Source organism: Quercus lobata, chromosome 3 (assembly GCF_001633185.2).
Source record: "Quercus lobata isolate SW786 chromosome 3, ValleyOak3.0 Primary Assembly, whole genome shotgun sequence".
Classification (NCBI taxonomy): domain Eukaryota; kingdom Viridiplantae; phylum Streptophyta; class Magnoliopsida; order Fagales; family Fagaceae; genus Quercus; species Quercus lobata.
The window spans coordinates 39,218,591-39,290,679 of NC_044906.1; the positions used below are offsets into that span (position 1 = coordinate 39,218,591).

The window sequence follows — 72,089 nt, forward strand, 5'->3', positions numbered from 1 at the left end:
TGCTAAAAACACTGTAGCAAAATAATTTTTAAAAGTGTAAATAATGCTGTGAATCCCAAATTTACCTAGAAATCTGTGCTTTGCTGAGTTTGGTGGAAAAGTGAATAGTATCCAAGGAACCCACTAAAAAACATAAAACGCACGGATTGGGCAAAACGTCCAATCCAAACGCACGCCTAATGCTAAATTCAACGGTCAACATCCTGTCAAAGTTTGAGTCATTATATCAATTTACCCAAATTTACCTAGAAATCTAAGTTTTGCTAAGTTTGGTGAAAAAGTGAATAGTATCCAAAGGACCCACTAAAAAACGTAAAACGCGCGGATTGGGCGTAGTATCCAAGGGACCCACTAAAAAACGTAAAACGCACGGATTGGGCAAAACGCCCAATCCAAACACACGCCTAATGCTGAATTCAACTGTCAACATCCTATCAAAGGTTGAGTCATTGCATCAATTTACCCAAATTTACCTAGAAATCTGTGTTTTGTTGAGTTTGGTGGAAAAGTGAACAATATCCAAGGGACCCACTAAAAAACGTAAAACACGCGAATTGAGCAAAATGCCCAATCCAAACGCACGCCTAATGCTGAATTCAACGGTCAACATCCTATTAAAGTTTGAGTCATTGCATCAATTTACTTATACCACTAATCATAGCATTCTTACAATCTAGTAGATCACAAATTCTCTCCTATTGGAAGATCTCCTTCAACTTCATGTAAACTGCAATCAAAAACTTTACCCCCTATTTAAACAATCTCCAAGTCCACAAATTAGGATCTCAAACTTCTAAAAAGCAAACCATGGCTCAAAACGGTAACTGCCTCTCTAATAACAAAACCCCTGTTAATCCCTACCTATCGAGAACTTAACAGAGACAAAAATCCAAACTAGAAGACAAATCAGACCTTAACATGAGGATCCAAAGCAATCCACCAATATAAAAACTCTACTGCTTATAACACCATCAATCCCAATAGATCAAACTTAACCAAAGGTATACAAGAATAGAAACTAAGCTCTGATACCATTACATTGTCACGCTCCCAACCCTCATTGTACTAGTCCTAAATACTATATATGAAACTTGCGTCCTTTGCTTATAATGTAATCAACAAACAGCTTATCAAAAAAAATGTAAGCAACAAACACAAGCAATTCTTCACCCCATTTAACAAGTACTTCCACAAAATTGAAATGAGACATAATTAACCCAACAATGGAACGTAGATTTAATGTTCCAGTATTCCAATGATTATAACTGCCTTGGCTCAAGGGATCAAAATTGTAGAAGGACCTGTGATATGCTTTACTAAGGCAAACACTTCTTAAAGACTCAGATTACAAGCAAATGTTCAATGCACATGGTTATTCAACTAATAAAAGGCTTACCCTATAAATCCTCAAGCAATTTAATTCCAAAAATAAAAGAAAAAATTAATAATAATCCAACCAGAAAAATTATTATGATCCTATACCATGGCTTCAGTAATCCTCAGTCAAAAGATGCATAGGAGAAGACTACCAGATTTCTGCCAATACAAAAACTCACACAGAAAAACAAGCAATAGGAAATATTCCAATTGATTTTATTTTCTCTACAGTTGAAGACAATTTTCAATTGATTCAACAAATCCTAGTGTCGTATTGTGAGAAATGACAGAATTCTCCAAGGCCATAGTAAAATCTGCTCCAAGGTGCACAATGTGAAGCACAGCATTAAGAACACACCTTGAAGTGCATGTTCAAGCACCAGGTATTCACAAGCACACTTCTCATATGCAACAAATTACAAAAAACAGGAAAACAATTTAAGCTGTGGCTTTTTTCATTTTTCAAAGAGCATTGTTAAATATAGTGCAATACAAGTACAAAAAATTAAAGGTATTCCTAGAGTTGAATATGTTTCCCACTTAACACAACCCACCCATCAGGATTTTTCATGTCCCAGTCCAACAATATAGCAGTACCACTAAACTGTAATGCTTGCATCAATCTAGACAAACTATACCATTGGAATCAATCAAAATAGACATGATCGGTATAAGGAGGCAAAAGTATGAATTTCACACTTGAAATAAAGTAAGAAAGTATACAATCTAATGGTTCTAATCCCACAAAAAAATTGGGCAAATTTAACCTGAGAGTGAGACAGAGAGAAGGAAATCCTTTTTAACATAATACATAGAGTTGTAATATCTAGTAGTACAAAGCACCTGCTTCTAAACTTAGGCGTCAATAAGAGAAATGCAACATCAAGCTCATTCCATTCATAAAAATTATACTCTGCGTGCACCAAAAACAAAAGAGCAAGGAAATAAAAATCATAGCATGTCATCATGGAGACAAATGAAGAAAAAAGCAGTTAATTGCTAATCTTTGACAAAACTAAATTAAAAGCTGAAAGTACATTGTCCAAAAAGAACGTTCAATAAATGACAATTCTCAACATAAATCTGATGGCCAGAAGCTACTGGTTGCCTTTATCACATAAGCCGAAACATTAAAAATAAAATAGAAGGAAGTAACCCAGTTGTCCAAATTTTAAAAACAAGTGTCATAACTCTAAAAATTCTTGGACTACATAGCAACCAGTAGATCTCTGCAAAGGCCATAGATATATATACAGATGAAACAGACCAAATGCAATGTCAATCCCATTAATGGTACCATGCCATGTATCTCTACCTGATAGTGACAAACTTGTTGGTACCATGTCTTGCCCAGTGAGTCCTCAGATCAATTGCGTTAGCAAAGTTATAACCTTCAGCTGCAAGTTTTTCCAATACCTTCTTGAATGCACCCTGACTCATTTTCCGTCCAGCTATCCTCGCACCACGCCTTTTGGTACTCATTGGCAAAGGATACATAGACACATTTGTCGTACAACAAGCTGACTGCCAACCACCACATCCCCACCGATAACATTGTTGAGGAGCTCCAGTACAAGAGCAAACTGGAATAGGAATGCCCGAAATGTCCATATCAATCCCATTTATGACAAGATCCATATTCTTCTTTGCTGGCTTTACACGTTGAACAGAAGCATTGCCATTATCCCTTGGTTTCCTAGGCTTTTTTGCTTTGGGGGCTTTTGGGGCACTCGCACCTTGCCTTTTCTTCATTTGGCCGCCTTCCTTTTTAACAGGGGTCTCATCAATTCTACCCACCCTCTCATCCCTCGACAGATCAGGTGGTTGTAGCATCTGTAATGAATGAGCTCCAGACGTATCTGGGAGAACAGCATAATTAGGATTGGTAGGCAACATATTGATATACTTGTCTCTCTGGTTTACCCAAGTGTCCCTCACATAATTAATAGGGACGGGTGCTTCCGAAACAACACAATCCCGAGGATGATAAGTTCCATTTGCTGGGTTAACCATCATGCTATTAGGATCACGTCCAGGCAGAAAATTTTTCGAATCACGGTCTGCCATGCTTGACATGAGCTGCAGACCAAGATGTCCTTTGAAGGATGGTTCATAGTAACCCCAATTACGCATATTCAACGCATCATCATCCATGACAACTACACATTGAGCAAAATCAATCACAAAAGTTTCAAACTTTGCTATGTTTCCAGTTACCCACTAACAGCATTTGAACCAAAGATTGCCAATTGCCATTGAAAATCTCATTACAGACAAATTGAATATAAAACAAACATATAATCTAATATGACAGATCGGATGGATCATCAGGCAGAATAAACATTAAAGCTAAATACAAAAAATGGAAAGCATCAACTGGATCTCCCCATCAAAAGATAGATCAAGCCCCTGTTTGGCTGCTGAGAAAATGAAGAAAAAAAAATATCGAAAAATGTATCTTTTTTCCCTCAGCTCCATCCATATCCACAGGAAATGAAGATCTCACAAATCAAACCGAGCCAAATCCTAAAACCCAGCTCGGTTGAGATAAGCTATCCATTTTCCCAGATCCCAAAAATGGAAATTCTTTGATCCCATCGATAAAAATGGAAACTTTGACATTCAAATCCCTTCCATTTCCTACATTTTCTCATCATCCAAACGAGACCCATGTAGAAACCTATAAAGTAGATCCATAATTTAAACTTTACAACCATTTTTAACAGATCAAATCTGAGACTGAAAAAATTCCAGATCTCTGCCATAAGAAGAAGAATAATCACATGTTCATATTCAAAATTAAAGCTTTAAGCATATACATAGAAGAGAAAACAAAAGAAAAAAAAATGGATGCAAATGACAGGTTAAATAGTACAAGGACCCATATATTCAAAATTTGGAAAGTGAGAGAGAGAGAGAAGGAGAAGGAGAGAGAGATAGTGAGAGAGAGAGAGAGAGAGGGAGCGAGAGCGAGAAGGAGAGAGGAGAGAGAAAACTTACTTGGGTGGGTGTAAACGGCTCTTTAGGGTTTTGCCCCTTCTGGAGAGAGAGAAAGAGAGAGAGAGAGAAGAGAGAGGAGAGAGGAGAGAGAAATGGAAAGAGAAAGAAAGAGAAAGAGATAGGGAGAGAGATGAGAGAGGAGAGAGAAGAACCTAGAAATATGAGGGAGAGAGAGAGAGAGAGAGAGAGAGCTAGAAATTTGTATCTATCAGCAAAAAAAAGCATATATTTTTGTCACTATAAAAATAATAAAATATAAGGGAAAATCAATCCAAAGGGAGATGCTAAAAATATATCTATCTCCACAGATATCTGCCGAAGTAGTAAAAGGCTTTTGGGAGTTGTTGTGGGGTGGGCTGTGTGTGGGCATATGCTAATGCCATGTGACAACAAAATCCTAATTTTTCTTATCTCTCTCTCTCTCTCTATTCAAATTGAGACTTTGATATTTGAATGGACACACTTCACACTTCACACTTTCCCTTTTCTTTATTCCTTTCTTAAAAACGACTTTCTGGTTTTATTTGCTAATTATAATTTGTTTATTTTATTATGTCTTGTTGTTGAATCATGAATGTTGTACAAGTACAATCCTTCGCTTTTTTTTTAAATTTTTTTATTATGACATAGTAAATCTGTTGTCTTTATAATGTGGACAAATATGGGAATCAAACTAACAATCAATCCCAAATTGTTCCCCATACAACTTTTTTTTTTTTATTATCTAAAGACATAAGGATAATATAGGTAAACAAGTAGATACTCGGTAAGATACTTACCATTCTAATTCTACTATTATTTAATTGAAAATAAAGGTGACTATTGGGTAGTTTTACAAAATATATTGCAAAATTATACCATATATATATATATATATATATATATTTTTTTTTTTTTTTAAGAAACAGTTTCATTGGACTTGGATTTGGTTTAATGTCCAGTTATATTATTGGACACGTGTTATCATTCAAGTGAGTCTAGTGCAACTTGTCAGTAAACCCAACCCATACCTTAGCTACATCACTAAATTAAAAATGTCAATATTTAATTAACGAGTATTAAGAAATTAATGAAAATTTTTGTTCAAAAAATGTGTGAAGGAATTGATAGGTGAAAATAGGGCTCTTTTATATATATATATATATATATATAAAGATTCATTACACAAATCCCACAATTATAAAATCACAATAATGATTTTATAGAAGGAGGTATTTGACTAATACCATCAATTCAAATGATTTTCTATAATGGAGTATTTTTTCTTTCTTTTTTTTGAGAAATTTCTATAATGGAGTACTTTTTTTTTTTTTTTTTTTTTTGAGAATGATCTATAATAGAGTACTTAATTGTATTAGTTAGTTCACAGTTCAAATTATTATTTCTTTTAGAAGAACAAATCAAATCAATAGGGCTCTTACCTATACTATCATATTTCCTAAAAAATAATATATTTTTTTAAATTTGAGAGAGATTTTATTTTTTAATGATTTTTTATTTTTATAATTGTTATGTGCATATAGAAATTTTGTATATTTAGAAATATATTAATTTTATAAATTATTATACCAACTAAGTGTCCGTTTGAGAACAACTTATCTAACTTTTTACTGAAACTTTTTGCAAGTGTACTAAAGTATACTTATACTTTGAAAAAAGTTGAAAAAGTAAGATAAGACGGAAAATAGTGAGATTTTAAAAAGCTGTACATAAAAGTTAAAAGTTGAAGTTATAAGCTGATGTAAAATAAACACTAAGGAGTAGCTATTATAATAATTTTAAAGAGAAATAGGTATTCATAAGGAATGATTATTCTCTGTAATAAAAACATAATCAAACTTTAAAATAGTAAAACCATAAGAATTGGTATTACATTACAGCGTTTATTATAATATTCCAAATATGTCATCCGAATATTGACAACATACCTTGTATGGTAATTGTTAAATATATTAGGCAGTCAGTGAGTCTTCAATAGGGTGTTGAATCCTCAAGGAGTTGGTCATCAATATTTTGCCAATTTGATTTTGCTCTGTAAGAAAGAGGTGGATCTGGCTACTAGCATACCTGCATCCTAAGGAGAGCAAATACCTTGTAAAGAGCGAAGGAATTCAATCCCAAGAAGTATGTTAGAGAGGCCAATATTGATATGAAATTGAGCATGTAGACATGACACTTCAATGGAATTTTCACATGTAATGATAATCTCGTCTATATATACTAAAATATAAGTGTGGGAATCATTAGAAAACTTTGTAAATAGTGAATAATTGGTTTGAGATTAAGAAATATCCAACATCAAGGAATGCAGTAGAAAATTTTCCAAAACATTGTTGTGAAGCTTGCATAAGTTGTAGATTGATTTATTAAGATTGACTCCCCTTTGTGACTAAATCCGGGTGTAATTTTCATGTAGACTTCTACATGTATATCGCCAAAAAGAAACACATTTTGGTTTTGCACATGTAATCAATGTGCTTGCCAAATTTATGGCAACAGCTTAATAACAAACTGTGGTTAATTTTCAAAACGGGTGCAAAAGTTTTAGTATAATCGATACATTCTTATAGTTGAATCCTTTAGTTATAAGATGCGTCTTATAGCACTCAAATGGACCATCGACTTTGTATTTGATTTTATAGACCCAATTGCAACCAATGGAAACTTTATCACTATGGAATTGAACACTTATCCAAGTCTTATTTGTTTCAAGAGCATAATATCTTTACTCATAGCATCTTTTTAATTATGATCTCAGTGAATTAAGTCTCTGTAGGGATCTCAAGTTTTCAATCCCAACTTCGTTTGTGATTTTAGTTAAGTTTTTACCTTTTGGTCTGTTTTATTTTTTAATTTTTAAGTTAAAAACATATGGCAGTCCACATGGGAGCTTGAGTGGTATAAAATAATATTTAATATTACTGATAGTCTTTTTTTTTTTTTTTTTGGTTCACCACTTAACAACAATAATTATTTTGATGCAATACCAAAATGATAGGAACTAAACTGACACATTTTGAAACGTTAAGAACTATTTTGACACATAAGATAAACATTAAGAAGCAAAATAGTAATTAAATTTTAAAAAATTAATGAAAATATAAATATAAACATGCATTTGAGATAATGTATGTAAAATCTAGGCGAAAAGCACATTTTGGTCCCTATATTTTCGCACGATTCCTACTTTGGTCCCTAAATTTTATTTTTATCGCTTTTAGTCCCTGTTTAGAAAAATGCCTTCTGTTTTAGTCCTTTCCGTCAGTGCCGTTAGGGCACTGACCTACGTGGCAAACATAATTATTAAAATAATAATAAAAAATTTTATTTTGTCATTAAAAAATGCCAAGTCAGCATTTAAATTTAACAAAATAATTTATTAAATTTAACTAAATAAAAAAATAAAAAACAGAAAAAAAAAAAATCACATTAATTAAGATTGAAGTGTGTCTTGAGCAATAACAACAAGAACACATACACAAACCCAGAAATTAAAATTCAAAAATTAAAATTTTCAAAATCATCATTTTCTCAACCCAACAAAATCATCAAATCCTAAAACTCCAAACTACCAAATCAATCCAAAAATACCTCACAACCAATCCAAAAATATTCTGCACCGTGGAGAAGCTCAGGAAGCTTGCATCCAGTGACGCGAACCTCGCGAGCGTCGAGCTCCAAGTCGGCAGCCCTACGGTCCTGCATGATCTGATCCAAATCTCTCTCGTCCTCAAGCGAGTCATCCAGTCCCACCGACTCGTACTGGTCCTGCTCATCCATTCTCCGATAATCATTGCATTTTATTTCACCAAGTCCCACATTTTTCAACAATTTTCAAAAAACGAAGGAAGCAAATATCGAGATCGGATTGTGAGTCGAGAGAGTACTTACTCCAAGAAAGTGTCATGGAAAAGGTCCTCTCCGTCGTCCTCTTCCTCGACCTCTTCCGGCTCGTCTCGGATGATTTCGAGATCCACAGCGGCCTCGTCGTCGATGTCAATGTCGTCATTGTTCGTGAAGTTCTCGGAAGTGTCATCATCTGATCGATGTTGAATCCGGCGGAGGTCGGTGATTCCGGCGTTGAAACAGGCGCCGGATTCTCTCCGGAGTTCCCTCCGTCTTCTCCTCCACACCATCTCCAAACTTTCATGTGTATGTGATGATTTTGAAAATTTTAATTTTTGGGTTTGTGTATGTGTTCTTGTTGTTCTTGCTCAAGACACACTTCAATATTAATTAATGTGATTTTTTATTTTTATTTCTGTTTTTTATTTTTATTTTTTTATTTAGTTAAATTTAATAAATTATTTTTTTAAATTTAAATGCTGACTTGGCATTTTTTAATGACAAAATAAAATTTTTTATTATTATTTTAATAATTCCATTTGCCACGTAGGTCAGTGCCCTAACGGCACTGACGGAAAGGACTAAAACAGAAGGCGTTTTTCTAAACAGGGACTAAAAGAGGTAAAAATAAAATTTAGGGACCAAAGTAGGAATCGTGTAAAAATGTAGGGACCAAAATGTGCTTTTCACCTAAAATCTATGTAAGCATTAAACCGCTTAACTATGTAGTACAACACATTTAAAAAAAAAAAAAAAAAAAAACTTTAGACAGCAGGTTTTTTTTTTAAGAAGAATATTTCCCCTTCTAGTTAAAGGTGTTAAACTAGTTGGAGAGCAGGAATATGTACGGATAGGATTTATAAAAAAAAAAAAAAAAAGGTTTAAGTAAGTTGACAACAAGTTCCTTGATATTGGAGTAATGAATATAATTATCATTCAAATAATAAATAAACAGTTAATGTTTGGTTACCAGTCTACCCATTTGGTACTGGGCTCTCTCTCTCTCTCTCACTCTCCATCTCCCCTACTTTATGGGCTGTTGGACCCTCATTGTAATATTTCTGATACCAACCCACGCATTGTTTTCCCACTCTCAAAATTTATGTCCTTTTCTTCACTTTTGTTTTTTTTATTTTATTTTTTATTTTACAAAAGTGTTCTCTCATAGACTTTCCCAAGCAACCTTTTTCTATTTTCCTGTTGCATAATTTTCTTTTTGTTATGGATCATGTAATGAGCTTGCTCATCATTTAGTCCATTGGGTGTGTATTTCTCCAAATTAAGGACTCCAATCTATCCCTTCCATCCTTCCATGAGTCTTTTGTAAAGAAGTTGATAGATCGATTTCCTTATTATTGTCTCTGCCTTTTTTAGAGCCTAAGCCTCTCTTTCCTTTTTAGTAATATATCATCTTAAAAAAAAAAAAAAAAAAGGCTTATTAAACTTCAATCAATATCATTGTAAGACTAAATTTAAATATTATCCAAGAATACAACCAAAAGTTTTTGATGGATGGATCTATATATGTTTTCAATAGAGTAGCCTCATTAATGACTAGAGAACGTTAATTAGGACTGAAGGATAATGGTTATACTGGTGGGATGGGTACATCGGTAGAAGATCAATGGCTTAATGATTGCCTAAATGAGATAAACACCGCCAGTTAGCGACACATGGTGGTTGAAGGACAGCAATGTCGATGATCATAGGAGAGCAACACCATTAGTTAGAAGACATTGGTAGCTAGATACAAACATATATCGATCGTGGGAGCCAGAAGACATCAATAGAGGACAATGTGGCACACTTGTGGCCTATGTGACAGGACTCTAGGAGGCGCGTGGAAGCTTATGGTGGCGTGTGGATAGGTCCTTTTGTGAGTTGATATTTTACTACGTTTTTGCATTTTGAGTTTAGACATTTCAAGATATTTTGAATGGTATGTTCAGAAAGTCCTGCGTTTTAAAGAATTTTTATGCTATTGATATTATCTACTATATTAGGTAAATATATAAGCTTTCCACGCATTCTCATTTTCTTCCATGTACTAAATAGGAAGTTAGAAAGTGTAATTTAATATAATTGGTAAAAATGTTAGACATTATTGGAGATTTAGAATTGAATCCAGTACTCATCTAAAATTCGGGAGGTTTATAGATTGAGAGGAATATCACCTTGTCGGTAGGACAGTTAAAGCTTTGGACTAAAAACAAGTAAAGAACAAAAAAAAAGGGCAAAAAATTAAGATTCTCTTTTTACTAATGAATTGCGGGCGGGTAGGTGCAAAATGAAGTATGTATGCTGCTTTAGATTTGTGAACTGCCAAAAATATCATATAGTTAACTTTGACATTAGATCTTCAGAAATGCTTGAACACTAGCTTTATAGGATTGTTTTGGAAAGAATTTTTTGGAAGCATCATTACCTAGGATCTTCTCCATTTAAGTGGAAATGGATAGAGTCCATTTCCCTATTAAAATTTTAATTTTTAGATTAAACAAGGTAAAAGTGTCATTTCATTTAAAAATTTAATTGATGTGGCAATCTATACAACATTAGATTTATAATATTTAGTTTGAACCATAAAATGGATCCAAAATCTATTTCAAATGGGGAGTATCCTTTTCCATCCCCCTCTCACACTAGAGAAACAAGGAGAAAAAAAAAAGTAAGAATGTAATATCATTTTTGTTTTCGATAACTGGAAAGCAAGCTAATTATATATATATATATATATATATATATATATAAATAAGAATCTTATTTGATTTGGAAGCTTGTTTATTTGCAGTGATCTAGATGGAAAAATGGGGCTAATGTTCAAAATTTAAGCTTTTACACTAAATTTAGTTTGAACATAATGTTTTACTACCATTGTTAATGTTGAGTGCATAGGGCTAGGTTGACAAACCATGACCATATGTAACAAAGTTTTAAGAATCTTAGTGGGTCAAGTATACTTTGATGTCTATTTTAAGTTCAAGACACGACCAATGTTCAAGCTCAAGAAAACCCAAGCTTCTGGAATCATGACTCCAGTTTGATCTTTGCTAAACCGATCAAGTCTCACTTAACTCAATCCATTAAGACAAGATCTCAATCAATCGAGATTCGTGCGGAATCAGTTTTCTAATTTTGTTATAGGGTTTCGTGGTTTTCAAGCCAAGATATAAAAGCAGCCCTATGGCACATTTTCAAGACTATGGAGAGCCATGTTTTGTACACAAGCATAGAAGTTCTTCTTAGCTCTCTTGAAGTATCAACTGGAGATCCAAGTTCAAGGTTTTGAAGATCCGGTGATCAAGGAAAAATTGTTGCAATTTGGTTACATCAAAGTTACTGGAGTAAATCTTTGAGTTGATACTAGAACTTGTGAGTAGGAATTTCACATTCAACAAAGTCCAAAACAAAAGAATTTATGAATTTGGAGCTGCATTTGGTCACGCTAGTATATGCTACATAATAAAGTAATAAATTTAAAGTTAAGTCTATTTTATAAATTTCAATTCTATTTATAATAGATTTTCTTTCCAATTGGGGTTAATAGGTTAAACCCTCCCAACAATTTTTACTCAGGGACAAGTTGTTCCATTAGTTTTTCCTGGGTGTCTTTGTGCTCTTTATCTTGCGTGATATGGTAAGACTTGAGCATAACTAGATAAATAATTAACTGGGTTTAAATGGTAACTTGGCACAACCGGGACCTAAATCCCCAACAGTAAACACATTGGTGATTTAAAACTTTGAAGCAATTTCCACTTTCTTTAAGTCTGACTCTTTTAATATGAAAGAAACGTTCTCATGAGTAAATAAAACAATAAAAAAATTCAATTTTTTGAACCATTACAACGGTAGTTGGCCAAGAAATGTTCCGTTTGTATGTGCATGTTTGGCTCTTTTATGATAAGATCAACATATCCCTGCTGACCATAGAAATTTCCGGAGCATAAAGAGAATCTAATGGTGAGATAGTTGCATCATGAAATGCATGGTACCTATAATTTACTCCGAGAGGTCAGTCAAGGCATTCCTTGCCACGATAGATTTGCAAGGTAGATGTATTTTTGAAACATATCATGCACACAGTGAGCTATATAAGCGGATGGGGCACTTTTGAGTACTCTCCAATTTTATTTCACAGGCACTATGTGTGTGACCATGCAGTATATGTTCAGGCTGTTTTGATTACTTAACATGCTTGAAGTTCACCTTTATCTTAATTCATTCACGCTTCCCTTATAACCCCTTTGATTATCTTCTTCTTTCACCTGCTAGCTATAGCTTGCTTTTGTTGGTGTCAAAGATGTCACACCTGAACCTAATTGGCCACAAGAAGAGGAAGAGAGGATTGAGGGTTTTTAGGTTCAAGAGCTTTGGTGAGCCTGGATACCCGATTGAATTTGTTGGGCCATTCCGGGAAAATGTTAAAGCCCTCCTGGAATTTGGTCATTTGGAGAGTAACTCATATTGTGAAATGCCCAGCTGGTCATTTCAGCTTGAACTCCATCGCCACCCTCCCTTCCATATACTACTGCTTATCATTGAAGAACCGGTTGAAGCATCCCTTGATCGTCACTGCAAGCATTGCCAATACATAGGTAAAAGTCTTGATTCTATGACATTCATTCTTTAGTAGAATTAGGTTCTTTCTCATTTTAAATAAATTCGTTTTATGGTTCAAATTAAATATAATAAATTTAAAGATGTATTCACTGTCATATCATTTAAAATTTTAAATGACGTGACACTCTATATACTATTAAATTTTAGAAATAAAAATTTTTAACTATGAAACAAACTATTTCAATTTCAAGTGAAATGCAAAAGGATTATGTTCATGAATCCTAATTAAGATTGGCCTATGCTTGAGCATTGAAATAACGCATACATAAGACAGTCCAAGAAGGTATACTTTATAGGTTAGAAAATCTGGCTCTTTTCGTTGTTATTTGTTTACTTAAAATCTTATGGAGCTTCTTCAATTTGGTAATAGCTCAGGCTGGGGACATCATATGATTTGCAATAAGAAGTATCACTTTTTATTGCCTTCCAAGGACACAGTAACTGCATTTTTGAACTGCGAAGGCAACTCTGATAATGGGGCTGGTACAGCAAATGGAAAGTCAAATTTAATGGAATTACAGGGCCATATCATGCATGGTGTCTTTCACTCTAATGGTTTCGGGCATTTGCTATGTGTTAATGGGGTTGAAATGGGTTCGGACTTGGCTGGACACCAGATCATGGAATTCTGGGATCGTTTATGCACTGGGTTGAGAGCAAGGTTAGCCAGCTAAATATACTTCTAGACTATATATTTTTCTCTACATCATTACTATAAAAACAAAGTAATTAACATAACCTTTTCCATCTTTCGTGTTTCAATTGTGAGCTAGATTTCTTTCTATGATTAATTTCGACCAATACATCAAGTACATTGAACTAAATAAATCTACATATAACCAAAAGTTTTGTAACTTAACTAACAATTTTTAGTGTTTCCATTGAAAGACATCTAAAATTTAAATCCTCCTATCTCATCTATTGATGTAAAAAAAATAAGAAAACTTCGTTGTAGTGTACTTAATTGAACACCGTTCATAGATATGAGTGGCCTTAGCCACAATCAACTAGTATTGTTGTATGTGGAACAAATATGGCTTTATCAAGGATATGTTTGAGGGGTTCAAGTGATAACCTAGTTATGACACTTTTTATGGTATTTCATCACCTCTGGCTATAATCTGAATCTTACCTCCCCTACCATTTACCCATCTAAAAATGACATATATGTTTGGAATTGAGTAGAGTGAAGAGAGAGAAAGATGATTGGAAGGTAATCCCCTCTCCTCTTCCCTTGTTGCTCTCCAAAACATAGGCTAAAATTCTGTTGGTCTTTCTTTATTAGAATTTTTATATTTTATGAGAAAAATTAATAGATGTTTTAAAGGCATAAATTTAAAAACTATTTTTAAAAACTTTTTATAAAAAGAAATAAATAAATAAAAATTGATTTTTTTGACAATTTTTTTTATATTTTTCATGTCTAAACTTTACAAAAATGTTACATTAATAAATGCACCAAAAGCACTGTTAAGTGTTAACGAAACTTTTTTTTTTTTTTATAAATTTTGGGGGGTTCGATTTTAATTTATTCTCTTCATTTAGTCAAGAGAAGTTCAGATAGTACTTATCAAGAAAAATGGTTCAGATAGTGGTGGGACCAACTGAGTCTAACTTTTGCCCAATTCTTTGATGGCCTAGTCCAGTGCGTTCACTGATGGGCCTGATTTTGGGCTTGGAAAAAGGTTATTTTACAGATGTTGGCAAACCACATTCCAAACACGTTAATGCAAAAGTCGCACTTCAGTTCAGTGGCAGGATTCTTTCAATTATTTTTGCCAGATCGTCACACTAGATGTCTTTTCCCACTCAATTTTGTTGATTCATTGAATATTTCAGATAAGTACTATCTCGCTTCAATCAAAAAAAAAAAAAAATCCAGATAAGGGAAAATTTTGATAACAAATTTTTTTTTAATAAAAAAAAAAATATTGTCAATTGGGTCAGGTTATAGACCCAATTAAGGTTAGCTCAACAAGAACACAATTGCAAAAAAGTTGAATCAAGATCCTTTTTTAAACCCACGTTTGGTCAGATTTGAAGATAAAATTTGAAGATTGATTTTTAAATTTGTGCCTTATTTGGTAGGAAAGTGAGTTTGAATGACATTTCACAGAAGAGAGGCATGGAATTAAGGCTACTACATGGAATTGCATACGGAGAGCCGTGGTTCAGGCGCTGGGGTTACAAGTTCGGGCGTGGAACATTTTGTGTTACTCAACCAATGTACCAAAAAGCCATAGAAGCAATTCAAGGCTTGCCCTTAGGTTTATTAGGCTATCACTTTGGCACTTCCAACCGTGACATTCCTATTATTTTCTCAAGGTATCAAACATTATCAGACCATTCCTTGGTCACACTCGGTGACTTGTTCCATTTCATGTTTGAGCTCAAGTCTCGTCTTCCTAAGGACAATTGTATCAACACGTACAATCAGGGAATCTTGGTGGAAACTACTTGTAGATGGTCTCCTAAGAGAGTTGAAATGGCCACTCGGGTCATCGTTGAAGCTTTGAAAAGGGCTGAATTCCGTTGGGTTTCAAGGCAAGAAGTTAGGGATGCTGCTCGTGTTTATATCGGCGACACGGGTTTACTAGACTTTGTGCTAAAATCATTGGGAAATCACATAGTTGGAAATTACTTGGTTCATCGCAGCTTGAATCCAGTGACAAAAGTTCTTGAATATTGCTTGGAAGACATCTCCAATGTGTTACCTAATCAAGAAGGCTTGGTTATGACCAATCCCAAAGTTAAGGCAAGGTACAAGATTAATAGGGTGCAATTAATGAAGGACATGTTTTATTTGTACAAGTACATTCTCAAAGACCAAAAATTGGCTCTAAGTACAGGAATCTTTTCGGCTATACCAGTGGCTACAAGGATAATTCATGACTCTAAATACCTCATCAAAGAGTATTGTGGTGAGTTTCCTTTAAAAGTGGAATTAGGCTTGGAAGGAATGTTAAATCTTTATTGTACAATTTCGTTGAGAAGCAATGAAGATGCTGATGAAGAAAGTTCAAGGAAAGCAATGCCACCATATGAGTGTGTCACATTGAAAAACAATGCCACAATTGATGAGCTAAAGCTGGAAGTGGAAAGGAATTTCAAGGAAATGTATTGGGGATTGAGAAGCTTTGTTGTGGAATCAGTATTGAATTTGAATGCAAAGGGGACAGATTTGGTTTTTGGGCACGTTGAAGTGGGTCATAAACTCGTTTTCAAAGGGAGCATCAAAGAGCAAGGAGTTATTATCGGTGAGCAAATACATGAATGTGGACTTACAAACCATGTTGTGGATTGTCCTTGTGGAGCCAAAGATGATGATGGTGAACGAATGGTTTCATGTGATATTTGCGAAGTTTGGCAGCACACTCAGTGTGTTCGGATTCCAAATAATGAAGAAATTCCACACATATTTTTATGCAACCGATGCGAGCATGATATCGTACTGTTACCTTCTCTACCATAGTAATATGCCAATTCCTACCATTTAAGTTTTTACATATGTTATTGTGTCAAACGCGAGTACAGGTCAAAGCTGAAGTAGTAAATGGATGTTATACATTTCATAAAGTTTATTTTTTGAGATACATGTCATCGAGTTGACGAGTTCTTAGTTAGCTTTTCTTCTTGTTTCTATTTTTCTTTTGTCCAAGCTTGTTTATCTTCATTCTTCAGATACCAAATGGGTTGGATTTTAGCTTTTCATCCCCTCCCTTTATTTTTTCTTGGTTGGAGTTTTTATTTTAGCTATTAAAAATCTATTTTCATATCTAGGATCTGGTAGTTTAGTAATAATTGTACTTTTCTTTTTGCTGAATGGTAATAATTGTAATTGAAAAAGGGTAGGCCGGTTGTGCAAAGTAGACTAGGTTTTTTTTTGGGGTTGAAAGCTAACAAAGAGCATTGTGTGGACATACTATTTTTAACCGATACTTAACTTAAACTAAGGGTGAAAGGGTAATTTCAAATAAGTAAGAGCTTACTTCTAAACATCTTCAGAACTCCAAATGATCAAAATGATATTTTGAGTGCAAAGATCAAATCAAATCAAGTTTTAACGGATATGAAAATTTCTTGAAATTAGGGTTAAATACTTGACATTATAAGTAATTAATACGTTTGGTTCTCATTCTAGACACCCCAAAATAATCAACAATATGTGTTAAACCCAAACCACAATGCCTTTTATCATTATTGACTCCAAAGGATAAGAGAAAGGTCAACCACCTAAGATGATGACAAAGAAAAGAGAGCAAGGAAAGGAAAAGAGAATGGAGGCATTGAACTGAGAGGAGAAAATACAAGGGAATGAGCAATTGCAACTTGTTTAATTGAATTAAGAAAGGGAATTAAGGCCTTCAAAATTCCCATCCTGACTTATTTTTAGAAGCTAGACATAATGCATTCTCAAAATTTACTACAAAGTATGGTTAATAAACAAGCAAAAAAGAAAATACATTCTCAGTTTTTCATGCCATAAAAATCAAACAATACATTTTTTTGTTAGTCTTGTCAAACATATTCCTATAGTCTTATCAAACATAAACTAGTGTAGTTACTCTCTCACAACATGTAGGACATTCTATGAGAGAGCATAATAAGATAAATTTTCCTTATCTTATTTTGGTTGTGTATTAATGCGGGACAAAAATTACAAGAAGCAGAATGCGTCTACTTTTAGAAAATAAGAAACAAAACACATTTGTTTATGAAAAAAGAATCTCAAATTCACAAGAGTCCTTGAATTCACAAGGAGAAAGAGGTCTAAAATCCACCAAAAAATAATAAAGAAAAACTCTAATTTTTATTAAACTTAAATTGTAAAAAAATATTTACAAACTTGGAGGCCTATTTAAAACCTCCCTAAGACTGACAAGAAAATATATTCTAAAACATATCCTACTTGATACCCTACCATAACAAGTACTCTATTTTTTTTTTTTTTTTTACCCTTTCACAAATCTATGCTAATAGCTAATAACTAAATTATAGTTAAAATTATATTATTTAAAAATTAGAAGTAATGATTTTTTTTACTAATTTATAGCAATTAGATTTACCAACCTTGTATTCTACAAATGAATTATTTGAATTATCAATAAACTGCAAATAATAATTTGATATCATATGAATTTATTTACAGATTTACATAACATCATCTCAAGTCTATAACATATATAAACTTAAATTGAGTCTCATGTTTACGAGTTTATTACAAACACATTATTATACTTGCGCTTGGGCTGTTTAATAGTTGAGCCTAAACTTAGGCTTAAACTTGGCTCGTTTGCTAAACAAACGAGTATAAATTAACTTTTTATTCAAGTCGAATTTGAGCTGTTAATAAACAGTTTGGTTCATTTACAATACTAAATGCAAGAGGCAGATGGGTGATGAGAAATGAGCCACTAATCATCCAAACGCTGATACCTTAATAGGAACGAGAGTGGATGCTTCACCTAACAAGAAAAGAGGGTATAAAATGCTTAACCATATGTTACCATTTGCTTTCATAAAGACAATAAGGGAGGGGGGGAAAAGAACAAGAAGGTAAAGTATTATTATTCAATCCTTATAGATAGCCCTGAATTATATTTTACCCCAAGTAGACCAGCTCATGAAAATAAATGGCTGCTAGATTTGTTATATTGGTGAAAATTAAGGCCTGTACATAGAGGTATATTTGTCTCTGAGTTGGGCCAAACTTCTAAGAATTAGTTTTAACCTTTTTGACTTTATTGGAACTCAGTTAGGTCCAGGGCAATTTTCTCTTACTTTATCTATTTCTTTTTTCCTCTTTTATTTTTGCCTTTTCCTTTTGGGTAACTTTATAACGGACTCCCGTTAAATTTTTTATTATCACACGAGGTATGCTGCCTTTTCAAACTTTAAACAACATTTTGTCAGCGTCACTCTCTCTCACTTGTTTTATACATAAAATTTTTCCAAAGGAACAAAAATGAAAGTTCCATGAAGGTAGTGAAAACAAATGATCTGGAACAAACAAACAAATCTTGGCAATGCCTGAAAAGTGAGAGAAACTGTGTCTGAGATAAAGATGGATTCACCATATAGGATTTTGGATTCCGAGTTCTATAACTTTACAATTTGTAATATTTTTCGTTTTCAGTGTCACTGTGGAGATCGAATAGATTCTAACTTTAATTCTTTTCTTTGGATACCAACAAATCTAAACCAGACAAGGGTCTCGGGTATCAGTAAATTAACAGGGGGACAGTACTCAGCTCATCTTGAAATTATTGAGGGACTGGTGCACCAAAACTTCTTACCTTTTTCAATTAAACATATTGCTTTGAAGTTTGAAATTATCAAGTTGGCATTTTATATATCTATAACCATGATATCTACGAAATGAAAGCATTTGTCTCTTTATTGATTCCTTATAATGTTACTCTCACATTTTTATTTGGTTATGATTTTAATATATATTTTGTGGGGGACTGGATTAAAGCTATCCTGTGGATTATGAACCGAGGAGAATATTCCAAAGAACCACTTCTACGGTATGGGCTCGGCCCATATGCAAACATAAAAAAGCCCAAGTCCAAAAGAAAAGAGACCATCTAGGCCGATTACCGAGGTAATCCAAGGAATGTGTTTATCTCGAGATAAGGTGGCCTAACCAAGAAGCAGTTATTTGTCTCACTAACGACCTAGCTTCATCTCTCGTCTCCAAGGGACACGAAGAAAATGACGTAGAACCCAATGTAACAGTTACCTCCACATTAATGAGTTATTCTTACCTAATGTCAGCCTCATTATATGCTGAATGACTGGTCTGAATAATAAAACACCCTAAAAGTTTGCCTTCATGATCAAGAAATGTCAAAATGGGAGTCTAATTGGACAAGTATCTCCTCAAATCCAGCTAAGAGAGGAACAACTGGAAAGGAGGGGAAAGGGGAGAATAAAAGGAGAAGGTAGTGAATAAGATAGGGGATCCAGAGAAATTGAGAGCAAGAACAAGAGAGAGTAAAAGATAAAGACTAGAGCTTGTATTTTCATTAAACTCGCCTCTTGTACCTTGGGAACTAGTTTTTCTTAATCTAAGTGTCTTTTACAATCTTCTCTACTTACATTTCAATCATCTATTTGATCTTCCCATTGTTTTCATTAGCTTGTGTTTTTGACCCACGCATATTTTTAATTGAGTTTATTTTACAAGAATTTTTTGTAAAATCTCGTATTTTTATAGCCCCCACTAGAATATTGTCACATCATTTTTTTGTAGGTTCTATGGTGTGTGCAAGTGTTGATGTGTGTGTAGTGCAAGTGCTAAAGAGGTGCAAGGCTGAAGCTATGCACGTGCTAAGGCTGTGCTGTGCTGAGCTGGAGGCAGTTAAAGGCAAAGCTGAGTTAGAGTTATTTAGGTAGTTATGGCTGAGCTGAGTTGGAGTTAGTTAGGTAGTTATTGTGATTAGTTGTTATGCAGTTAATTAGTGGATGAATCAGATTGTATAAATAGATTAGGGAATGAATTGTAAGGACCATATGTTAAATGTATTAAACTTGTTCTTCTTTTCCTTTGTTTCTTCCTTATCTCTTTTTCTTCTTCTCTCCTTTAGCTCTGTTCTTTAAGTCTTTAAGGCCTAGTTTCCCTCGAAGAAACTACCAAAGTGTTCTTGATTTCAATCATATTAGCAAGATCTTATCAATATACTACTGATGGCATGTACAAACTAAGTATTATTGATGAAGATGTTTATGGTTGTGCTTATATTGTTGATTCTTCTTATTTGTGGCATGCTAGACTAGGGCATTTAAATTTCAAATACTTGAAGTTTGTAAAAAAATGGTATAATTTCATATAAGCATGATGATGAAAAGAAATATGAAATTTGTTTTCAAGCAAAGATGACAAAGAAACATCTTTCTTAGTCAAATAGAAACTCTAATGTGCTTGAACTTGTACATTTAAATGTATGTGACTTGAGTGGTGTATTAACTAGAGGAGGTAAAAGATACTTCATTACATTTATTAATGATTTCTCTAGATTTACATATGCGTATTTGATGAGAAATAAAGATGAATCATTTGACATGTTCAAACGTTATAAAATTGAAGTAGAAAATCAAAAGGATGTGAAAGTAATGATCCTACGAAGTGATAGAGGTGGTAAATATTTATCAAATGATTTTTCTATATTTTGTGAGGAATATGGCATAATACACCAAAATTCAGTCCCTTATACACCAAATAAAATGGTTTGGCTGAAAAGAAAAAATAGAACTCTTGTAGACATGATAAATGCCATAATCTTAAGTGCAAAGCTCCCATTAAATTTGTAGGGAGAGGCATTGCTCACTACATGTTATGTACATAATAGAGTACTTTCCAAGAAGATTAAAGTTTCTCCATTTACCAAATCTCGATTATATCAAAGTGTAGGGGTGTTTAACCTTTTATATAGTGATTGACCCAAAAAGAACAAAGTTAGGATCAAGAGCTATGAAGAGTATGTTTGTGGGTTATGCTAAAAATTCAAAAGCATATAGATTATTAGACTTAAGCTCTAATACAATGGTGGGATCAAAAGATGTTGAATATATTGAGAATAAATTCAGTAAGGATTCCATGGATGCCTTAATACCCACTCAAACACAAGAAGATAACTCTAATCCTAATACTACTTTGGGTTATACTAAAAGGATTGAAAGTGGTTCACCAAGTGAAAAAAGAAAGAGTCAAAGTGTAAGAAAAGAAAAGTTTGTAAGAAAAGAAAAGGACTTTAGTCCAAATTTCATTTTTTATCAAGCTCAAGTGTACCTTGCTGAAAATAATAGACAAGTGATCCTAAATAAAATACTCATAATGTTTAATACAGAGGATGATCCTGAAACATTTGTGGAAGTTATGGCTTCTAGAGATTTAGCCATTTGGAAAGAAGCTGTGAATGAAGAGATGGACTCAGTATTATCTAATAATACTTGGGTCCTAGTGGATCTACCTACTGGCTCAAAATCAATTGGTTGTAAATGAGTACTTAGAAGAAAATTCAATATTGATGAGTCAATTCAAACCTTTAAAGCAAGGTTGGTGGCAAAAGGCTTTAAACAAAGAGAAGGAATAGGCTACTTCTATGTTTAAAATGAAATATTTAAACAAAGTGGATACTATTTTAGGAATCAAAATTAAAAGATATAGTGAGGGTTTTGCACTATCACTACAACAAAATGTATTTTCAATGACGAATTTTAGTGAGGAAAATTTTTTCGTCACTAAAAAGTACCATTTAGTGACGAAATTTATATTTCGTCACTATTTATAAAAAAATTAGTAACTTTTAGCGACGAAAAATAGATTTCGTCACAATATGTTGGGTTGAACTAAAGGTGCCAAATGAAAATGTAGGCGCCAAACTAAATTCATCTATAGCAACAAATTATTTCATCGCTAAAAGTTTAAGTTTTTTGCGACAAAAACTTTCATCGCTAAAGGTGCTAATAAGAATACTATTAGTGACGAAACTCTTTTTGTCGCTGAATGTCACAAATAGTAATGAAAATAAGTCGTCACTAAAAACAAAATCATAAAATCGGTCTCATTATCAACGATGAAGCTAAGTTTCGTCGCTAAAGGTATCTATTAGTGACGAAATATAAGTCGTCACAATAAGTTTTACACTTAAAATCCTATTTAGCCCCCTTTTTTTTTTGTTTCACTTCCTCACTCACCTGATTCTCACTCAATCACTCACAAAAAAAGTTCCAAACCCAGCCGATCCACTTCATCTCACCGTCGTCGAATCTCACCTTACCGTCACCGATCCTCGCCTTACCGTCGCCGATCGACTTTGCCTAATCGTCACGATCCACTTTGCTCGCTTTAGGTTGCAACGGTTCGCGACACTTCAGCTCACGATGGTTTGCGAAGCTCAGCTCGCGACGGTTCGCAACGCTTCAGCTCGCTGGCCATTCGTGACGCTTCAGTCCTTCGCCTACTGTTCGCGACGATTCAATCCTTCGCACTATCTGCGACGCTTCCAGCGACGTTTCAGTCCTTCACACCATCGGCGATGCTTCCAGCGACCCTTTGCCTTCCACCCAACCGACAACTCTTCGCCTCCCACCCATCCGGCAGCCCTTCACCTTCCACCCAACCGGCGACCCCAAACGTGTAATGGGTATTTTTTTTTCCTTTTGAGTTAATTTTTGTTTAATGATTCTAGTTCCTTTGGGTATTTTTGTTTTATGATTCTAAATGCTTGATGTTAATTTTTTTGTTTAATGATTCTAGTTCCTTTGGGTATTTTTTTTGTTTGATACAGTAATGGGTATATGCATTTTTGTTTAGTTTGGGTATTTGATATTTACTGTATAATGGTTGTGAAGAAAGTTCCTTATGTATGTACTTATCAATTGCTGTAATTCTTTTAGATTTCTATGGTTCTTATTGTTTGGATGATTGTAGTTTTGGATCCTCACTCTGGTTTGGTTTCCACATTGATACTAGTGTTAGATATATGTAGTGTACAAGTGAAGGTGTAAACTTTGTTGTAGAATTTTAATCAAAATGGGAACCATAAGAATTGAACTATAAGAGTTTAACACTAGTATTGATGAGGATCATGATGGCACTGGTTATTTTAAACAGATGCACTTTAATATTACTTTAAATACTGCCAATGCACTTTAAATACTGCCAATGCACTTTAAGGTAGAAGTTTAAGGATTTGGGTATATATGTACTTAACATAAAATTTTAAAATTGATGCATAATAGGTGTAATTTGAGCTTTCCAACTTGATTGAAAGGTACTATGAGATTTGGTTACGGTCTGAAATTTATCTATATAAATGAAAAGTTTTAGATTTAGGTAATATACATATACCCCCACATGGGTGTTCACTGTCATATATGATTAAGAGCTTTTATTAAATTGATTCTTAGGATTAGGTTCTAGTATTTAATGAGCTTTTACAAGCTTCTCTTTAACTTTTGTACTTATAAATTTAAATTTTCTTTTGCAGACTAAATACACATTATTTGTAGTAACTTTGGATTTTTTTTCTGAAAGTTGTAAACTTAGCTTGAGCAAAGTAAGTAACTTCTAGTTAAAAACTTATAAAATTGTATACTTGTGATGTTGGAAATTAGATTTGGTGATGTTGGAAATTGGATTTGTGGTGGTATGTTGTGTTGGAGTAAGCGGGTGACTTGCATGGTATTATAAGGTGGTTTAAACTAATATTGGGAGTGTTTTTCATTTTTTACAAATGTTAATGAGTATTGTTGATTAGATGTGATTAATAGTATTTTATTTCATTTCAATACTTGTAAAACTCTATACTTGTGATATTGGAAATTGGTTTTGTGGTGGTATGTTGTGTTGGAGTAAGTGGGTGGCTTGCATGGTGTTATAAGGTAGGTTAAACTAATATTGAGAGTGTTTTTCATTTCTTGCAAATGTTAAGGAGTATTGTTGATTAGATGTGATTAATAGTATTTTATTTCATTTCAATACTTGTAAAACTCTATACTTGTGATATTGGAAATTGGTTTTGTGGTGGTATGTTGTGTTGGAGTAAGTGGGTGGCTTGCATAGTGTTATAAGGTAGGTTAAACTAATATTGAGAGTGTTTTTCATTTCTTGCAAATGTTAAGGAGTATTGTTGATTAGATGTGATGAATAGCATTTTATTTGATTTAAATACTTGTAAAACTCTATACTTGTGATGTTGGAAATTGATTTTGTGATGGGTTGTTGTGTTGGAGCAAGCGGGTGGCTTGTATGGTGTTATAAGGTGGTTTAAATATATATTGGGAGTGTTTTTCAGTTCTTGCAAATGTGAATGAGTATTGTTGATTAGATGTAATGAATAATATTTTATTTGATTTCAATACTTGTAAGTATTATAGTTGTGATAATTGTGATTGGTTTTGTGGTGGGTTATTGTGTTGAAGCAAGCAGGTGGCTTGCATGGTGTTATAAGGTGGTTTAAATACATATTGAGAGTGTTTTTCAATTCTTGCAAATGTGAATGAGTATTGTTGATTAGATGTGATGTATAATATTTTATTTGATTTCAATACTTGTAAGCATTGTACTTGTGATGTTTGTGATTGGTTTTGTGGTGGGTTGTTATGTTGGAGCAAGCGGGTGGCTTGCATGGTGTTATAAGGTAGTTTAAATTCATATTGGGAGTGTTTTTAATTTCTTACAAATGTGAATGAAACTTGTTGATTAGTAGCAATTGTGTTCCTTTATTTGATTTCAATACTTGTAAGTATTATAGTTGTCATGTTTGTGATTGATTTTGTGGTAGGTTGTTGTGTTGGAATAAGCGGGTAGCTTGCATGGTGTTATAAGGTGGTTTAAATTTATATTTGGAGTGTTTTTCATTTCTTGCAAATGTGAATGAAACTTGTTGATTATTAGCAATTGTATTCCTTTATTTGATTTCAATACTTGTAAGCATTATAGTTGTGATGTTTGTGCAATGTCTATTTGTTTAAGTATTAATATAGACTTGTGCATTCATGAATGAGATAGAACTTTATCTAAGTAACTTATAGACTTAGATATTAGAATACATTATGCATGAGTTGTACTTATTTTGCTAAAATAGACTTGTGGCTACTCTTAATGGATTGTTAGAAATGTTTTTTATAACATAATTAATGTTTTTACTTTACAATTTTAATGTAGTAGTGTTTTTATATCTATGCAGATTTCTTAATATTGATGGCTTTAGGGGATTTACTTTTGGCATTACTTGAAGACATATGAGGACATTTTCCTTAGACGCTAATTATATTATGCTACACTTTTTGTATTGTTATAAAACATCTTGAGTTATTGTATGTGTTGCAAACAATTATTGTATGGAAGGAATTTGAATTGGATACTTGTTTTATTTTTTACTTGTGGAATGTATGGATCGATTTTTTATAAATGTGTTGTTGAAATAAATGTGTTAATTAAATGTGAGGTTTTAATAATGTAATGATAGATTACAGGTTAATATCAAAGCCATGAAAATAATAAAAACAGAAAATAAGTTTTAGCGACGAATTTTTTCGTCACAAATATAGCAACAAAAAATTGTTTTAGTGATCAAATATTTCGTCGCTAAATGTAGCAGAATTTTGTAAGAGATGGATTTAGTGATGAAAATTTTTGTCGCTAGGATTTTTAGCGACGGGGCTACAGCGACAAAAAGTCCGATTTCGTCGCTAAAGGTCCTTAGTGACGAAAAAATGGACTTTTAGTGATGAATTTTCTCATCACTGAAAATACATTTTGTTGTAGTGTATGTCAATCTCATTATGTTGAGAAAGTGATTTAAAGATTTGAATATCTTAATATAAATGAAATAAATACACCTTATGATAGGAGCATAGAATTGGGTGAAAACACTGGAAGAGGAATATCACAACTTGAGTATGCTAATGCTATAGGTAGCATGATGCTATGCATTGTACAAGACCAGACATATCTTTTGTTGTGGGCAAACTTTCAAGATTCACAAGTAATCCAAGTGTGGATCATTGGAAAGAAATTGCTAGAGTTCTTGGTTATTTAAAGAAAACCATAAGTTTGTGACTCTTTTATTCTGAATTTCCAGTTGTGTTGGAAGGTTATTTGGATGCTAGTTGGATTACAAGTGTGAGTGATAATAAGTCCACATCTGCTTAGATATTCACTCTTGGTGAGGGTGTTATCTCTTGGGAACTGAAGAAACAAATGAATATTTCTCACTCCACCATGGAATCAGAATTTATAACCTTGTCGGCAGCAAGCAAAGAAGCAGAATGACTACGAAATATGTTATTGGACATGGAGTTGTGGTCACAACCAATATCAGTCATTTCAGTGTACCGTGATAATGAAGCCATCTTGGGTAGAGTATATAGTAAAATGTATAATGGAAAGTCTAGACATATAGGTCTAAGACGTGATTACATAAGACAATTAATTGAAACTGGTACCATATCAATTGTCTATGTAAGGCCAAATAATAATTTGGTAGACCCTTTTACCAAAGCATTGCCTCGAGATTTACTTAAGGTAACATCCATTGGAATGAGACTAAAACTCTTCTTTTAAAAGAATCACCAATAGTGGGAACCTAACCTCGAATTGATTTAATCTAAGAGGTTTAATTGGTAACAATAAGCTATTGATATATGGTAAGTAAGAGCACTAAATTTGTGTCTCATTTAGGATGGATTAGTGCAAACTATTACGATAAAATAAATGATGAGTTTTTTAAACTCTTAATGAAGTTTATAAAGTATGAATGTCTGTGTAATAGGGACATAAGAAGGAACTTCACCTTTGTGAACATATAAGTGGTGCCACTTCTAGCAAGAGTAAAATGGTTTTCTCTTGTAAATGTTCACTAAATTGGGAAAAGCATAAGGTTATAATATTACTAACAACAGTGAATTTCTAACTGTGTTGTAAATATTCTCATGTGTGTATTGTTTCCAATTTCAACACATAAGAGTTTTGGTTTAAGCACCAAGCCACTATGAACTTTGTTGAAGTCTTGAGGCAATTACACTATAAGAAGGTTTAAGTTGAAAGACACCTTTTTTTATGCATGTTAGAATGTCAATCAAGTGAGACATATATTATTACAACCTAGTTGGGGATTGTTGTATGTATAGGTATATACAAGATCATGTTGTAATAATAATATGTAGGTTTGGAGAGTATATCATTTGTGTTAAATGATAAGGTAAAATTCAAAGTTTAGGATTCTCGACTGATCGAAAATACTGTTTTTATCGATCGATATTTTGAAGGAAGCTTCTATCTACTCAATTGCTGTATCGACCAATTGAGATTTTCTCGACTACATCTCTACACCAGTTCAATCAGTCAAGATTGTTTGAACAATTTTTTTTTTCTGCAAAATTTTCTAGTAATTGTTTTGAGTTTTGAAAAGGTTTGTACCTAGTGGATGTTTTTTAAAATGTTGTAACTCTCCATTGGTGCCTTTTGATGGGTTATAACCCTATGAGCAAGGTTGTCAAAATCGGGATCTTACGTAAGATCGTGAGAGGTAGGTGAAATCGTAGATCGTAGGATCGAATCATGGATCGTAAGATCCTACATTATTTGAGAAAAAAACAAAAAATACACATTGGTATGTTAAATAATCATTTACATTATACATTCATTGATATAATTACTATATATCACTACATTAATTGGTAAGCATCATTTAAAGAGGCCAAAAACCTCAAAATTGTGACACTCTATTGGGATATTTTTTATTTGGATCCAACTGACACTTTCTCTACATTAGAGTAGAAAAACTTGGTCTATTGGGATTTTATTTTTCATTTAGGTCCAACTGAGCCTGCTGTCAAGTTAATGAAGATTACAAGAAACCCCTTTGGGAGCATCAAAATCATACAATCTTACTGATCCTGAACAATCGCAAAAACCCTTAAAAGATCCGAATCGTTTTGAGTAGTTGGAATCGTAAAATCGTAGAATCGTAAAATCCAAATCAGGATTTTGACAACTATGCCTATGAGTATAAATAGTGGTTAATGTTCACTTGATAACTAATTCTTTTCTCTCCAAAAATCAATTTCTAAGAAACATAAGAAATCTTGTGGGTTTTCTCCAAAATTTCTATTTGTAGAATCCAACAACTTGGAGTATCTTGGAGACAAGTTTGTGATAACCCTTTAGCAACAATAATGTGGGGCAAATATCGTCTAAGGATAACAATTTTGTGCCTCCAAGTTATCTATTATTTATTATTTATTTTGTGTTCATTTTGTTCTTTATTAAATACTTTGTGTATTATCAACAACAATAGTGAGAGACATAACCCACTGAGATGACCCAAACAATTGATGAAACTATCGAAGCTGAGATGACCCAAACAAAACCCCAACATTGATTGAATTTTGGTATGAGATGATCCAAATGAAACCCTAATCCAAACCAATAAACCCTTGAATCTTTGGTCTGGGGGGAGAGCAATAGGGTGAAGAAAACAATGGGTAGAGGAGTAAAGTGCTAGAGTGATAGGTTGAGCGGCATAGAGAGAGAGAGAGAGAGAGAGAGAGATTTAATTAAAATAATATATTTGGCTTTTAACCACATTGCCACTGTAATTCTTAAATTTAAGAAGTTATGGTTCACAATTGTTAAAAAAATTTAGCTATAGCCACCTAGGAAAAAAAGTCAATTTAAGCATGTGTGATTGTAAAATAGAAATTTGAGGGATTTTACGGCCCCAATGCTAATTATCTAAGCTTTACACTACCCTTAAAAAAACACAGTAACAACTTGTAACAGTCACGTGGTGTGGTTAACTTGTCATGGGTTATATTTGTTTTTGATAGATTATTGCTTGCCAAGCTGAGTTAAGAAATTATATCTACATCACTTGGAAATGTTCTTGAAAATATAGAGTAATAAGATAGGACAAAGTTTAGTTACAAAATTTGTTGTAGTTTAAGATTACAATCTTACTCAATATCTTTTTATTGGAGGTGAATTTTGACAAATTCACTATTAGATTACATCTTTTTCTTATAATCTCCATTGTTGAAAAATTTTTAGAAAATTAAAGATCGATAGTTATATTATCAATAAATTGTTTAAATTTCAAGTTTTTGTAGTTTAAAATTATGTATAAAATATAAACTTATATATCATATAGTAAATAATATCTGACTGACACAAAATTTGACGTGTATATGAAGAGAGTATAGAACATACAATTTAACGATTAGATTTTTAAAATATGTAGTAATTTTTATTTTATTAAGTAAGGTTGTAATATAAGATTATAACCAATTTAATCTTCTAAAGCTTTTGCTTTATTAAGAAGATGGATGAATTTTCTTATACAGTAAAGTGGTAGGTGTTTTTATTACTTTCCGGAAAGAAATAATTTAGACTTTTGGCAGAAGTCAACAAAAATATTTAAGACAAGGATTGCCACGTACGTTGGGATTAATGGATTTGTTTAAGAAGAGAGAGATTAATACATACAATATTAGATTTGGATTTGGAATCCATGACACTTGGCTGAGATGATTGCCTCCTACATACTTTTCCCATTGCAGCATGTGTTGAGAATCCACTCCCATAATCGTCCCATTCTTTCCAACTCAACAACAAGTATAAAAGCATCTCTCACCTTTTCTAATTATTACTTTCAAAATCTCTCTCTCTCTCTCTCTCTCTCTCTCAATATTTTGCTCTTAAAAGAAGATGCAAAAACCTTAAATGGAAAAAAAAAAAAGAAAAAGAAAAAAGAAACCTGAATATCTAGCTTTATAGAAAAAATTGTGCCAAAGAGGATTACTTAAAACATATAACAACATCATCTAAATGTAGTATCATTCATGTATTTAAATGTATTATGCCCATGTGTCATATTTCAACATCAAATTATTTGCTTAAGATTGATGTAATTTTATCTTCAAAAAATATTAGCTTTCGTAATAACAAGTTTTACAATAGTTCCAAATCAGTTGGAGATCACATTGCCGTTTGTGGGTAGGGTAGTACGAGTAGTATTATTGGTTCTGAAAGAAGTCATTTTTAATTTCTAATAGAATTATTGATTGATATCAATTATCAATTATTAATCGATGGGTAAATGGGATTTTTTTTTTTTATTTTTTTTTTTCTGTTCATGTAAATTCATGGTGAGTTTTTTTTTGAAAATTTGGAGAGGTTGGCATACCATGATAGCTGAAAACTCGCCAGTAAATATTGGTCAAGCTCATAATCAAGATAAAATGCAATTAGGCCATCACTACATTCAGAATTAGGTTGGGTGAGAAGACTTGTTAAAAAGTAAATGACCAAGTACGTGGTTTCCCTGGATTTATAAACATAAGGCCTAATTAGAGAATTGAATCATCTAGGTTTGATTCAAAAGTCTAAAGGGAGAATTTGATGAAGAATTATAATAGAGGGAACACATTGATACAGTTATTTTAAGGACAAACGGTATAAATATACCCATAATTTTTTTTTTTAAATAATAATTTATAAAGACTAGTTTAGTTTCAATTTAGATTCTTTATAGTTATTTGTACAACCCAGATCAATGTAGTATATACTTGATGAAGGACCAATACATACTCACATACACGAACTCAATTACCATTCAATCAATACGAGATTACAAGGCATTACAAATTACGTATATGGATTATTCACAATTCAAAATAGTTAAAATGGACCTCTAATTTCTGATTTAAATTAATAATATTCCGCTTTTCGCATTTCAAGCAATTCAAATTCACCAAATGGCATGCTTCAGCTAATGAATAAATAAATATTCACCTACTGAGTAACGACAATGACTATCAAAATATTTAAAGAAAAAAAAAAACATCTAAGTTTGTTTGCAAGTTGCAACTTGAGCAATATACTAGCACAATAAATTTCACAACGTTTTCACACTTTACCGTGTTGGCAAAATATAATTAGTTGCAGCATTTTTATCATCTAAGACGACTACTATTATCATTTTATAACACACCAATTATAGACCGTCATATCAGTAAGAATGAAATTTATTGTTAAATTCTCTTGCAACTTTAGTGTACAAAAGTGAAAAATGAAGAACATATGAGAATTAATGTTACATATGTATACACAAGGGCGGCAATTTTTTGCTTGAATTAGAGGGCAAAAGGAGTTGTAAAAATGATTACAGAGTCCTCAAAATTGACCAATCTTGTTTCCTTTCAAATTCTAAAAAGCTGTTTGAACTAAAGATACATATATCAGGTTTTAGTTTTAACCCGCTATCATTAGAGGCGGTTACTTTTCTCAATCAAACTCAATTATTATTTTTTACCCCAATCAATTTACCTCTTACCTACACAGAGAGAGAGAGATAGAGAGAGAGAGAGAGAGAGAGAGAGAGGTCACGTGAGAAAGAGGTTAACTCACGTGTGATTGAGGTATGGCCTGCATTAATTCATGCAAATTTACAGTGTGATGAATAATGACTGTTTGTTTTCTTATGGGGAGGATGTTTTTTTGTTTCTGTCTAAATTCTGTGTGTGGGGCTCAAAGTTTCAAGCAAATGTGATTAGGTCAGCCCAAAACTCTATTTTATTTCTATATCTCTCTTTCTTTCTCTCTCTAGTTTCCTGTAGAGAGCTTTATATACAAGCCTTACCTAGTTACCTGCTCAAGGTGAGGGGTCAATGAAACAACAAAGCAAGAAAGCTCAAGAGAGAAAAAAAAGCAACAAAAAATAAAAGCTAAAAAGCCTTAAAGCTTAAAGAAAGCTGATTGCAGAAAGCAAGAGCTTTTCTTCACCTCTTTCTCTTTCTTTCTTTCTCTCTCTATCCCATATTCTTTCTTCTAGGAGTAAAGCTGAAAAACCCACTATTGCAACCTCACCAGCTGTACAGGTAGAGAGGTAGGGATTGATTGATTGTGTGTGTAAAACTATCCCCACCATATAGTCACAAAAAGCACCTATAACAAAAACCCAAATCCATGTTTGACAACAGTGCTTCTTCTGGTGCTCCATCATCTTCCTCTGAAGCATTTGCTTCCCTAGAAAATGGTGTCACTAACAAAAGAAAAAGAAGACCTGCAGGCACACCAGGTAATATTAATTATCAAAAAAAATAACATATATCTTTCTTTCTCAATCTCTGTTATTTTGTGTGTGTTGCAACTGTTATTAATTACAAATTTTGTTGTTTGCATGCAGATCCAGATGCTGAGGTTGTGTCTCTCTCTCCCAAAACCTTATTGGAATCAGACAGGTATGTGTGTGAGATCTGTAACCAAGGTTTCCAAAGGGACCAGAATTTACAGATGCATAGGAGAAGGCACAAAGTGCCATGGAAATTGCTCAAGAGAGAGACACAAGAGGTGAAGAAGAGAGTGTTTGTGTGCCCAGAGCCTAGCTGCTTGCACCATGACCCCTGTCATGCCCTCGGTGATCTTGTGGGAATAAAGAAACATTTCAGAAGGAAACATAGCAATCACAAGCAGTGGGTGTGTGAGAAATGCTCCAAAGGCTATGCTGTTCAATCTGATTACAAAGCCCATCTCAAAACCTGTGGCACCAGAGGCCATTCTTGTGACTGTGGCCGTGTCTTTTCCAGGTATTTTTTCCTTTTAAACCCGTGTTTGGTTTTTCCTTTCTTTGGTTGAATAATTATATTCTTTTTTGATTGCCAAACATTTGTTCAAATTTAGAAGGGGTTTATTGCTTAGGTTGTCATGTTTTATTCATTCAAGCCCTAAAATCCCCATGAGAAAATTATTTCAATGAAGCAAAATCCTAATTTTTCAAGCTTTTTCTAGCTGATATATATGTTCTTGTTCTTGTTGGGTTTTTCATGGTTCTCATGTATTCTTATTTATTTATTTATTTAAATGAAAAAAGTTGAAGCATCCCATATGAAAGAATAATTATCTGTGGACATGACCTCATGCCTGCCTGCCCTTGTAAGGGATCTAGGCCAGCCAATAGAAGTTTAAGGACAGTGTATCACTGTTCCCGATGATAGTTTCATAGGCTAAACAAAACCCAATTAGCCATAACATAAAACAGCCAATTTAAACATATAAACAGTCAAACATGCCCCATTTGATTTCTTTTACTTATTTATTAAAATATTCTAAACCTGGTCTTATAATCCATGTTGGGGACCCTTAAGTTAACCCTACATGAAGTTTTCATTACTTCCTTGACATTAAAACACACTAAGATCAAGCCAAATTATATATATTGCATATTAATATAAATATATAACCACTTTGAATTATTCCAACTCAAAGTTTGTCTCTTTTGTAGAGTTGAGAGTTTCATTGAGCACCAAGACACTTGCAATGTCCGGCAGTCTAGGCCTGAAATACAGGTACTGCAACCAGCCTGCTCATCTAGAACTGCTTCAAGCACAAGCCCATCAAGTGATAATACCAACAATTTTAGCATAGCCCCATTGCCTGGTTTGTCTACACCAAAGCCAACTGAACCTGTTTTCTTAACCTCTGAGCAAAACAATGCTCCTTCCACTTCTAAGGCACAGCAACACAACTTGGAACTTCAACTCCTACCTTCATCAAACGCCCTCTCGTTGAAACTCTCTATAGGCTCATCATGTGATGGTGGTGGGAGGAATGAATCAAATAAGCCTAATTTGGATACATGTAAGAGACCAATTGGTGAAAACGGTGTGGTTAATGAACAAACATTGGAAGTGACAAGGTTGAAAGATTTTGCAAGCGAGGAGCTAAAGTTGGCCATGGCAGAAAAGGCCTACGCCGAGGAAGCTAGGCGAGAAGCGAAACGTCAAATTGAGATAGCTGAGCTTGACTTTGCAAATGCCAAGAGGATAAGGCAACAAGCGCAGTCTGACCTTGAAAAGGCTCAGGTTCTGAAGGAGCAAGCCATCAAGAAGATAAGCTCAACCATGTTGCAAATCACTTGCCAAGCTTGCAAGCAACAATTCCATGCATCCACAGTTGTATCACCATCAGATGAGATCTCACTTGCTGTGAGTTACATGTCCTCAGCTACAACAGAAGGGGAAGGAGAATGAATATACAAAATGACCATGCAACCATGTTAACAATAAGCTATTATGTCTCTCTTTTTTTAATTAACTCAATATTTTGTACTTAAAGGTGTCTCTTAATCTTTTATTCTTCATTTCTAGATGTTCTTTTTTCTCTCTGTATCAAGTAGGTGTTTTTGAGTATCTGACCATTTCTCGGGTGTTGATTATTAACATGAGTGTTGTAACCGGTTTTTGTATAATTTGATACATATATTCATTTGTTTGAAAGAAAGACAGATGATATTGTTTTGGGTTTTATATAATATATCTTTACATAAAGTATGCAATGACTACATATGAAGGCTCCAAGAGGTTTAAAAAGCACTTTTTAATTTTTAGTTAATTAAATGGTATGATACTGCAAAAAAAAAAAGTACCATTTTTGTTAATTAATACCTATGCGTGATTCTTTTTTTTGATGAACTACCTATGTGTGATTCTTTAATGTGGAAGATGGGATTCTCTCATAATATGTCGGAAGCGTCCATTTCGAGGGCTACCTAAAAAACTATCATTAAACCTCTTAAATATATTGTTAGTTAAAGTTTGATTAGTGTATTTTCTTAATGAAAATGGCCCCTATGCCATACAAGTTACCTTTAACTACTTAAATATTGTTTACTTAAACTTCAATTAACATATTATTAATGTAAAATGTCCAAATCAGAAACTTAAGAAAAGAAATGTTTGTTTCCATGAAGGGAGTCCATTTAATACATAAAATTCGTCATTACTTCTGAACTATATAGTAATAATTAGTTGAATTTCCTTAGTGTGGTTGTAGTTTTTCTAGACGGGTTTATGATTCATCTTGCTTTCTAATTGTTTGAACAATTCAAATGGACAAAAGGAAAAGGAAGGTTTTACTGCTATAAACAAAGCATGCAGTCCAAGATGTCAGTTGGCTAAACATGGGGGGCTTTCTTAAGTCATAAGTTTTTGAAATGGATGAGATTTATATTATATTTTGTCTATCTCCGAAAGTTAAATTTGTTGGGTTGGGACCATTTCACTACAGAATAGGAAGTAGCCACTCAAAGGTGCTGACCTATATTTCAACACAAATTCAATGAGAGAAGGGAGAGAGAGAGAGAGTGTGTAAAAAGAAAGATGGGGGGTCGTTTTCATTGCATTTGTGTTCCTTATAAATGCATATAAAAACACCATGTTTTTCAGTGCCACAGTTGAAATGGTTATGCGCAGGCACTCGTCGCTCTCAACATAAACAACACAAAATTACACACAAATTCATTTCAGAAACAGCAGTCTCTCACTTTTTCAGAATCAGAGGAGGGTGCAGTGTCAGCAATACAGGACACCGTACCATTTTTTTTACATTAATTTAGAGGGGAAAATAACAAGGACTCCAGTTGAAGGAAAAACAACCATGTTAGTGTTGAAAAATATTAGGACGAAGACACAGACACACCGTGTGGGTTTTGCTTATGTTTTTTTCTCTTTCACAAAACTAACCAAAGCAAAAGCGAACACAAAGCGAAGTTGCATCAAAGTCTTACTATTTTCTGTTTTCTTTTTTTTGTTTTCACTCTTTTTGGGACCACTTGCATCTCTTTCCCCACCTTTTAATGCTGCCTTCCTTTTTTTGTCTTGTGGATAGCTATCCATCATTCCATTGCACAAGGTTCTTTTTAAATTTTGTTCGGTTTCTATTTCTTTATCCAATGGTTGTAGAATTGTATCGTGGATGTGGATGCATCATAAGGCAACAAAATATTTTTTGAAAATTTAAACTCAACTTTATTTTGTCTCTTTATGAATTTCTTTTATGCTAATTTCTTTTAGAGTAAATTATATCCATCTCCATTTAGATTAAGAAAAATGCTAGAAACCTTCTTTTATTTTCAAAAATAACACTTGTCCCTCAAAGATTTGTTGGGTATGGGTGTAAAGTTTCACATAAAATAGTAATAATAAATGTTGCTCGAGATTTGTTGGTTATAGATGTAAAGTTTCACCTAAAATAATAATGATAAAAATGAGTAATTAATATAAAATATTTAAGTTTAAATTTATAAGCTTAAGTTTTTTTTGGTTAAATAGTATTTCTATATATTATATTAACTACTTAATTAGAGTTTTCCCAATTTGTTAACTCTTCAACAAAGTGTTATCATAGCTCAGGTGTGAGTGTGACAAGGTATTTAAGGTTCCTTTCACAAATGGAGCAAAAACAGGTCTCTTTCACGATTAAAGTAAGTAGGGTTGACACTTAGAACGCTTGGATGGTGTATAAGGGGCTCATAAATGATAAGATGACTGTGGAAAATAAGCTCATATACAGGGCTCACATAAGGGGGAGATTATTGGATATGTACGAGTGATTACAAATCACTTATTCAATGACTATATTAATTATGAATAAATGTGTAATTATTGTTATATTCTTGTACTATAAATTTGCTTGGATCATTTCAATACCTTTTCTTCATAATCACGAGCGTGCAAAGGGCAACTATAAATTGCAGGAAAAAAAAAATCAATAAACACTAGGATCTTCACCATTAAAGATGGCATAATGAAAATCAGAGACCATGCCTGATGAAGTAGGAATGAATCATTAATTGTTTGAATCTCCCCCTTTAATTTATGGCCGTACTGGGTACAAATTTCTTGCCATGTATGTTGCAAATCCTTTTTTCTTTCACTTCCAAGGTTTGTACAGTTGTAAGTATGCAAAGAATTCAGTGTGGTAATTACCGATTAACACTGACAATATAGCTAACATAAATGTTTTGGTACAATGGATCGATAAAACTATAGAGAAAAGATGTTCCTTTTAGACTGAGATCCCTTCAAAAAAAGAAAAAGCAAAATGAGACTGAGATGTTCTGCCAAAAAATTAAAAGTAAATGTAAAGAGAAAACCACAAACAGGACACATCCCAGATGAGGATTAACATTTTAGTTTACTTTTTTCACAGCCAAGTAAAGTTAAAAAGTACTCTCTGCTGTACATTTAATTAAAAATGAGTATATGTTGAAAAAACAAAGGTAGCCTAGCCTTACGAAAGTTAGGGAAAAAGTGGCTTTGTCTACACGTCCCAATCTTTCATTGAAAGCACAGAAATCTCTTCCACATGGAATGCGTGAATGGAAAAGGACTATACTACCCTTCAGGAAGGTAAAGATAAAATCTCACACAAATTAAATGAGTGGACAAAACTATCCCTATCCTTACTGCCTTTCCTTCTCAAATGAGTCAAACCCAATGATGCCTCCACAGTCTACAAGAAACACAAGCAGTGTTTTTACTATTCTATCTTTTTTCACTTTTTTAATTCTTAAAAATTTCCCAACCATTGTTTTTTCCACCAATTCCCCTATAATACATTGTTTTTTCCTTACAATACACAGTACATGAAAGACACAACACACAATAATGCAACAGCAAGAGAACAACTCAATTTGTTTTTCAGCCAAAGGTACCTTATCGAATTTTTGCTGCAAATTTACAATCAGGTTCACCAAATTATAAAGAACTATTGTATACCATATATATAGCCAGTTTATTTTACTATTTAACTTATTTTTATTAACTATTTATGAATTTTATTACATTTTTTTGATATTATTCATAAGTTCTACTATACTATTTCAATTAATTTTTATATTTATCTACAGTTTTTTTAACAAAATTTTTTTTCGTTTTAGCAAAATAAACCGATTCTAATCAGATGCTAAAAGTTGTTTGAGTGGTGGAGACGGTTACTAAAGGTGCCGAAGGCTGGTAGGATAACTTTTTCCTTTTTTATTTATTTACGGAATTTTTCTTATTTATTTACTAAGGTATAGCCTATTCAAAGAACGAAATAAAAGACAAATTCTCTAGGTACATGTAATCCCATTTACCTATTGTATACAAAAGTGAGACTAAGGACATGTAATCCCATTTACCTATTGTATACAAAAGTGAGATTAAGGATATGTTTGGATATCACTTATTTTGCTGAAAATTGAAAATTGAAAACACTATAGTAAAATAATTTTTAAATGTATGAATAGTGTCGTTGGACCTACTTTTAATGAAATTTTGTGTTAAAAAAGAGGTTTGTGGGTCTCGTAAACAGTGCATGGGACCCATTGAAAAGCACTGTCCACCACTTATTTTGTTGATCAAGAGGTAGTAGGTCCCGTGTACAGTGCACGAGACTCACTGACAGAAGTGATGAAACACTTCTCAGTATTAAAAAAAAAAAAAAAAAAAAAAAAAAAAAAAAAAAAACGCAGCCGCTATCCAAACGCTGTTTAAGGATCAAAGGAGATAAGAATCTTTATTGTGTTGTGGTGGTTGCTTTAAGAATTATTTTTAAAAAATGGTAATTAAGAAATTTAAATTATACAAAATTTAACAAAAATAAAATTTGAATATATCGATATTATATAAATATATATATATATATATAATTTTACAGTTTTTTCTATTAATAAAATAAAAAGCCAAAAAGGGACTGATTAAAGATAAATGGAGAACTAAGATTGTTGAGATGAGAGTAATAAAGTGAAAGAGAATCTAAAATAATGATAAAGGAGAGAGAGAGAGAGAGAGAGAGATGATACCTATTGTGACTACAAGCCAAGCCACTGAAAAGAGCAAAATTGTTGCAATTGTAATGCCGAAGATAGTAGAGTTGTCAGTGCCGCTGAGGAGAACTTGCAACTACAATATATTTCTTGGTTTTAAAAAAAAAATGAAATTAGATATTATTTTCATGAAATGGATTGAATGAATTATGAATCTAAATTATTAAAAAAAAATGGTCTTTTTGTTGAATATTTTGTGCATTTTGTTATTGTTTGGCCTAATATTATTGTTGTTTGAGATTTTCTTTTATGTTATTTGGGATCATTTTTAGAGATGTACTAGGGACACAATAATTTGTTACAACATTTTCACAACAGAAGAACTGTCAGTCCCTCATAGTTCAAAATAAATTAATAAATATTAGACTAGGACCCATCACAATTAAAAATAAAGGTGTTGTGAAAATATTATGAGATTTTGTTATGTCCATTGAAATTCTCTATTTTTCTAAGGGGTTGAACCATTCTCAAGTTAGGGTGTTCAAGGTTTTTTTTAGGGCAAATAATGCATTTTAGTTTAAAAATAATATATGTAATTTTTTTTTTTTTTTTTTTTTTTTGCAAGTATAACTTTTTTTTTCCTTTTTTTCAAGAAAGGTGTTCATATAAAGCTGCCATTGCTTGGCTTCACAAAAGAGGTCACTTTGTTACATTATGAGCCACACAATTGATTTCTCTAAATACTTAGACAACTGCTCAATTAGTAAAAGAACATAGCAAACTCCTTGACTCCGTAACGAGTGGCTTAATGGTACAACGAGGAATAATGATAATGGCTATATGTTTGGGGTCTTTCTAGTTTCTATGGCTGTGACACGCATTGTGTTTTAATAAGTTAGCAGCTAGACTCGAGTTCTTTTTGGGTAGTCAAGTTTGGTACTCACACTAATGAGTATGTAACTCATTGACCACTGCTATTACGTTTTCTTCTAAGCAAAAAAATATAATAAGGAATATATTATTAAGCTATTATAAACAAGGTTAGACAAGTATATTTTGCAATATTAAAATAATATGTTTGCCTATGCCTAAGTTAATATGTTCGGCATTACATCCATGCCAATAAATATTGTATGCAACATCGTATAAATATGTAAGGAGAGTAAGATGTATACATACTTATTTTAGTTGCAAGCAACGCACGTGCCTCTCTTGGCCAAAACAAACCATGAGGCATGTGCAATATGCCAAGCTCCAAGAACTCACGATAGTAAGTGTGAAGTGGTGACAACTATAAACCTTTAGGTTCCAAGATGTAGAGAAGAAGTGTGTTTGGTTTAGAGGGAAATGGGAGGAGAACATGGTGGGGCTTGGCAATTTTTCCCCTAGGCTCACTAAAACTTAATATCCCCAAATTGGGGAGATAATACGAAGGAAAATGATGCAGAGAAAAACCGTGTTTGGTTTAGAGGGGAAATGGAAGGAGAAAATGGTGGGACTTGGCAATTTTTCCCTAGGCCACCAAAACTCAATCTCTTCAAATTGGGGAGAAAATACAAAGGAAAAGAAGGACTACTCATTGCTGTTTCAGACAAAATTGCCCTAACATTGTTGAGGACTCTTTTTCGGCCCAAATGACATTACTTCATTAGCAACCCATGCTACATTAACATATTATTGATTTTTTGGATAAATCTCTTTAAAACCCAAAATAAGCTCATATATCATTCAACTATATGGATTGGGCTCACATGGCCCGTGAGATCCTTACTTCAAGAGGCGGATTCATGGTCCAATTTCCTTTTCACCAATTAGGATCATAACCCATGATATCATCAACATTAACATATGGATCGGGCTTAAGTAATAAATCAAAACTCACGGCCCATATTACCTCTCTTACACTCATGGCAAGCGGCTTCTTCAACAAGAGCTCATATTTACATAAAATGACAACAAAACCCGAGGTACGTCATCTCATCTTCGGTTTATGATCCAAGCTCATAAGCCTCTTTGGGGAAACTTTAGAAGCCGTGGTTTGGAGGGCCAAGAGGTATGTTCAGTAAAGCTCCAACGGTTTAAAGTTGATAAAAGAGACATGTTGCTTGGCATGTCTTCTCCAACTCCCTGAATTTTGACGAGTCCGTGTATAGCGGGTAACATATGGTAAGCATCTCTTATCACATAACACTTTAGATAATAAAATTCTCATTGTTCTTTTCCTAAAAACTTAATATTCATCATGTGACAAATACTCAATATCTCCTGCCATTTGACTGCTGAGAAAATAACTATTCATTCAATCCCCAGCTGTTGCTATACAAATTTAGAAATTTCATTATATTATTCTACATAAACTACATTACTTCTTTTAGCTAAAATCCAACTCAAACACATGGTCTAATTTGATTAGCTATCTTTAATCTCCAACTATATACAAAATATTCATGATATCTCTAATACTCAGTTGCTGTTTGCCACAATCAGACCATATATTTCTCTGCCAGCTATCTAGAGCATTAAATTCTCTTCTTGCTCACCAAGATTAAGTCACAACACAATGAGACCTTAACTAGATCTCTAAAGCTTCATTAACTTTATACCAATCCTTCTATTCCTTTCTAAAAATGTGTTGTAATAGAACCTTGCACCAAAAACACAAACGCCCAAAAAAGGAAACACTTCCAGCTAAACCCCAGCAGTGTATTCAACACTTGACACCTGGCTGTAAGTGATATCATTAGTCATTTAATGCTGAAATCCCAAAAACTAGCTGCTATACCCAAAATAGCAAGATACTCTTGAAAGAGATCTTACCATTTTCAGCCAAATCCATCAAATAAATACTGAATGTCCTCTCCAGCAATCTGAAATCACCCAACTGACCTCATTTGCTTTTGTTCAAAGCAAACAGCTGTCTTATGACAGCTATCTCAGGATAGCTATCATAGCTTTTCCCTAACAGCTGGGGCAACTTTTTCAGAATAGCTATGACAGTTAACTCAGTAGCCTGAGCATTACTGATTTTTCCACAGTTGGCTAAAACCAAAACCAACTAGAGTAACTACCTTTTTCTTGCCAAAATACCTACCTTTTCTACTACTCTTTCCCCAACAGCTCTTACCCAAAACAGTAAGAACACCTTAAAGCTAAAACTGAACCTCTCGATATGCAGACACACTGCTGGACCCACTCAATCCAGTCTGAGGAGAAGCCCATCTTGGTCAGGGTCTTGAGAAGAAAACTACATTTCAGGTTGTTCAAAGTTTGAGAAACGTCAACTTTAACATAGGTTGAGGCTTGCAGCCAAACTTGAGTTTCATTCCATGCGCAAGGTCATGGGCTAAGGCTATGTTGTCCGTTATGTTCCGACCTTTGATGAAAGCAGATTTCTTTTTGAGGATGAGTTTGGGAAGGAGGGAAGCAACCTCCCATGCGCTGGCACCACACCATTTTTTGACGTAGAAATCCCCTCCTTTCTCTCTTTCCTACTGTCATGATTGGGCCCCACCTGTGATGACGTCACGACATCTTGTTTGGAGCCATTATCTGGTTCTCCCTCGATAAGGATTGAGAAACGTGAACCTCCTTCTCCGACACCAGTGTCGGGGCCCATCTTATTTGCCGGCGTAGCTCTTGTTTTTGGTTTGCTTGTAGTGCTCAGCTTTCTTTTACCTCTCCTTTGGGCTTGAATTTGGCCAAATCTTAAGATAGATTTTCTGAAAATTCATTGCTAGTTGGGACAGATTTTGACTGATATTTTTCGCTAAAATACCCCCTTAAACTCAGCTCTAAAGGGGACCCTTCATCAACACCTCAAAGGGGGACGTCAATGGAGAAGAAGAACTCCCTCATAAACTTCTCTCTCCCTCTAATAATCTTCTTAAGCTCTTAATGAAGTTCTAAGTTTCAGATTTTTTTAGTTTCTAAATTAGAAATTAAACTCTTCAGTCCTTAGCTCATAAATGCCATTCATAAGCCTTCATACAATCTCAACAGAAAATTCCAGTAGTTTTGCTAAACACACTACAATACTATTACTCTTTTATACTCATTCTCTCACTCTCCATATTTTGAATATATATATCTTGTTGCCCATATCTCTAAACATCTTTTTCTTCACTTCTCCTACACAATCTCATACACACTTACTATACCATTACATATAACACACCACAACTCTTCTAAGCTCCACTCTCATACCCTATCACTCTGAAATTCTATTGTTTTGCTATCCATAAACATGTCTCTATACTCTTTTCTTACAAAATCTTTCCTCTTGGAAAGCATTCTCTACAACTTCTCCAGCAGTTATAATCTCATATTTTTACTATCCTTAACCTCCATATCTCTCATACTTCCATATATTATACATATTACAAATACTATATCCCATAAAACATCTATATCTTTTACCATCTCCACACTTCTCAAGAGATATCAAACACTCATACTGAAAGCTCTTCTCATGGAAGGCATGAACTTCTATTGCTAAAGTCATTCTCCTATAAGTCACCAAGATCTCATTTCAAAGCCCTTCTCATGGAAGGCACAAATCCATCTTACATAAAGTCATTCTCTTAGAAAGCACAAACACTCCATACAAAAGCCCTTTCTCATGGAAGGCAACATTATTCATAACTTCACAACAATTAGAAGAACATTGTCAAAGGGGAAACTCATTTAAGTGCATGGTAAGAGGAGCAAGCTTAACCAGCCTTTACACAAAGCTGGGTATACTGTCTCTCCCTTCAGTTGCACTCATTTTTCCCCTTCAATCTATAAGTTATTATGGCAAACTGCCTCTCTACCGCTAGAGTCGTTTTGCTAGAATCCTATCAGCTTACTGACGCTATACAGCTGGAGCTACAAACCATACAAAGATAAGTGACTTTGCTTCCTTATCTTTAAATTTACATCATTGAGTATATGATTACTTTACATTTAAATACATATTACTTTATTTCAACTACTATTACAACTATTAACCAAGGCTTAAACTCATTTAAATGCGTGATAAGAGGGGCAAGCTTAACTAGTGTAAAAATGTGCTCCCCCCTAGATTGAGGGTTTTACATGGAGTCACCACTTATTTAATTTAAAAGGAAAAGCAAGAAAACCTTTAATGAAAAATACTTCTGTTGTATTAATGTATATGACAATTTACATCGAATTTTGTAACAAAAATTTACAATGCTTTTTGTCCTAGATACAATCTAAGAAAAGTAAATTATATTGCTTTATTTCCTAGTTACATTCTAAAAAAAAGTAAAATTGTAAATACAAGAGCATTGTCTAGAACCCTTGATCTTGGTTCGGAGGCTAATTTACGAGATGGGAAGGGATTAAGCACCCATCTCCTAGGTTAAGCTGGCCAATGTCATGTCATGTCAAACAAATACAAAGAATATGTCATATAAACATGTGATTTGCAGGAAGTGTAAATAAACATATGTTAGGGGAATTTGACATAAAGAGAAAAAATAAAACTTGTTAGATAACAAAAATGAAGGTAATGGCATGTTCATCCAAGAGATCAATATAAATAAAGAATTCCTAGCCTAGACATGTTCATCTAAGCATGTGAGGGAAAAACAAAATTGTCATGTTATTTGTCATCAACATAATTGCAAAGAGAAGCAAATAAAAATAAAACTTTTAAGCATATTTGATCATCCAAGCAATTATGAAGAGAAGTAAAGGAAAAACCCTAGACATGTTTATCTAGACAAAATCAAAATACTTTGACATGTTTGTTCAAGCATTTAAAAAAAGTAAAACAACTACCTAGACATGTTCATCTAAATATTAAAGAGAAAATTGTGTTTTAGCCTAGAAGTGCTCATCTAAGCATTCAAAAGAAAATTGTGTATTGGCCTAGAAGTGTTCATCTAAGCATGTAAGAGAAAACCAATAAGACATAGGCATGTTCATCCAAGCATAGCATAAAAGAAGTGAATAATGATTTGTAAGCACTTATTCTAGCATGTATAAAGAATTAAAAAAAGTTAACTACTTACCAGCATAAATTAAAAGGGGAAATGATCACCTAAAGGGCTAGGGAAAAAGCAAGGAAGTACTCAACTACAACCAAAGTAAGAACAATGGTTGCTCAATAACTTTTTTTCTGCTTTCTCACAAGCTCTCTAAAGGGAATTCGGGGTCCAGAGAATGGAAGAAGTCTTTTCTATTTATAGGGGAAGGGATGGCTTAACTTTAAAGCTAAGTTATTAGCTTTCTTCTGAAGCTAAGGGAGGAGATAACCTGTTTAAATGAGCTGGGACGGATTTGGTGTTGATCCCCATTCAAATTTTGAAATGATGCTGTACCTGCTTCGTATTTTGGCTCTAATTTTCCGCTACAAATTCCAATTGATTCAAGATGGATGTTTTTTGAAAGGAAATTCAATTATCTACAACTTTTTCAGAAATAGAGAAAGCCAAATTTCAACCTTATCCATGCCAAAAATGTGTTTCAAATTGCTGCTGAAAATAGTAACGTCTTTTGAGCATTTTTGAATTTTTTCATAGGCTGTATCTGTTTCTTTACCCAATTTATTTTTCAAAAATCTTTCTTTTGAAGCAAAGGAAAAGGATAAGTCTATTAGATAGGCTTGACCAGATTTGACGTTGAACTCATTTGAAATTTTAAGAGAAAATTGAAGATAATGCTGAATTTGTGTTATCTTCTGCACCTGTTTCGTTTTTTGGCCATAACTTGCTGCTCAAAATTCCAATTGATTTGGGATTGATGATTTTTGAAAGGAAATTTAATTCTCTACAACTTTTATAGAAATAGAGAAATCCAAATTTCAACGTTTTTCTAACCAAAAATGCGATTCAAGTAGCTGCTGAAGATAATGACGTTTTTTGAGCATTTTTCTTTTTTTCTTTTTTTTTTTTAATTTTTCATGGATCATATCTCCAAATTTTTTTTTTTTTTTTTTTAAATAGCAGATAAGATGCCATAAAGAAAAACATTTTTTTATTATTTCTTCAAAAAAAAAAAGAAATAAAATGAAATCCAATCAAAAATCACACTTGATTAACTTTAAATTAATTCTTGTGAAAACCAATCAAAATTAAGTGTTTAGAATAGGATGTGATCAAGCCCATCGTATAGGCGAGCCATGATCATTGAAAATTGTTTGTATGATAACTTTTGATCAGGTGGTCCGATCAAAACCCATGACATACCATTATGATCGTTAGAACATCAAGATTTGTTTTGTATCACAAATTTGAAGATCTACTGGTTGGTTAAATACAAGTTGTAAAATGGGGTGTCTACAACTAGCCTCTACCGCTAGCATTCTGCTAGAATCCTATCAGCTCACTGATGTTACACAGCTGGAGTTATAAACCATACAAAGATAAGTGGTTTTACTTCCATATCTTTAAATTTACATCATTGAATACATGATTACTTTTCCTCTAAATAAATACTACTTTATTTCAACTGTTATTACAACTACTAATCAAAGCTATCATATCAAATGCATATTATATATTTATTCGACAATTATCATGATTCTTAAACTTTGGCTTTAATGGTTTTGTAGGCTTAAAAATACGTTGGTAGCCATTAGACCATGTGGCCCAATGTTGAGTTCCATAGGCAACTCCCCAAAAAGAACCCGGGCCTAGTAAGGTCATCCCTCCAATGGCCCACACGTGGCAGGGCAACCGAAAAAGGTCCCCGAACAAACATCAATGTTCATTTTTTGAATGTTATCTTTTCCTGCCTTTTATGTCTTTTTATTTATTTATTTAGTTTTTTAAGTTGTCTCATTTGTTTCTGTGAGAGACTACGCCCCTGACACTTTCACTACAAGAAATCTGGATTTAGGCGGCGATTTTTTTAGCGACGTTTTTAAATTCGCCACTATAAGTAGTATATTGTGACGTTTTTAAAAAACGCTGCTAAAGAGTGATCCTTTCGCAACGTTTTTCTAAAAACATCGTTGTAACCCAAAACAATAGCAGCGTTTCTTAAAACACCGCAAAAGGTACAGTTTTAGTGGCATATTTTTTGTTTATAGCGACATTTTCTAAAAACGTCGCTACAATTTTTAAAGAACACCCAGCATATAGTCTAAAAATTTTTTGTCCTTATTCCATTCAAAATTTCGCTGAGTGGGAAAGTTCCCATTGTTTTTTCTTTTTGTTTTGGGAAACATATAGCGACGTTTTTCCTATTCAAAATTTCACTGAGTGGGAAAATTCCCATCGTTTTGTCCTTTTTTTTTTTTGGTCTCCTTTCCTTACACATTTTTTCATTCCTTTTTGTTTCTTATCATTCTTTTTTTTTTTCTCAAACAAACTTCCCTTCCCACTTCAATACTCTCCCCCCCCCCACCCTTATCACTTCTTCACACTTAGCCACTGCCGCCGCCGCCCTTGCCATCGCCGACCCATTGATGTAGGAGCTCTTCCCTCTCTAGCCACCACCCACTGCCACCGCCATTCTTTTTTCCCTCTTTTTTGGTGTTCAAGTTTCTTTAAAGTGTAAGTCTTTGTGTTTTGGCTTATTGGTTTGCTTTGATTTGGTTTTTCTTTAATAGGTCATGGAGTCTTTGTATTTTGGCTTATGAATTTGCTTTGATTTAGTTTTTCTTTAATAGGTCATGGAATTTTTGTGCTAATTTTTGTTGTTTGCTTGTTTTGGTTGGAGTTTGGTACAGAAAACTCTTATTCAAATTTGGATTTTTGAGCAAAAAGACCTGAGCATCAAAGGCTGAATCATTGTAAGTTTATATACAAGTTTGTAAATCTTGTTTTTTTTTTTTTCCTACAATTTTTCTGTAGTGTGTAGATTTTGAATTTTTTTGTTATTAGTTTTGTGGTTTAGCTAGCTTGAAATTAATTTTTTTTTAAAGCTCACTACCCACTAATGTGTAAATAATTTGAACTAAATGCTCTTTATATGTATATATATATATATATATATATATATATATTGTTACTAAAGTTTCATGCACCATGACTCATTAACATTGGACATTTGATATTGTGGAATAATGATGATAGGTCTATTTGATCTATTACAAGCATATGCTAGTTATTATTGAATTTTCAGTAGGTTTATATAGCATTTTTAATATTTTAAAAGAAAAATAATGAGTAGGTTTTGCGACGTTTTAAAAACGTCACTAAAAAGCAAAAGGACAAATGCTTTTGCGACGTTTTTGAAACGTCGCAATAGACCTATAGTGACTGCTCTATTGCAACGTTTTCAAACGTCACAAAAAAAAAATTGCTGTAGACCATTTGTGTCTATAGCGAGTTTTTTGGGTTTTTAGTGACGTTTTACAAACGTCGCCTAAACCCAGATTTCTTGTAGTTTTTTTTTTTTTTTTTTTTTTGGTGTTGGGCCAATCCCACATGAATGGGTGAAGTCATGTTATTGCCTCTCAAAATGGGGATTCGACTGCTTATATTTTCCCCTTTATATTAAGGGTTTTACAATGGAGTCATCACTTATTTAATTATTGGAAAAAATAAGAAAACTAAAATTGAAAAATTTCTCATTTTATTGATTTGAGAAGAAATGTACATTGGTCATAGGAAATTACATGGCTTTGGTCTTAGATACAATCTAAGATAAAGAACATGGCTTTATTTCCTAGTTACAATCTAGAGATTGAAAATTATATGGATAAGAATTGATCTATCAACCCTTAATCTAAGCTCAGAGATTATGTTATAAGGTGGGAAGGTGTTAGACACCCATCTTGTCCGGTGAAACTAGTCTTTTAGACTATGGTGGCTAACATTCACGTCACATCATCCAACATGTTATCAATCAGTTGCATGTTCATTGTTTGCTTGAATTTAATGAGTGTGCATGTGATAAACCCTAATTCAATTTATTAATCCTTGCATTTGTATTGAAAAATAAATTATAATAAATATGTGTGAATGGCGATATCCTAAATTCAAAGATTTGAGAGAATTATGAAACAAACATGTTTTTCATATATATATATATAATTTTTTTTATGTGGATTTAAGATCAAAACTAGTGTTATGCATGAATATGTGATGAACAACCAAGAACATGTGAAGAACGCATATAAACATTTAACATTCAAACATATTCAATGAATTTAAGTAAACACTAGCATGCTCCAATCTTAATCTCATCATAATAATATATAAAAATAAATAAATAAAAATAAAAAAAACAAGTTAAGGAAATGACTTATATTTGAATGCAAAATCCACACAGTGGGGGAGGAGACTCTTGGTGGAGGTTCTAAGGGTAGAATAGAAAAGAAGAACTAGGAGAGGGAGAGTGAGGGGTTGTTTGGTTTTAAAAAACTCATCACTCATCACTCAATTTTCATCACTCATCACTTAAAATACCCCCAACTTCCTAAACCCTGCACGTTTGGCACACTATTTTCAACTTCTCATTACTCACAAATATGTACTTTTTGTGGGACTCATTTCCTAAGCACCATGTCAAGCTCACGGTTACCATAACCGCATTTATCCTCTCACTCCCCATAAATCCCCTTTTCTCCTTTTATTTTTTTCTTTTTTTCCATCACTTTCCCCCAATACCCAGACCCACGGTACAAAACCCTCTCCGCCCCTCCATTCTCTTCCTCTCACTAAGTCCAAACAGCGTCGATCTCCACCTCACCGAGTTCAAACAATGTCGATATCTAGCAAAGGAAATCCACCCAGCGCCGATGTCCACCTCACCCAACGTCGATCTCCATTGGCACCCAGCTTGCAAGATCACCTCTAATGAGCAACAGCGATGCCAATCTCCTCCATCATGACTCAACAGTGTTGATCAAGAATGCAGGAAAGGACATGCAAGACTGATTCCACCCCTCTTCTTTGCCCCTTACCTCTCTTTCATTTCTTACTTCTAGGTTTTGTTTGTGTTTGGAGAAGAAATTTTTAGATTTATTGTGTGGATGAACATGTTTGTGGGTTTGTGTTTGTGTGTTAGTGTGTATAATCGGTATCATGTGCTTATGGGTTTGATTTTCTGGGTTTGAGAAATTGGTACCCATTTGTATTTTTTTTTTTTGATAAAGTTACCCATGTGTTTTTGTGAAGAAGAAAAGAAAGAAAAAGAATGAAGAAGAAGAAAAAAAATGGTCGTTGGAGTGAGTTTGTGAAGAAAAAAGAAAGAAGAAGAAAACATGAAATCCAAAAAAGCCATTGAGTGAGTCTGTGAAGAAGAAAGGAGAGAAAAGGTAAGGAGGAGAAAAAAAATTAATAAATAAAAGTAAGGACGTGACTTCTCTAATCGTGGGTCCCATGCATGTGTGTTTATTTACCAAAATGCCATGTAAACTCAGTTTTGATAACTTGAAAATACTTAAAATGTGTTTTCAGTTTCCATAACTTGTCACTAAAAAATCAGATAATTGAGTGATGGAAACATAAACTAAGAACAAATCCAAACAAACTACTCAATCGTGGGACCTACTTGTTTTGAGTTATGTGTGATGAAAATAGAGTAATGGGTGATGAAAAACAACAAATCCAAACAGCCCCTGAGTCTTACTCAATACCCTAAGTCTCAAGAAGACCAAAATATGATAAGACTACTCTATTTCATTAGTACTTAAGAAAGGAGAATAGAGAGTGTTTCTGTGTGCTTTGGAATAAAGGAAATGAGGGGTTTATATAGTAGTAGTGAAAAAAATATGAATAGAAGGTCATTTAATGAGAGTTAATAAAGGATAAAAAAGAATCATGATCTTAGACCCTATTTTAGACTTTGGGGAAAATTGGTGCATTAAATCTAGAGATTGGTGGGACTGATGAGTAAGCAAAATTCGGTTTTCCCGTGGCCATTGTAACAACCCATAGAGTCAAATTCAAAAAATCATATCTTACTCAATTCTGATTGGAGTTGTCTCGTTCTTGTGCTCAAATTGAAGACCCAAATGTCTAGTTTTTGGAAAAATTAACCTCACTCATAGATTCAAAATATTCTGAGAGATATCAACGAAATGGCGAGTAGAGATCATTTGCTAGAAAATAATTTCAGCACAATTAACATTAATAGGTCCCAAATTAGTTTCCAATTAATATTAATAAGCTCCATTCACTTCCATTTCTGACTTAATTAGTTCCAAATTTACCAAATTAAAAAGATAATTACACAAATTACTCATTGAATAATTAATGTTTGACTATCTAATTAATTAAGTGTGCACAACCTTACTGTAAGATGTAGTCCTAGCCAATCAAATTATGACACATCATTAATCTCAAGTTAATTATAATTATAACCAATTGGAATCAATCACATATAGTTGGATTTAATTTGTGATAGTGCATTTTGGCCATTAAAACTTGATTTGATTATAACTTTCAATTTGATGGTCCGATTAAGGCTTATGACCAGCCGATTTGATCGTTACCACATCAAGATCATTTTGATGAAATGAAATTATGGATCTAATGGCCACAATTAAGATTCCTATTTTCAAGGTGAAATTACCCCTTTACCCTCCACGTGAGGTTAAATGTGGGTTGCAAAATTAGGTGTCAACAGTTTCTCTTTTTATTTATATTTTTTGGTGATCATTTTTTTTTTCCTCATAAGTTTTGGTTTTTTCTTTAAAAAAAAAAAAAAAAAAAAAAAAAAAACTGTTTTGGGTTTTGGGTTTTTTTTTTTTTTTTTTTTTGGGTGCTCTTTTCTTAAATAAATAAATAAAGTTTCCATCTATACAATAATGAACAAGAAATCATAAAAAAGAGTTAGAAAATAATTAAATAGTACAGCATAAAAATAACGATGAAAATGATGTTCAAACAATATTATAACAATTTTTTATTGTATAAAAACATTATATACTTTTCCAAATGTATTTTTATAGAATTGACTGACAATACTTACTGCAATTATCTTTACGGAAAAAGTTTCAAAACTAAAATTGTTAACTCCTAGTTAAAATTAATTGAAAAAGTTTTACTCTGAAGTTATAACCTTAGGCCTTAGCCCTTAGGTTTCTTTTTTCTTTTTTTTTGGTAAACAATAGCCCTTAGGTTTCAAATTATACTGAGTCCGACATTGCCCCCATATCTTTTCTTCTCTAAGCAGTATGGTCATTGGCTCAGCTAAGCTTTACTGCTTTAGGGACTAGCTTGACCATATCCTTAATTCTCCTTAAGTCTACTTAAGCCTACGCTTCTGGTTACACAGCACTATGCCACTATGGCATCACCATATACATTCACTAATAGCAAATCAAATGTCACCTCACACATACCCCATCCAAAAAACAAAATTTAAAGAAAAAGAAAAAGAAAAAAATGCTACCTCACATAAAGGTTGGGTCGAGCTCGAGCCATTTACACGTATTAATATATGCTCATATAGTGTGCTCAAACAATTTGATAATTAAATCTTATAAACGTGACTCCATCAAGCTGGGTTTTACATGACATGCAACCAAGTTGGGCTCATGAACCAACAGCAAAGTTGGGCTAATGACTCGTAGTCTAAATTGGGTTAAAAGACCCACATTTATTCACGCTACATGACCCATAGCTATGTGGCTTAGACAACCTGATATTAGTGAGGCTTCATCACCCACAAAATATTAAACCATTGAAATTGGGTCCAAATGTGTATGTATGACCAAAATGATCCGAAATACCTTCAAAATTTTCAAAATGACCAAAATACCCTTAAAACCTCTAAAATAACCAAATTACTCTCAAAACCTACCAAAATACTTTCAAAATCTCTAAAATGACCAAAAACACCCCGAAACCTCTAAAATGATCAAATACTCTTAAAACCACTAAAATGACCAAAATACTCCTAAGCCTAAAAAAATTACCAAAATACCTCTGCAACCACTAAAATGAGAAAAAAAATACCTTAAAACCTATAAAATGATGAAAAATACCCCAAAACTCCTAAAATGACAAAAATACTCTTGAAACTACTAAAGTGATCAAAATACACATGAAATCCACTAGAATGACCAAAATAGTATCGAGACCTTTAAAATGACCAAAATACTCTTAAAATCTCTAAAATGTGCAAAATACCTCTGAAACTACTAGAATGAGTAAAAATGTCATGAAACCTCTTAAATGACCAAAATACCACAAAACCTCTAAAATGATTCAAATGCCCCTAAAAGTTAAAATGACCAAAATGCCCTCAAATCCTAAAAATGATCAAAACACCTCGAAAATTGCTAAAATGACCAAAATACCCACTAAAACCTCTAAGATGACCAAAAATACCCCCTAAAACATCAAAATGACCAAAATATCCTGAAACTTTTAACTTGGTCTAAAATACCCAAAACGTCCGAAATAACCAAAAGTTTTGGGGCATTTTTAGTCATCTTAGAGGTTTCATTAATATTTTGGTCATTTTAGATATTTCAAGGGTACTTGGGTCATTTTAGAGGGTTCGTGGGTATTTTTGGTTGTTTTAAGTTTTATGGGGTATTTTGGTTATATTAGTTATTTTTTAGGTTTGTTTTTGCCATTTTAGAGATTTTGGAACTATTTTGGTCATTTTATAGGTTTCAAGGTATTTTTTGTTGTATTGAAGCTTTTGTAGTATTTTAGCCATTTTAGCAATTTTATGAATATTTTGGTCATTTTAGAGTGTGGGGGCCGGTTAATCAATAATTATTAAAACCGTATTAACTGGGCCTGTGGCCCATCCGAGGACGTTAAACCATCTGAGGAGGCCCATATAAGGTTATAAAGGGAACCGAATGAAAAGAGGAGTATATATCACATGAGATGGGTCCAGTATTCGTTCGAGGACAAAATCCTTCTCGACAATATGTGTCCGAGGACGACCTTAACGCCATATTCTTACAAACACACTTCAGAGCTACATTACCACTAAAGGTGGGACATGGGACCAAGGGTAAGAAAGAAAAGATAAACAAATATCTTTAACAACTGCTGCCTCCGCATTAATTGCCTCTCAACCAACTCTCTGGCTGCATTAATGTGGAGGTGATGCCTGAACAGTGATGAAGCAGCCTTACAGTTGCTGGTTGAAGGTTCCAAGAAATGTTGGATGGGACAGGAAGGGATCTCCCGAATCCAACCTACACGTGTGTGGTGAAGATGACACCAAGAGGGCAGTATATAACATGGAAGAATGCATTAAGAGAGGGGATCGGAACTTCTGAACAATTGATGCTTAGAAGAAAATCTTGTGAAAAAAGAACTTAGCTTGTCTCAAGGATAAATTGATCGTAATATTTGTATTAATTCATCTAAAAACGTTAAGTTTAATCGTTTTTCTTTTGAAGTTAATCTAGTTCTTTTATATCCATGCTCTACAAATTTATTGTTTGGGTCTTTAGCGTTAGAACCCAATACGAGTTTGGGATCGTTACATAGAGATTTCAGGAATATTTTGGCCACTTTAGAGGATTTAGGATATTTTTGGTAGTTTTGAATTTTTGAGGCGTATTTTGGCCAATTCTAGCAAGTTTGGGTGTAATTTGGCCGTTTTAGAAATTTTGAGGCTATTTTGGTCATTTTAGGTGGATTTAATGGTTTCTTTTGGGTAATATTAGAGGTTTTATGAGTATTTTGGAGGTTTCAAGTGTGTTTTTGAGGGTAAATTGGTCATTTTGATATTCCAAGGGTATTTTGTGGTTCAAAGGTAATTTTGGCATTTTTAGGTGTTGAGCCTATTTTTCAATCAATTTATTATTATAATAATTTTAATTGTTTCTTAGAATTTTTATGAATCAAGTATAGGAATAATAAAGCATTAGCATTGGGGGTGTAAAAAAAACCTCAAATTGCTATTTTAAAAACACACAAGCCCAAGCTCACCTTTACCTAGGTATCTATTGCTAAAAAAATTTACCAATTGAATATTAAATGCTTATATATACGAATTAATGTAGCAGGTGGGTATTTTTAAAAAATTATTTTTTATTGTCTCTCTTTTCTCTATTTTTGATCTTCTCTCTCTCTCTCTCTCTCTCTCTCTAACTTTCCTTCTCTCTCTCCATTCTCTCTCTCTCTCTCTCTCCACCACCACCACCACCACTCATGGTGTTTCTTGCTTTTTTTCTTACTCTCTTTTACCATTTCATCTCTCTAGATCAAGCCCATAACCTCAAATTCTCTCTCTAAATCAAATTCTCTCCAACCTCTAAACCTTTTGCCTCTCTCTTTGATTTGGTAACTAAAGCTGATGGCTATTTGCAGGAGATGGGTTGTGGGTTTTGTAAAGCTGTGGATGGGTTGAGAGGTGAGTGACAAAGCTATGGATGGGTTATGGGTTTTGTAAATTGCAGGTGATGGTTGTTTAAGATTGGTTGTGGATTTATTAAGCGTTGATAAGTTGTGGGTTTTGTAGGTGGCAGTGGCAATTGGTTGTTTTGCTAGGTGGTGGTTATGGCTAGTAGTGGCGGTGGCTGTGACTATTATTGTTGATTGTTGGAAAGGAAAATAGAGAGATGGGTATTTGAGATTGGTTGTGGGTTTTGTGAGTGGTGGTGGCAGTTGATTGTTTTTTTGGGCGATAGTTATGGCTAGTAGTGGTTGTAGTTGTTGTTGTTATTGTTCAGAGAGAGAGAGAGAGAGAGAGAGAGAGATGGGTTATATTATTTTATTAGGTAGTGTATATTATTTTAATGAGTTGTATGGTAAAATAGAAATTGGGATATAGTGTATTGTAAAATGAGTTAATAAAGTAGATGGAATAGCTTTTTTAGTTGTAAAATATAAACCTGTGGGACCCGGCCCAAAAATAATGGGCTAATCCAAATTCAGGCCCGTCCGAGGAGCGTCCTGTCCGAAGAGAAATCACATATAAAGCATTACTCAGTCCCAATAGCGCCAAAGAAACCTTTCCGAGGAGTAACTCCTCCTCGAACATTACGAAGCCCAGACGAAGAACTTGCCCCAACCATTTCAGTTCATCCTCCCAGTATATAAAATGAATAAAATCCAAAATATCTCATGAAAAGCTGCCACCACCACATTAATTGCGCCCCAACTACCCTCTTGGCCGCATTAATGGGGAAAAGACCCCTGAACAGTACTACCTTGGCCTCTGCAACTCACAAAGGGAGTGATAAGGGCGTCTGATGGGACAGGTGCTCAAGTAGATACTTAGATGATCAATAAGTGTAAGGTTGAGATGAGAAGAGGAGAACTATATAATGTAGTGGAGTCCCTCAAAGAAAGGGGACGGAAAAACTGTATTCGGAAGAAGAAATAGAATCATACGTTAGAGATCCATTCTTGTGTTTTTATCTTCTGTAACAATATTGTCCATGTATCAGACCAAATAGGCTCACTGAGGCTAAGTTCTTTGACCCATCCTCTACAAATATTTATTGTGGGTTGCGCCTTGGGCCAAGGCCTGATCAATAGAATTTGGGCCAAGAAAATCGTGCAACTACAATTGGCGCCGTCTGTGGGAAAGAACTAAGGCATCAGCTAGTGCAATGGTCGAGCATGGCAGAACTAGGTCCGCACCAGGAGGATCCTCACCAAGCTAACTCCCAACGGACACAACCCGCCGAGTCCCAGAGGCAAAATAACCTAACCAACCCAGGCGGCATGGGGAATCGTGAGGGAAGTGTGCATACTATCCGGACAAGCCAAAGTCACACTCAGATAGGTAGTCACGTGTCTCAGAGGCGAAATAGTCACCAGGCCATGCAGTGAGAGATAAATGACCTAAAAAGGAAGTTACGACATGTGCAGCGAAAACGATCTCCCTCTGACTCAGGCGAGTCTTCTAATGCGGAGGATGCGAGTTACAGACAAAGGTCAAGGACCCCCCCAAGTGAAACCTTTTCTTACGAAAGGGAACCACGCCCTGTACGGAAGTATGAGAGCCCATCCAGCAAAGGTTCGGGGAACGACGCCATGAAGAAAGCGCTGGATCAGGTCTCAAGGTCACCATTCACGAATAAAATCGAAGGGGCTAAGCTGCCTAGATGCTTCAACCAACCGGTGTTCGCCATCTATAACGGTCGAGCAGACTCGGTAGAGCACGTGAGTCAGTTTAACCAAAAAATGGCAATTTACTCGCAAAATGAAGCCCTAATGTGCAAAATCTTCCCATCCAGCTTGGGATCGATGACAATGAGGTGGTTCAACAGCCTGAAGACAAACTCCACAGGCTCCTACAAGCAGCTCACTCAAGCTTTTTGCTCCCGTTTTATTACAAACACCAGAGTCCCTCGACCTCTCAGTTCGCTACTGTCCTTATCCATGCACGAAGGAGAAACCCTGAAAGCGTACTCGGATAGGTATTGGGAGGTGTATAACGATTTAGATGACAACCATGATAATATTGCTATCATCACGTTCAAAAGCGGTCTCCCCACCGAGTATGGCTTAAGGAAATCCCTCACCAGAAAACCAGTTGCTGACGTCCATAAGCTGATGGATAGGATCGACAAGTACAAAAGGGTAGAGGAAGATCAGTTGCAATGGAGGGGAAAGGAGAAGGTTATCCCCCCCCCCCAAAGCAAATGATTTCAGGTTGGAACGGCACAACCCTGGTCAGTCGAGGAGAGATTTTTCGCGACAGGCTGGACAGAGCAACCCGCAAACAGTGAATGCCGTATTCAGGGAGCCAGTACAACAGGTACTGGAGAAAGTAAGGGATGAGCCCTATTTTAGGTGGCCGAGAAAGATGGCTGGAGACCCTTCCAAACGTAACCAGAACCTGTACTGCCACTATCATCAGGACCATGGGCATACTACTGAGGACTGCAGGAATCTATGGAATCACCTAGATCAGTTGGTCTGAGAAGGAAAGTTACATCACCTGCTGCACCCATCAAGCGGCCATCCCGGCCAAGCAACACAAGAGCCTCGAAAGGACGTGTCCTTAAGACCCCCCACCGGGATGATACATGTCATCCTCACTGCACTAGGAAGAACTGGGCCACCCATCCCCAGGGTATTAGCTATTGATCGGCTCCCCTCCGAGGGCAGGCAAAGGGAACCCAAAAGGTCAAAAAAGGGAAGCTCTTTGATACTGGGATTCTCGGATGAGGATAAGAGAGGAACTATTCAACCTCACGATGATGCCTTGGTGGTCACGTTGAGGATTGGGGGCTTCGACGTGAAAAGGGTGTTGGTGGACTCGGGAAGTGCAGTAGAGATAATGTATCCTGATCTATACAAGGGGCTGAACTTGAAGCCAGAAGATTTGGCAGCTTATGACTCCCCCCTTCTCAGCTTCGAAGGAAAAATTGTTACGCCAAAAGGGCAGATTCGACTACCCATACAGACAGGGTCGGAGGTGGTGGAGGTGAATTTTATCGTCGTCGATGCTTACTCACCCTACACCGCAATAGTCGCCAGGCCATGGATCCACGCCCTGGAAGCCGTAACCTCCACACTTCATCAAAAAGTGAAATACCCATCCAGAGGACAAGTAGAAGAGATCCAAGGAGATCAGGCCGTTGCCAGGAAGTGTATGGTGGCCGCCATTTTACATCGGCCCCCAATCGAGTCCTCGGCCCTAGAGAGCTTATAGCAACCAACCCCCTCGGTAAGGCAAGGCGATGGGCTGGCCAAGGAGATAAGGTGTGAAAGTTTAGATAAGATCGCTGTCAACGACGACCCAGAGAAGTTCTTTCAAGTCTGCTCTGAATTGCCTTCTCAGGAAAAGGAGGAACTGGTCAAATTTCTCAGAGAAAATGTCGACGTGTTCGCATGGGATGCCTACGACGCCCCGGGAGTTGATCCTAGCCTTATTTGTCACCACCTGAATATCAACCCCTCCTCCACTCCGAAGAAACAGCCACCCTGACGCCCTTCAAAGGAACATGCTAGTGCCGTAAGAGACGAAGTGGTGAAATTGAAAAGGGCAGGGGCTATCAAAGAGGTCTTTTATCCCGAATGGTTGGCGAACACGGTGGTGGTAAGGAAGAAGACAGGGAAGTGGAGGGTCTGCGTGGACTTCACGGACCTGAACAAGGCATGCCCGAAGGACCCATTCCCCCTACCCCGAATTAACCGATTGGTGGATGCAACTGTGGGACACCCTCGAATGAGCTTCCTGGACGCCTTCTAGGGCTATCATCAGATACCCCTTGCGCTAGATGACCAAGAGAAAACGGCTTTCATGACGCCCATCGGAAACTATCATTATAAGGTGATGTCGTTTGGGCTGAAGAACGCAGGCTCAACCTACCAAAGGATGATGACTCGGATGTTTGAGCCACAACTGGGCAAGATCATTGAGATTTATATAGACGATATGGTTGTGAAGAGTAAAAGGGTGTCCGAGTACATGAAAGACCTCGGAATAATCTTCGCTATCTTAAGGGAGTACCGGTTGCGGCTAAATGCTTCCAAATGTTCATTCGGGGTCGGGTTTGGGAAATTCCTAGGGTACATGGTCACCCACAGGGGAATAGAAGTAAGTCCCGACCAAATCAAAGCCATTAACGGCCTACAGGTTCCTCGGAATTCGAAGGAAGTGCAGAAGCTCACTGGCATGATTGTGGCATTAAACCGATTCATATCGCGATCGGCGGATCGATGTCGGCCTTTTTACCTCCTGATAAACAAATGGAAAGGGTTCGAATGGTCGGAGGATTGCGCTTAGGCTTTCCAGCAGCTTAAGGACTACCTGTCCCGACCACCCATCATGTCCAGCCCTGAGGCAGATGAGGTGCTGTTTGCATATGTCGCTGTAGCTCCCCATGCTGTAAGCTTGGTACTGATACGGGATGATAATGGGGTGCAGCGACCGGTTTACTATGTGAGCAAATCATTACATGAGGCCGAAGTGCGATACCTACCTTTAGAAAAGGCAATTCTGGCGATAGTGCATGCAACCCTGAAGTTTCCTCATTACTTTCAGGCGCATACGGTCATCGTTCTAACTCAGCTTCCCCTTCGAGCAGTGCTTCGAAGCGCTGACTACACAGGAAGGATCGCCATGTGGAGTGCGCTTTTGGGGGCCTTTGATATTAAATATATGTCCCGATCCTCGATCAAAGGACAGGTCCTCGCAGACTTGGTAGCGGAGTTTGCTGAACCCTCTATAGAAACAATAACCGAGAAGAAAGACATGGATGGAAAATCGGTTGGTGCGATTTCAGCAGGGGGGACCATGCATTGGAAGGTCTACGTGGATGGCGCGGCTAACCAGAGAGGGTCAGGAGTTGGGATAGTTTTAATATCGCCGGACGGTGCTGCCATTGAAAAATCATTGAGGCTCGGATTCTCGGCTACAAACAATGAAGCCGAATACGAAGCCTTACTTCAAGGGATGACGATGGTTCAAAGATTGGGCGGAAGAATAATAGAAGCATTCTCGGACTCCAAATTGGTGGTCGGACAAGTGATAGGTGAGCTGGAAGCTCGAGATACTAGGATGCAAGAGTATCTGGGACAAGTCAAGCGGCTACAAACGAGTTTTGAATCCTTCAATCTGACGCACATTTCCAGGAGTGTAAACACCCATGCAGACTCGCTGGCCACTCTCACCACGTCCTTGGCGCATAATCTGCCGCGAATGATCCTTGTTGAAGATCTAGCCCAAGCAAGTCCCATCAGCAGAAGCCCGGCCAGAGTCCATCAGATCAGAAAAAGTCACAGCTGGATGGACCCCATAAAAAACTTCCTCCAAAACGACATCTTGCCGAGGAAAGATTGGAAGCCGAGAAGATACGTAGGAATGCTCCTCGGTTCTGGCTATCAGAAGACCACAAACTATATCGGCGCTCTTACTCTGGACCGTACCTACTCTGCGTACATCCAGAAGAATCCGAATCTCTACTTGAGGAGTTACACGAGGGGATTTGTGAAAGTCATACCGGAGGAAGGTCGCTGGCGCACAGGGCACTTACCCAAGGGTATTGGTGGCCGAACATGCAAAGAGAGGCCCAAGAATACGCTAAGAAGTGCGACCAGTGCCAAAGATTCGCCCCGAATATCCACCAACCCGGAGGGGTTCTTAACCCCCTCTCTAGCCTATGGCCATTCGCATAATAGGGCCTTGATATAGTCGGACCTTTCCCTAAAGCTGCGGGGAACAAGCGATACATAATAGTCGGAACTGATTACTTCATTAAATGGGTGGAGGCTGAACCCTTGGCCAACATTAGGTACGTGGACGCCCAAAAATTCATCTGGAAGAACATCATCACCCGCTTCGGGACTCCACGTACACTCATTTCCGACAATGGTCTGCAGTTCGACAGTAAGAACTTTAGGGAGTATTGCCACGAGTTTGGAATCATTAACCGATATTCCACCCCCGCCTACCCCCAAGGAAATGGGCAGGTCGAAGCCGTGAACAAGGTCATAGTGAACGGACTGAAGAAAAGACTGGACGAGGCAAAGGGGAGATGGGTAGAGGAACTCTCGCATGTCTTATGGACCTATCGGACAATGCCGCGACAGTCGACCGGTGAGACCCCCTTCTCGATGACTTTTGGGGCTGAGGCCATGCTCCCAATCGAGAACAACTTTCCTACACTAAGGTCTAGATCGTTTACCCCAAACGGTAACGACGAGTTATTGGGAAGGAGTCTAGACCTAGCCGAAGAAAGAAGGGAAAAAGCAATGATTCATATGGCCTATTATCACCAGAAGCTGAGACAAGGGTATGATGCTAACGTCAAACTGTGGCCTCTAGGTCCAGGTGATCTCGTGATGAGGAAGATTCTTGGCAGCGCAAAAAACCCCTCTTGGGGCAAGTTGGGGCCCAATTGGAAGGGACCATACCGTGTCACATTCGTGGCCGGAATAGGCGCCTACTACCTAGAAGATTTGAATGAAAAAACTGTACCTCGACCATGGAATGTAAATAACCTCAGAAGATATTGTTATTAATGAAAATGGCTTAGCCCACGTTTTGTTTCATGACTATCCACTGCTTGCTGGTCTACATGACAACTATTCATAGTTTTAAATAGAACCTAAGTCCTGCATGGCTCCTCGAACCACAGACTTAGGGGAAATTATTACTCATGACAATTTTTATAAGTTTTAAACAGAACCTAAATCCTGCATGGCTCCTCGGACCACAGACTTGGGGGAAATTATTACTTAAGGCAACTATTCATAGTTTTAAACAGAACCTAAGTCCTGCATGGCTCCTCGGACCACAGACTTGGGGGAAATTATTACTTAAGGCAACTATTCATAGTTTTAAACAGAACCTAAGTCCTGCATGGCTCCTCGAACCACAGATTTAGGGAAAATTATTACTCATGACAATTTTTATAAGTTTTAAACAGAACCTAAGTCCTGCATGGCTCCTCGGACCATAGACTTGGGGGAAATTATTACTTAAGGCAACTATTCATAGTTTTAAACAGAACCTAAGTCCTGCATGGCTCCTCGGACCATAGACTTAGGGGAAATTATTACTCATGACAATTTTTATAAGTTTTAAACAGAACCTAAGTCCTGCATGGCTCCTCGGACCACAGACTTGGGGGATATTATTACTTAAAGCAATTATTCATAGTTTTAAACAGAACCTAAGTCCTGCATGTCTCCTCGGACCACAGACTTAGGGGAAATTATTACTTATGATAAATTGGGAGATTATTACTTAAAGGAAATCATTTTAAGGCGTACGTGTAGTCTGGCACCATTGCAACCCTCATTCAAATGTGCTACCCAACAACCCTTTTTATCTTGACCGTTTACATTTATCTATGTCGCTGTAAATGTTTATAAAAAAAGAGAGAAGCGATACTGGCATGCATCCACAGAAAGCAAAGCAAACATTCTATATTAATATTCCGAGGGCAATACAAAGAGAGGTCCTTACAAAAGAGCGCAAAAACAGGACGACTCTCATTCAAAAAAAAAAAAAAAGAGAAGAAAAAGAAGAAGGGAATACAAAAATTAAAAGCCTAAAAAACTAAACCTTAGCAGGAGGATCTTCTTTTTGCTCGGGCTGAGGGGGAGGAACCTCGATCATAGAGTCCGTGGCGGGATCCTTCGCCATATCGGGCACAAGGACGGCATCAGGCACCGCCAGATCCTGCTCTGAAGCCACTTGGACGTCATCAGGATTCTCTCGGATCTCCGCAGGATAGAAAATGTTCTCGGGCAGTCTTAGCACCGAATCGGCAGGAACTCCTGCAGCATCAAGGGCATGAGCCCATGAGATGCTGCAGTAGTCCCTGCACACCTCGGGAATCTCCTCGGATAACCTGGCCTCCGTCTCTTGGGCCACGATCTGGCGAGCAGCATTCTTTTCAGCCTTTGTGGCCTCTCGGATCAGCTGGGCCTCCTCTTTGACCCGCCACAACTCATCCTCGACTTTTTGCAGAGCAGTCTTGAGATCCAGCACTGCCTGCTTCTAGGTGGCGAGGTTGATCTGGGTCGAGTACAGCTCTTTGTGCTGGTCCTCCGCCTGGGTCTCGGCACTTTTCAAACCAGCCTCTGCACTTTTGCGCCGGTTCTCCGACTCCTTGAACTTCTCTGTGAGTTCAAGGTGATCGTGCTTGAGGGACCCCAAGGTTTTCTCCATCTCCGTCCGAGCCTGGGTCTCAGCCTCAGCCCGACTATGGTTACCACGGCAAAATTCCTCAGTCACAAATACCTGCTGAGTAATCTACGAACGAAACAAGATTGCTTTAAAAAATCTAACAAGGTCAAATAAATTAATGAAACAGTAAAAGGATTACTTACCATCGCGAGATCTCTTTTAAGGAATAGGAAGATCTCGGGCTGAGAGAACCGCCTATAAGCCTCCATGTCCCGAGGAAGGAGTAGGGGTTGCTCTAAGGCATCGACCACGTACCCTGCCCGGCCTCGGTTGTACTCTCGGACCGAAACATTGTAGGGAATGGCAACCCCATCCAGCTCCAACTTGGGGCTCCATACACGCGGGGTAGCGCGTACCTCCACAAGGTTCTCCTCATTCCGTCTCTCCAAGGAGTTGCCCCTTCTGCTCCTTGGCGCCCGAGTAGTTTTTTGCTGCTTAGTCAGCTGGGCAACCACCTCCTGAAGCAATAAGGAAGTCTGGATTAACCGGCCTTTTCTTCTTCAAGTCCGGATTAACCTTAAGGCCAAGGTCCGAGGTGTCCTGAGGGGCCACAGGAGGGAGGGTCTTGACCTGTGACGGAGTTGGTCCCTTTGATGACTGACCTTTCCCTCGGGAGGCCATCAACTCCTTTAGAGTTTTTCCCTTTCCTGCCATGAGCTCTATCTCTTCGTCCGAAGTATCGTCTAAGCAGATGACGATTGAGGGAACGCCAACTACAGAATGTTGGTCCCGCTCTCCTTCAGAATCAGAAAGCTCCACCAAGGGGGTTTGCTGAACTTCCTCCTCGAAATAAAACTCGTCTATCTCTTCCTCAAGGGAAAGACGAGATGATTCAGCCTCCTCTTCAACTGGAACAGCAACACCAGGCTCGTTTGGCGGAGGTAGCTACTCTGCGGAGTAGGGATTTCTAACACCGGGTAGCATGACTGGTGGCAGATCATGTTGAGCTAGGAACTCGTCCTTGGACACATCAATCCTAGCCAGCCTCGGATTGCCAGCCCTTATGGCGTGACCGATAGCCTAGAAAGAGCTGCTCAAAGGTTGATAGCCCAGAACCAGATGGGCCGCACGCAACTGTCCGTCCTCGGTAACGTAAATCTCCGACCTAAGAAGGTAGTTCAACGCTGGCACGTTCACGAAGTTTATCCGAGGAGCGACGTGAATTTTATCTGCAAACAACCAAGAAATGTGGGGTTAGTTCATGAAATTTTCCAATTACAAAAAAAAAGCGAGAAAAATAACCCCCCAATACTAAATCTTTTCCCAAAAAGGATTGGCCCTAAAGACGCCGCACCTGGGGTTCCTGCCCGAGTTGGACAATGAATACCATCGAACCACTCCCCTGAAGCAATAAGGAAGTCATTCTTCACGGTCTTATTGGATATTGGGAGACAAGAGATCAACCTAACGACCTCGGATCGGGATTTAAGATAATACCCTTCATCCCCGAGGTGGTGACACTCGTACAGATAAGCCACATCGTGCCAAGTAAGGCCTAGATTCATCCGCTCGTCTAAGACATCTACACAGCCTAGTATCTTGAACATATTCGGGGCGCACTGATACGGCGTCAACCTATGGTTGGACAAGTATTCCCTTGTAATCCTACGCATGGGAAGTGTCATCCCTCCCTCTATGAAAGCAATCATGGGGATAACAACTTCTCCCTCACCTCTATCTATCAATACTCCTTCAAGAGGACAGTACTACAGCCCCACCCCTGGGGGAATGTGGTATTTTGCTCTAAAGGCCTCCATAGCGGCCGAAGTTTTTACTAATTTTTCGAATCTACCCATCTGAGCTGAACTGGGGGAATGAAAGTAAAGACCGAGAAGAAAAGTAGAGTCCGAGGAGGGAATTGAAACAGCAAGATGAACGAAATTTACTGGTACCTTCACAAAACGCTCAATGGGACGCCTGGAAATCTCTCTTGGAAGAAACGCTTCACGAAAAACGGCTACGGTGGCGTAACAGACGCGAGATTCGTATATCTCTGGGGTTTGATGGAGTTCTCTGGAATCCTGTGAGGTTTATGAAATGCAGATAAAAAGAAGGAACTGAACCCCTCTGACGTCTTATATAGCTGGGAGGAGAGAGAAAAGATCACTCCTGCATAAAAATACGAGAAAAAACGATGGCCGTTCGATCCACGCCACACCGTTGGATGAGGGGGACATAACGCCTCCAGAAGTAAATGGCCGCGCCTCGTACATTGTAGCGCGTCCAAAGTAACTATCCGCACGCGCACCCCAAGCTCTCCTTACTTTCATCCTCTCACTAACATCAAAACCCCGCTTTTCTCCTCGGAAGGAGATAAAAACCGGAGTTTTGAGGGGTTATTGTGGGACCCGGCCCAAAAATAATGGGCTAATCCAAATTCAGGCCTGTCCGAGGAGCGTCCTGTCCGAAGAGAAATCACATATAAAGCATTACTCAGTTCCAATAGCGCCAAAGAAACCTTTCCGAGGAGTAACTCCTCCTCGGACATTACGAAGCCCAGACGAAGAACTTGCCCCAACCATTTCGGTTCATCCTTCCAGCATATAAAATGAATAAAATCCAAAATATCTCATGGAAAGCTGCCACCACCACATTAATTGCGCCCCAACCACCCTCTTGGCCGCATTAATGGGGAAAAGACCCCTGAACAGTACTACCTTGGCCTCTGCAACTCACAAAGGGAGTGATAAGGGCGTCTGATGGGACAGGTGCTCAAGTAGATGCTTAGATGATCAACAAGTGTAAGGTTGAGATGAGAAGAGGAGAACTATATAATGTAGTGGAGTCCCTCAAAGAAAGGGGACGGAAAAACTGTATTCGGAAGAAGAAATAGAATCATACGTTAGAGATTCATTCTTGTGTTTTTATCTTCTGTAACAATATTGTCCATGTATCAGACCAAATAGGCTCACTGAGGCTAAGTTCTTTGACCCATTCTCTACAAATATTTATTGTGGGTTGCGCCTTGGGCCAAGGCCTGATCAATAAAATTTGGGCCAGGAAAATCGTGCAACTACAAAACCTTTTTTACAAACATGGATGTGAATGTTCTTACACTCTTGGATTATGATGGAAATATAATTAATGAACCAAGTGGCATAATCTTGTATTGTTGTAATATAATTCTATGGATCAAATATTACAATAATGTATCATTAAAAATATAGTATCAAGCAAACTAAACACCCTTTAACACTTACACCATTAAATAAATTTTTTTTCCAAATTAAAAAAAAAAAAAAAATAGTGGGACAAGTGTTACACGGTGAATAGCTTAGAAGATAAAGTATACATCCTCATAGTTTAGAGAAGTTAGAGTAGATAAGGTATAGTTCAAGGGTAAGGTGTAATTTTTTTTTTTCCCCTCTATGGGAATGTCCTACAATTAGTGAGCTGTTTTTATCCAAAAAAAAAAAAAAAAATCAACATTGAGCCAGAAAAATACCTAAACCCATTGAGTGTTTGGATGGGTTTAAGGCTGTTGGAATATGTATATGCCTTGCATTTCGTTTTATTGTTTTGCTGAATTTCAATTTTTTTTTTTTTTTTGGAATTTTGACCATGAGCAATAGCTACAACATTCCTAAGGAGAACAATGACCCAGAGAAACACATTCCTAAGGGACAACTCTAGAAAAAAATCATATGCAGAAGCTACCTCAGATGCTATTATACAGGAAACAGTTTATGGTGAGGAAGAACTAGGATATGATGAGGATAGGGAGAACGAAATTGTGAATACTGAAAAGAAGTGCAACAACGTAAATCACCTCAGGGAGGAGGACCATATTAATGAGGAGTGGTGGGAAATCAATATCTCAGTGGATTTGAAGTTGAAAATGGCGGTTCCATGGCAAACTAGCATAATCCTCAAGCTTAGGGGAAAACAATTGGGTTATCGCACTTTGCAAACCAAGTTAGCAGGTATCTGGCGCCCATCAGGTAATATGGTTTTAATTGATATCGGATATGGTTATTTTACTATGAAGTTTGATGTTCTTAAGGATTACCACCATGCTCTTATGGATGGTCCTTAGTTTGTGGGGGAACAGTATCTCCATGTTCAGGCATAGGAAGCTGATTTCCATCCCAATACAGCTAAGGTCACAAACACGGCTGTTTGGATACGTTTGGAACAACTACCCATTGAATACTATCATCAAGAATTCTTGAAACATGTTGGAAACAAAATAGCTAAACTTCTTAAGATAGTTATCGTGACTAACATTGCCACAAGGGGCAGATTTGCTCGACTGTGTCCAAATTAATATCCATAAATCTCTTCCTAAGCGTTTGAAAATAGGAACGTTTTGACAGGATATTGTATATGAGACTGTCCCTTTATTATGTTATAAATGTGGTCAGATTGGTCACAAGGAATCTAACTATTTGGAGTCAAATGGTCCTATGTCTGTACACTCAAACCCAATGTCTCCTCCACATTCGGTAGAAACTTCAAAGCTTGACTTTGACCACTCTTTTTCACCATGGAAAATAGTCCATACCCGGAGGCCACGTGTTCGTGGGATAGGCCGAGATACATTTAATAAAAATAGAAATTTTCACCTAATTATTCTCCACTGAGTCCTCCTCAAGAGCATCTGCATTGGGCTTGTTATATGCCAAATGTAAGGCACATTTGGCATACAAGCCCAAAAAACACTAGCAACAGAAAGGCCATATGCTAAAATGCTAAAAAAAATTTAACATATAGCTACAGTACCATCTTAAATGTAAGATGGTACTGTAGCTGAATGGTATAAAAAAAATTATTTTTTAATACTTTTTAACCCGGGAATTTCTCTCTCCTCTATCATTATTTCTCTTCTTTTCTCTCTCTTCCTCCTCTCATTTTGCTCTCTCCTCTTCAAACCCGAAACCCATACAATTTCAATACTTCCTTCCTCTCTATCTCAAATCAGTTTGTTTCCATCAAAAAAAAAAAAAAAAAAAAAAATCTCAGATCAGTTTGCTATGGATTCCGATGGGTTTGTTATGGATTCCTTCCTCACTCTTTCTCTCATCTCACATCTCTCTTTCTCGTTCAAGTTTTGCACTATAGATGGGTTTGGTTCATGGTCACAGCATGGAGATCAGTGGATCGGTGTGTCGGTGAATCATGGGTCAGGTGGTGGCGTGGGTTTGGATCGGTGGAGATTGGTGGGTTGCCAATGTCGCCGATGATGGGTCGCTCAAGATCGCCGATGATGGGTCGCTCAAGATCGCTGATGAGGGTGGTGGTGGTGGTGTTGACTGTTTTTTGACCGTGGTTGCAAGGTTTGCTTTTGACTGTTTGGTGTGTGAGACAAAAATATTGTGGGTTTTTTTGTTTCTGTTTTGGTTTGGGTGTTAAGGGAAATTCTTGATATAAACGAAAATTTGTGTGAATTAATGTGAAAGTTGATTGATTTAGATTTGAGGGAATGAACCCAATTTTTGTGAATCGTTTGTGTGTGTGTGTGTTGGCTCGATTGATTTGGAAATGGAGTCCGATTTTTTTGAATCAGTGTGGATCGTGGCGGGTCGTGGTGGGTTGTGGTGGCTCTGGGGCTGAGGATTGGCGGGTTTGGAGTTTTGGGTTAATCTATGAGTTTGATTTTGATTTTAATTTTGTTAATCTATGGGTTTCTGGGTTTGGATGGCCATGAGTTTGTGGCTAGTGTTCCTGGGGTTTCAAGAAAACGAATAGTTTGGGTATGTTCTTCATGGTGGTGGTAGCAGCAGTTGGTTGCAGAGGTTATTTGGGAATTGGGTTTTTGTTTTTATTTGGATTTTAGGATATATTATTTTATTGTGTAAAAATATTATTTTAATGAGTAGGATAGGAAAATAAAAGTTGGGATGTTGGGTATATTGAAAAATGGTATGTAATAAGTAATAAAGTAAATTTTTGAGATGGTAAAATAAGATAGGATTTGAGATCCGGATGCGGATGCTCTAAGTCAATTCTTTTAAGTCTTCTAACGCATTCCAAATCCTTCAGTCAGTGAATCATGAAGCGGTGGACCCTAGTGAACTAGCTGATTCATGTTTATCTCCACTTATATCTAATCCACTCTTTTTCACCATGGAAAATAGTCCATACCCGGAAGCCACGTGTTCGTGGGATAGGTCGAGATACATTTAATAAAAATAGAAATTTTCACCAAATTATTCTCCACCGAGTCCTCCTCAAGTCAACTCTTTTAAGTCTTCTAACGCATTCCAATTCCTTCAGTCAGTGAATCGTGAAGCGGTGGACCCTAGTGAACTAGCTGATTCATGTTTATCTCCACTTATATCTAATAGGCCGAATGAGGTGGAGAACTATGGTAAAATTCTGCATTTACCATTGACACCTAGATCACACACGGAGTGCATGGAAACTTCTACAATTGCCAATTGTAAGCCAAACTCAATTGCATGCAAGCTTCCTTCATCTCCTTTTAACCCAGAGCACTTATTTACCTCATTCTCTATTTCGATCACTCCAAATCAAAACACACAACCTCCTCAATATGGCCCTATCATCTGACCAGGATTCCACGACACCCACTCCAACTGATCTGGATCTCAAGTTTTCACTCTCACCAATGGGGAGTCCTCATCATCCATTCCTGAACAACATGTCCATGCAACTCTCTCCTCCCCATGACCAATCACTACCTCTGGAGAACAACCAACTGATGAGTTGCCTATAAGGACGCTAATACCAAATTCTTTCAACTTAAAATGCTACAACACAGAAGTCAGGCTTGTATTACGACCCTTAAAGATTTCACAAGGTTATGGGTATCGGGGGAAACTTTAAAGACCCATATTAAAGATGCGTTTACGACGCTGTTTATGTCCTCTTCTCTACACCTCGCTTCTATGTTTCCTTTCGTTAGGTATTATCATTGAAGCTGTCCTTTTCTAGAACAATACCAATGGCTTTCTAGCATCCCCCTGCATGAAGAAATCTCTAGGAATGCTTTTTTGCTCCCCCCTTTGAAAGCCCCTGGTCCAGATGGTTATCATGCAATCTTCTTTCAACAAAATTGGAACATACTTGGTCCGAGCATTAGTCATGTCATCCAAGAAATTTTTGAGACTACAACTATTCCTAAAGATTAGGGTATCATAAATCTCATCCTTATTCCGAAAGTGGATCATTCGGATATGATCACACAATTTCGTTTGATTAGTTTATGCAACAATCTTTATAAATTGGTATCTAAAATTATCCTATAGAGGTTAAAACCATATATTGCTGAAATTATTAATCCTTGCAAGGCGGGTTTGTTCCGAGTCATAGGACGAGCGACAATATTATTATGGTTCAGGAAATTATATGTACGATGGTCAGAAAGACTAGACCTAAGGGTCACATGGCACTCAAATTGGATCTTGATAAAGCTTATGATCAACTAGAATGGTCGTTCATTTAGGAAACTCTTGAGTTTTTCCAAATCCCTCCAATTCTGATTAAGCTTATTATGAACATGATCTCCTCAACACGTTTTCACATTATGTGGAATGGCTTTCCTCTATCAGCTATTGTTCCAAGTAGGGGGTGTGTCAAGGAGATCCTTTATCTCCATATCTGTTTATTTTTTGTTTGGAATGATTATCCATTCTTTTGGAAGAGGCGGTTCGGGACAAAAATATCCATCCAGTAACTTTTAGGGGTCAAATTAAAATTTCGCATTTATTCTTTGCTGATGATATATTTCTCTTCTCTAAGGCAAAGATTACGAAGTGCCAAAATCTTATAAAAATTTTACAAAATTTCTATAATTACTCTAGCCAAATCATAAGTACAAAAAATCACGTCTCTGGTTTTCACCAAATATGTCCAGGCGTACTAAAGATCTGATTGTTGGTATTTTCGATATCCCTACTACTACTCAAATCGGAACTTATTTAGGGACTACTATTTTTACAACCCGCTGAAAGGCTAATGCCTATCAATACTTAACTGATAAAATCCAGAAGAAAATTGAGGGTTGGCAAGTTAAATACCTTTCTGTTGCGGGTCGCGTCACATTAATCAAATCCACCTTGGCCTCCATCCCTATCCATGCCATGCCAACAACCCTTCTACTGCAAAAAATTAGTTGGTAACTGGATAAACTAAATTGTGAGTTTTTATGGGGAGACACCGTCCACCACAGACATTGTCACACAGTTAGTTGGGAAAAGCATAACTACTCCTAAGGATGTTGGTGGTCTAGGTATTAAATCTTCACGTCTTATGAATATGGCATTGCTCATGAATCAAGCCTGGAGGCTTCAACAGCGGCCATCCACACTATGGGCTCAAGTATTGAAAGCTAAATACTTTCCCATACAAACCTTTTTGAGAGTGCCGTAAAACCCCGAGCATCTCACATTTGGAAAGCTATACATGTAGGAATGCAATGGCTTAAAGGAGGAATGAAATGGATGATAGGTGATGGTCAAACCATTCGAGTTTGGAATCATTGGATCCCTAGCGGTCCTTTAAGAAGTCGTATTAAAGGTCCTCTTATGCCAAATGAGGAGTAGAGATTGGTGAGTTTCTTTGGAGGTTAGAGGATCTACAATTTCCCCTACCGACCCAACTTGAACAACTTATTAAAGGTATTCTTGTGGCCCAACTGACTAGGTTGTCTGATTCCTTTGTTTGGGCTCAAAATAACGGTGTTTGTTCGGTAAG

General features: G+C 35.9%; 3 protein-coding genes across 4 annotated transcripts; 2 read left to right on the forward strand and 1 right to left on the reverse strand.

The window, feature by feature from the left end:
* Positions 1-2,354: 2,354 nt before the first annotated feature.
* LOC115981902 (protein BASIC PENTACYSTEINE2-like) lies at positions 2,355-4,521 on the reverse strand. The gene is made up of 2 exons (XM_031104332.1): positions 4,378-4,521; positions 2,355-3,536 (listed from the first exon to the last, which is right to left on the reverse strand). The coding sequence occupies exon 2, from the start codon at positions 3,529-3,531 to the stop codon at positions 2,689-2,691; it is 843 nt and encodes a 280-aa protein (XP_030960192.1). The 5' UTR covers positions 3,532-3,536; positions 4,378-4,521; the 3' UTR covers positions 2,355-2,688.
* Positions 4,522-12,393: 7,872 nt separating this feature from the next.
* LOC115979782 (PHD finger protein MALE STERILITY 1) lies at positions 12,394-16,557 on the forward strand. Of its 2 annotated transcripts, none has more exons than XM_031101840.1 (3): positions 12,394-12,821; positions 13,222-13,507; positions 14,935-16,557. In XM_031101840.1, the coding sequence occupies exons 1-3, from the start codon at positions 12,527-12,529 to the stop codon at positions 16,316-16,318; spliced, it is 1,965 nt and encodes a 654-aa protein (XP_030957700.1). In that variant the 5' UTR covers positions 12,394-12,526; the 3' UTR covers positions 16,319-16,557. The 2 variants fall into 2 exon arrangements, with proteins under 2 accessions (XP_030957700.1, XP_030957701.1); XM_031101841.1 differs by having other exon boundaries at positions 12,752-12,821; positions 13,217-13,507.
* Positions 16,558-31,959: 15,402 nt separating this feature from the next.
* LOC115982342 (zinc finger protein SHOOT GRAVITROPISM 5) lies at positions 31,960-34,665 on the forward strand. The gene is made up of 3 exons (XM_031104916.1): positions 31,960-32,438; positions 32,547-32,946; positions 33,642-34,665. The coding sequence occupies exons 1-3, from the start codon at positions 32,327-32,329 to the stop codon at positions 34,387-34,389; spliced, it is 1,260 nt and encodes a 419-aa protein (XP_030960776.1). The 5' UTR covers positions 31,960-32,326; the 3' UTR covers positions 34,390-34,665.
* Positions 34,666-72,089: the final 37,424 nt, after the last annotated feature.

What these genes read in the sequence shown, in the direction of transcription:
- LOC115981902 (XM_031104332.1), bottom strand. Translation starts at nt 3,531, where the DNA reads ATGGATGATGATGCGTTGAATATGCGTAATTGGGGTTACTATGAACCA.
- LOC115979782 (XM_031101840.1), top strand. Translation starts at nt 12,527, where the DNA reads ATGTCACACCTGAACCTAATTGGCCACAAGAAGAGGAAGAGAGGATTG. An exon ending in CAAGCATTGCCAATACATAG is followed by an intron (nt 12,822 to 13,221) that starts GTAAAAGTCTTG and finishes GTAATAGCTCAG; the next exon opens with GCTGGGGACATCATATGATT. An exon ending in TGCACTGGGTTGAGAGCAAG is followed by an intron (nt 13,508 to 14,934) that starts GTTAGCCAGCTA and finishes CTTATTTGGTAG; the next exon opens with GAAAGTGAGTTTGAATGACA.
- LOC115982342 (XM_031104916.1), top strand. Translation starts at nt 32,327, where the DNA reads ATGTTTGACAACAGTGCTTCTTCTGGTGCTCCATCATCTTCCTCTGAA. An exon ending in AAGACCTGCAGGCACACCAG is followed by an intron (nt 32,439 to 32,546) that starts GTAATATTAATT and finishes GTTTGCATGCAG; the next exon opens with ATCCAGATGCTGAGGTTGTG. An exon ending in TGTGGCCGTGTCTTTTCCAG is followed by an intron (nt 32,947 to 33,641) that starts GTATTTTTTCCT and finishes TCTCTTTTGTAG; the next exon opens with AGTTGAGAGTTTCATTGAGC.